At 52.5% G+C, this 70,323-nt stretch overlaps 2 protein-coding genes and 1 long non-coding RNA gene across 5 annotated transcripts; 2 read left to right on the forward strand and 1 right to left on the reverse strand.

Annotated features, from left to right (window-relative positions):
- Positions 1–7,667: 7,667 nt before the first annotated feature.
- BDKRB2 (bradykinin receptor B2) lies at positions 7,668–37,240 on the forward strand. The gene is made up of 3 exons (XM_025869193.2): positions 7,668–7,802; positions 30,768–30,877; positions 34,408–37,240. The coding sequence occupies exons 2-3, from the start codon at positions 30,804–30,806 to the stop codon at positions 35,510–35,512; spliced, it is 1,179 nt and encodes a 392-aa protein (XP_025724978.1). The 5' UTR covers positions 7,668–7,802; positions 30,768–30,803; the 3' UTR covers positions 35,513–37,240.
- Positions 7,718–57,636, forward strand: BDKRB1 (bradykinin receptor B1). 3 transcript variants are annotated; one of them, XM_073895855.1, is made up of 3 exons: positions 7,718–7,802; positions 49,119–49,267; positions 56,016–57,636. In XM_073895855.1, exon 3 carries the CDS (start codon positions 56,031–56,033, stop codon positions 57,090–57,092), a length of 1,062 nt encoding a protein of 353 aa, XP_073751956.1. In that variant the 5' UTR covers positions 7,718–7,802; positions 49,119–49,267; positions 56,016–56,030; the 3' UTR covers positions 57,093–57,636. The 3 variants fall into 3 exon arrangements, with proteins under 3 accessions (XP_073751956.1, XP_025724958.1, XP_073751955.1); XM_025869173.2 differs by lacking the exon at positions 7,718–7,802 and adding an exon at positions 30,765–30,877; XM_073895854.1 differs by lacking the exon at positions 7,718–7,802 and adding an exon at positions 30,765–30,877 and having other exon boundaries at positions 56,021–57,636.
- Positions 57,637–66,101: 8,465 nt separating this feature from the next.
- Positions 66,102–69,155, reverse strand: LOC112822049 (uncharacterized). The gene is made up of 2 exons (XR_003207598.2): positions 69,052–69,155; positions 66,102–66,695 (listed from the first exon to the last, which is right to left on the reverse strand). It is a non-coding gene; the product is annotated as an uncharacterized lncRNA (long non-coding RNA).
- Between the last annotated feature and the right edge of the window lie 1,168 nt (positions 69,156–70,323).

Below are 70,323 nucleotides of genomic sequence, written 5' to 3' on the forward strand. Positions count from 1 at the left end.
TCAACTCTCGACCGTGAGAAAGCAGGGACCAGCCTGCCCCCGGTCCTGTGAGCCCTGGATGGGCACACGAGAACAAATCTGGCCCCAGGGGGTGTTGGATGGACAGATGGATGGATGCACACATGGACGGTTGTGTGAGAATTCTGGGGAGGCCACAAGGCCTCATGGAAAAGGTGCAGTTGGGAATCCGAAAGCAACCGGGTTCACAGCCGTCTGCGGCCTTCCTTGAGCGGTTATTGAGCACCAAATGTGTGCCTGCCTGTTCATCGGTGGAAGGTGTAGATACCGCCCTTGCCCTCACGGAGCTCTGCGTTCATGGCGACACAGGGAAGAACATTCCCTCCGCGGTGCCAGTACCCTGGGCAGGAAATTGCTGGCTGAACCACCAGGCCTGGATCATCCTCAGGAGGGTGATTTACCTTCGTACAGATCCCTCCGGACAGAACACAGATCGCCAGTTCAGAGAGTAGGGGAGGCCTGAGTACGAAGGGGCCCGTGTGTAGGGCATTGCACTCTGCGGGACATTGGGGAGCCGAGTACATGAGTCCACGTTTGTCAAAACCCACCCACCCGGACACCGCCAAGAGTAAATGTTACTGCGTGCACATTTCTTTTTTATTTTTTTAAGTTTTTTAATTACAAAGTGATCCCTTCCGCACCTGCGAGGAGGCAGGGTGGGAGGGGAGGGCGGGGCCGTGGGAGACCAGCTGGGGCCCCAGCAGTGACCTTGGTGAGAGTGGCTGGGTCATGTACCTGAGCTCAGGTTGTTGACGTCGGGGAGCCCCGGCTTCCTCGTTGAGGACATGGTGTACTGATTTCCAGCTGGAGGCTGACCCTGCGGTTGGGGGTGGCACCTGTAACCTGCCTGGTGGGGCCTGGCCAGAGCAAGGTGCTCAGCACTTAGGAGCCTGGCTGATTACGCTTTGCCAGAGGGCGGCTGTGGCTGACCTCAGGGTGCCCCGAGGGGAGCTCTCCGGGTAGCTGCGGGGGGGGAGGGGTGCCGGGAGGGGCCAGGGGCTGCGTTCAGAAAACAGACCTGAAAGTAAACCCGAGGGGAATTACTCAAGGGTGAAGGGCACCTGGATGCAGGCCCCTGCCTGTGCCTCCAGCCGCCCTGGGCAGAGGAGTGTGGCCCAGGGTGTTACGTACTTAGCATGCTTCTCTCCTAGGGAGGCCGGAGCATTGGTGTTGGGGTGGAGGGCACATAGGCCCCAGGGACAGCCTGGCTTGTGGGGCGACCCGCTGGGAAATGGAGACTCTGGGCTGGTGCCCCGCATCTTGCAGGCCAGAGCACTAGGGTTGGCAGGCCTGGATTCCTGCTCCAACTCAGCTTCTCTTGAGCTGGGCGACTCTGGGCCAAATACTCGACCTCTCTGCCCCATTATAAGACTCCAATCAGGGGCGCCTGGGGGGTTCAGTTGTTAAGCATCTGCCTTCGGCTCAGGTCATGATCCTGGGGTCCTGGGATCGAGCCCCACATCGGACTCCCTGCTCAGTGGGGAGTCTGCTTCTCCCTCTGCCTGCTGCTCGCCCTGCTCATTCTCTCTCTGTCAAATGAATAAAATCTTAAAAAAAAAAAAAAAAGAATTCAATGAGGAGCACGTGGGAATGGAGCTCAGCGAACTGAAGATATTCTAACCGACATTGGGGGTGAAGAGGGTACCGATGCTGGTGCTAAAGGGTTGGCCGCTGAGTCAGCAGAAACTCGCCGAAGGCCCCAGGTCAAAGCGCCCCTTGCTCTGCAGCAGCATCTGAGGCCGAGAGCGTGGACCCGAGTGGGGAGCACGCGGGGAGGACACGGCACGTGCAGCTGCTGTGGAAAGCAGTCCGGCAGGTCCTCAAGACGGTAGACATAGGGACACCACATGACCCAGCAATTCCACTCCTGGGATGTGCCCCAAAGAACTGAAAACAGAAGCTCAGATCCTTTTGCACGGACATTTGTAGCTGCATGGCTCACAACTGTCGAAAGGCAGAAACAGCCCAAATGTCCACCAACAATGCACGGATGAATGAAGGTAGAATATTACTCGGCTGTAAACAGGATGGAAGCATAGATCCCTGCTAGGTGGGTGAGCCTCAAAAACATTAGGTGGAGTGAAAGGGATCTGCCCCGAAAGGGCACAGATTGTGTGATTCGATTGGTAGGAAATATGCAGAATAAGTAAATCCCAAAACAGGAAGCAGATGGATGGCTGCCGGGGGCTGGGGAGAAGAGGGGTGGGGAGTGACCACCAGGAGGTGTGGGGTTTCCTTTGGGGGGAACAGAAATATTTCGACTGATGAGATGGTACAACGTGGCGAATCTGCTCAATGACAACGAACTTTTAAGTGGTTAATTTATGCTATGCTTTCTGTAAAGGCAGGGAAGGAAGGATGCTTATGGGTCATACTGCCAGGAAGAGGGGACTAATCTGGTGAGGGGCAGGGCTCCCCAAGTCCCCACTCGGCTGCCAGGGCCCCCGGGGCAGACGTGACATCCTGGTTTACCACAAGGAATCCGGGACCCCACCCAAGCTAGAGCACCTGCGATGGTGCGGGGCTGGAACTCAGGTCTGCACCCCTTAGGGTCCCTTGTCTCTCCCTGCTGCTCAGCCAGGACCACATACCCACCGCCTCACCTGAGCCTCTCGCCCCACCATGCAAGAGTGTCTCCTCTGTGGTATAAGGGGAAACAGATGCACAGAGCAGAATCTAAAATCATGTGCACAAGCCACCCCAGTGACAAGTGACAGGGTTCGGGAGCCCCTGAGGGAAGATGGGTCTGGGGCACTCGGAGAGCATAGACAGGAAGTGAGGGGCTGCCCCAAGCTCGGGGGACAGGGGGCTTCTGGAGCAGGTGCACCGTGCTGGCTAGAGAGTGAGGGGAAAGCAGCCAAGATGAGGGAGGGTCAGCTAGGAGAGCGCAGAGTGAGCCCCAGCTGGGGCCCACGGGGGCTGCAGCCCTAGGCGGTGAAGGGGCCCTGGTAGACACATGGGACCGGAGTTCCCATCCAGGACAGCTCACCCTCCCTACAGAGTCTCCCCTGAGCATGCGGCCCACAGCGCCACCTCTGGTGGCCAAGGGGATGGAACCCAAATTTGGGATTTGGGAGGGAAATGGGGGTGGGGAGGGCCTTTCCATGTCCCTCCAGCTCCCCCTTCCTGCACATCCCCAAACATTTTAACCAATCACCTCAGCCTTCCCCCACCCCGGCCCCGTCAAGTCTTTGGAGGAGAAGCTGCAGCAGATGCCACCAAAACCCACCTCCACTGCTCACTGGACTCCCCCTCCAAGCTTCAGCTTCCTGTTGAAGATGAAGAGGAGGAGGAGGAGAGAGTGGGAGGGGGAGTGGGGAGGACTCATTGCTGTGCCAGCCTAGGGGAACCCAGGGGGCTAACCAGACAGCCAGGTGCCCCGGCGGGGGCCGTGGGAGGGGGACCCAGGTTCCATGGGGGTAGAGGACCCTGCACAGGGCCAGCTCCCTGGGGACCCTGACTCAGTGGTCAGTCCTAGGAGAAAAGGGTCCAAAGGATGCCAGGAACCAGCCTCCCCTCCTCACCCTGAGGATTTCCCAGCCCCAGCCACAGGAAGTGAGTAACCACCTCTCAAGACCTACTGGCGACAGCCCCCCACCCCCAGGGCCAAGGACAGAGTTAGGAAGTGTGGCCGGGCTGACGGGCAGACCAAGGGCTCCTTTCCACCAAGCCTGGGGTGCTCAATGGTCTGCCAGGCCCAAGGGGACAACACCCCACCGCCCACCTCCCAGGGCAGCAAGGAGACGGACAGAGGGACTGAGGAGGGACTGGCCCCCTCACAGCCGTCTAGAGCACCTCTCCCAGCCCACCTCCTGGGGATTCCTGGCATACCAGAAATAGCAGGGACCTCACTCACTCCCTGAATCTGGGAGGGTTAGGTGCTGTGGGAAAGCCCAAACAGAAACTGTGGGGGCAACTCCCACATCCCAAAGTTAAACAAAAATAGATGAGCTTATACTCTTCAGTGTTCCCCAGTGTCTGATGGGAATAAAACACATAGGCACATACAAGCTATGAAGCATGAATTATGTCATTTTGATGATTCCATCTATGACTTAAACGCACTGACATTTGCATTTAAAATTGGCACTTGGGCAATGTGAAGATAAATGGTAAAGTGCATGCTGATAATGTACATTTTTAACCTTTCTTTCCTTAGAACGACATTAAATAGCCAATAGCGGGCAGCCACTGGGCCGGAGCTGGCCTGTGCTCAAGGTCAATGCCTCCAGCAGGGCCGTCCGTATAAGGGACTCTGGGAGCGGAGACCAGAGGCGGGACGGAGGGTCATGGGGGCTGGGATGTGCTCTGTAGGGCTCACAGGTGTGGCTGTTAGTGCCAACCAGGCAAAATTACAGGCTTTGCATGTGTTTTGCTATGCATCAGAGTCAGAGCTTACCTTTCAATTCTGCCTACTGGTTTTCCAGGACGGGTCTGTCTGGGGTGTGTGTGACAGATCAGCCCTTCCCCTAGTGGCTGCCCATCACAGAGAACAGGGGTAGGTTTTCTGGTCAGGACTGCGGAGTTCTGTACAAAAGCACAGCCCACTCCTGGGGGCCAGGGACAAGGGCCTTCCTAGGTAGGGGGGTGAGAGGTGGGAGTGACGACCCTGGCCTCACACACAGGTGTTGGCGAGAACATTCCAGAACACTGGGGTGGAGGCACAGACATTTATAAACAAGCATAGGTACATGCATGTCTGGAGGTTGGTTTTGTGCTGTTCTCTCTGAACGCAGGTGTGCTGGCTGGAGCTGGGAGTCCTGGCAGGGCTAAGCCCCTCTGCGGGCCCCAGCCAAGCAGACCCAATGGGGAGGAGTATAACAAGTCTGTGGCTGTGGTCATTTTCAAGGCAGGGTTTAGCCAAATTTCCTCATAGCAAAAAGTGAAGGACAGAAAACATGCTAACGCAGGTAAAAATTAGACAGGGTTGTTCCTGAGTCCACATGGAGCTCCTTTTGAAATGGTTCCCCACCCAGGTTCTGCCCTAAGCAGGGGACTGGCCTCAGTGGCAGACTCCTCCCAGGCCAGGGTGTGTTGGATGCATTCACTTCTGTCGAACAACAGACAGCCTAGTTATGTGGAAGTCTGATTTATGAGTGCATGGGTAGCTGGATAAGTGGGCGGGCGGGTGAGTGGATGGATGGATGGATGGATGGATGGATGGATGGATGGATGGGTATTTGGATGAATGGGTAGATACACCTGTAGGTGACTGAAAAAGTATAATTGTTTTATAAGATTTAAACTTTATTTTGATGGCAAGACACAACACAATGACAATTGTATGGATGAAAGATAGAACTTTTTATTACTTTCATTCCAAATGTGAGAAGGCTTCCAGGCAGGTCCACACAAGGGGTTGTACCCAGGGACAAGATAGTAGCAAGCTGGAGCAGCAGGGAGCAGCTTACCTGTGGCAAGCGGGGTGGGGTTAGCTAGGATTCCCAGGCTCCCTGTGGATTGGCTATTTTGAGTAAGTTTCCAAGTTCCAGGGTATGAGGCTGTCCACAGTTATTCGGTCCCTGACCCCTAGGTGGTTAGGCACACAGAGGCCCAGAGTGTGAGAGCCCAGCAAGGGAAATGTCGGAGCATGAACTTAACTGCTAACAAAAACTGACCAGCCTCCAACCTGAGCTTCAAAAAGTGGATCAAGATGGTATTGTTAAAAAACTACATTACAGGACACCTGGGTGGCTCAGTCGATTAAGCACCTGCCTTCAGCTCAGGTCATGATCCTGGGGTCCTGGGATCAAGCCCCGCATCATCGTCATCAGGCTCTCTGCTCAGTGGGGAGCCCGATTCTCCCTCTCCTTCTGCGTCTCTCCCTCCCGCTCATGTTAACGTGCACCCTCTCTCTCAAATAAATAAATAAATAAATAAAATCTTAGGGAAAAAACCTACATTACAGCGGTATATGGAAAAGTGTGTAGACAGACGGGGATGCCTTTCTGAGCTCTCTCAGTCAATAGTATTTACAGAAGCAGTAACATTGGATTCAGGTAATTGAGGATTTTCATCCCGTAGACAAGGTACCCAAGAATGTACCAGCTGGGAATTTTGAGAAGTCTCTGTTCTGACGGGTCTCAACATGCTTTGGTCTTCCCGAACTGAGAAAGGCAACAGATCCTCTCACCCCAAAAAGGCACACACGTACGATTCTGTGTACCATTTAGAGGGCTGCATCCCCGTTTAGTGGACCCCATGCAGTCTCTCCCCAGAGCCCTGTCCCCACCTGGGAAGTGGGAAATCTCAGGGTAAGGAGTCCTAATGCGGTAGGACAGGCCAGTACTCCAGGGCGTCACCTGAGGCACCCAGGCCGGGGAGGGACTTGACTCAAGTCTATGCAACCAGCCCACATGGCCACGTCGGGCACAGATCCTGATGCACCGTCCTGGGACTCAGTTTCCCCATCTCCAAGAGGACAGAGTGGAACTGGATCACTGTTTGTGGACTGGCTTCAGAGAAGCTAACAGGGAAAGGGGAGACCAGCAGGTGGGGTTCTGACCCTCCGATCTATTCCCCGATTCCACTTTATCTGGTCTCTTTTGAAGGAAAGGTTTTAAGACCTTTAAAATACATATATTGGAAAGGTCCTGCCTTGCAAGCTTTGAAGCTGCTAAGATCCGTAAGTCTCCAAGTCTCGGGAGTGAAGCCAAGACAACCAATCAGTGTTGAAGTGGGAGGAGACTGCTGCCAAAGGTCCCCAGATTCGGGGGGAGGGGGCACAAACCTCACACGCGCCAGAAAACAAGACAGGGAAAGGTGCTCCTTCTCCAAAGTCTTTTCCACGTTTCTGCCACTTGGGAGGCCAGCTGCCTGTTTATGCTGGAACTCGGACAGCAAAACAGTCAGGTGGGGGAAGTAATGAGAAAAGCCAAACGTTGTGTTAGACAAACTCCCTCACTTACACAGTAAGCCAACTGCCGACCGCAGTGCCAGAAGGAAGAATGCTGGTTTTTAGGGGTGACCCGCTATGCAATCCACTTTTTCACATCCATGATTGCATTTAATTGAGAAAGGGGATAGTACGGCGGTTAGGCACACAGACTTTGGAGCAAGTCTGCCTGGGTCCCTGCGAAGATTAGCTGAGTTCATCCATTTAGGTACTTAGAAAAATGCCTGACACAGAACACAAGTTACGGATGGGTCAGGGCTGTAATTAATCCTCGCCACTCCCCCTGTGACACTTGTCACGCTCTCTGCTCCGTCTCCCAGCTCAGAGAGGTTAAGCCACTTTCCCGGGGCCCTCAGGCAAGGAGCGTGGGGATGGGGATCCAGGACCTGCTGCTTTTGAGCCCTGGACACCTTCGCCACCCTGTGGCTCTAAAGCGCAGCCAGTCTACACGATAGAACATTCCTTGGGCTAACCTGGAAATCTTCCATGTGGCTCACGGAGCTCTCAAGGCTCACAGGGCAGGCAGAGCCCCGGGCTGCGGCAGCTGTCCCAGCCTGGCCTCTGCAGGCGCGGGTTCTAGAAACTGTAGCCAGACTGGCCACCCCTGGTTGCTGGGCAAGAGCCCTGGGCTGGGCTGGAGGTGGAGGGAGGAAGCGCCCAGGAGGGCGGTGACATCACCACCCAGCCCTTGAAAGATGAGCTGTTCCCTCCACCACTTCAGCTCCTAGGAGGGGTGAAGACATCAGGCAGCCCTGCCGGGACCGAGGGAGCACCCGAGGTGCCCGTGTGGCTCGCTCTGGACAAGGGGGACCCCCGGGCAGGGGCTGGTCCAGTCGCCTCCCCACTGCCAGGAGGACAGGAGGTGCCAGCACAAAGAGAGAGCCGGCAGGTGAGTGTCCCAGAGGCTGATTTCTCGGGCTGGGGGGAAAGTTCCCTTCCTTTCCCAGTCCTGACAAGTAACAAGACGGGCTCCACACAGGAAAATGATCTTGTTTGTTCTAGGTTTATCTTCTTCCTGAATCGAGACAGGCATGTGTGTATTTGTGTGAACTATTTAGTGATTTGATTTTTATGGACTCTGGGTAGCTGCCTCAGACTTCGGCAGCAAGGAGCAAGCAGGGATGGCTGTGGGGTTTAGACTCTGGAATCCGGCTTTTAACTCACAGCCGTGCGGCTCATGAGCCCCGTGTGACCCTGGACAAGTTCCTTAACCTCTCTGAGCCTCAGTCTCTCTGTCTGCGAAGTACCCTGCTTGCTGGCTGCCGGGGTGGCAGGAGTTAAATCAGATGGCAGAGGGGAGAGGGTCTGTCAATGCCGCCGCTGGAGGATGGTAACTCAGGCAGGTTGAAAGCCCCTCAGGTCCTGGTCCTGGTCCTGGTCCTGGTCCTGGTCCTGGTCTGGGCTGTCCAGGGCAGAGCGATAAGCCTGAACACCGGTTCGGAGCCTGGGCTTGGCCCGGGTTGGAGTCCCAGCTCTGTTCTCCTTCCCTGCGTAACAGTTTTGAGCAAATTATGTCCTCCCCACCCCCCCACCCCCATTTCCTGAGCATGAAGATGACTTGGCAGGATGGTGGAAGGGTAGACATGGGCGAGTGTCTGCCTGTGAAGCCCCACAGCTGCGGTGGGTGCTCTGTGAGGGCCGCCGAGGGCAGGTAGCTGCGTGAGCCGGGGCTGGGGGGGCAATGGGCGTTGCTGTGGCGGGCAGGTTAGAATGTGCCTCCCTGAGTCACCGGCTGTCTCTGGTTCCTGCCCACAGGAAGCGGGAGCTCTGGCCCAGGTGTGGGGCACTGGGGGGCCCTGGGCCAACCCTCCTGAATTCCTTCTCGAAGAGGGAGAAGGGCTTAGGCTGGGGCCAGGGTAAGCGACCCCAGAGGACACTGCCTGCTCCCTCTTCTTTGGAGGAACGCCATCCTGTGACCTTGTCGGCCCCAGCAGCAGCGGGGTGATGGGGAGCCCCACAAGGTTGAGGGAAGAGTGTGCCGTCTCCCCTTGCATGAGGTGGAAGGCAGGCAGGTCTGGGGAACAGCCAAGGGAGGAGGTTTGGGAAAACATTGAAAACAAGAAGGCTCCCATGCCATCCTGGCAGGTGAAACCCTAGGGCCCCATTCCAGCCCTGCCCTAAACTCACACAATCCCTGTGATGCTTTGCTCTTTGCTCGGGTCAGGGGATGCCTCAGGCTCCTTGGGACTCTGGCTCTGTCACTCACACACAGGGGAAGGTTCCGATGACGGACTGAGTCTAGAGCGGGGCGGGGGCGGGGGGGAAGGTCTAAGGACTTGGGATTAGGCCAAATTTGAGAGATGCCGGCCAAGCAGGGACCATGCAGGGGAAATAGCCATGCCACATGGTCTCAGCTCACACAGTGACGGGGTCTGGCCCTCAGAGCGGGTCAGAGGGACTGGTTTTCAGAATGAAAGCAGGGCTCTTCTCTCTCTCAGTTCATGGCTGCCTCCCTTGCACGGAGAACCGGGAACCGTGCTCAGCATAAGGCAGGCTCCGGTCACTCTCTGCCAAATGACTGGATGGATGGATGGATGGATGGATGGATGGATGGATGGACAGAATTCCTAAGTGACAGATGCCCATCTGAAAAGGCTACATACTGTATGATTTCAGTTATATGACATTCTGGAAAAGGCAAAACTATGGGGATTGTAAAAAGATCAGTAGCTGCCAGGGGTCAGGGGGAGGGAGGGGTGAATAGGCAGAGCACAGAAGATGTTTAGGGCAGCAAAACTGCTTTTATGAGGCTGTAGTGGAGGATACACATCATTATACATTTGATCTAACCCATAGAATGTACAAGGGAGCCCCGTGGACTTTGGGTAATAATGATGTGCCAATATAGGTATTCACTGTAGGAAATGTACCCCTCTGGCGGGGATGTTGATCATGGGGGAGGCTGTGGGTATGTGGGGGCAGGGAGCATATGGAAGTCTCTGTACTTTCTGCTCAATTTTTCTGTGAACCTAAAACTGCCCTAAAAAAAAAAAAAAAGAGCACAAAGCAGATCTATGTGTTGCTTTGAGGATTCAGAAGGCACGTAGAATATCTCAGGGCGCCTGGGTGGCTCAGTTGGTTAAGCGACTGCCTTCGGCTCAGGTCATGATCCTGGAGTCCCGGAATCAAGTCCCACATCAGGCTCCCTACTCAGCAGGGAGTCTGCTTCTCCCTCTGACCCTCTTTCCTCTCATGCTCTCTATTTCTCATTCTCTCTCTCAAATAAATAAATAAAACCTTTAAAAATAAAAAAGAAGGCACTTAGAGTATCTCAAGACCGTGAGCCAAATAATCAGAACCTACTAAGATTTGACAGCCCAAATGCATCACTTCCAACACGTACCCAGTCTAGGACTTCCCTGACCTGTGAGTATCTTTCTTAGTGCACATGCTTCGAGGGATGGGGAGCTCACTACTTCACCGGCCAGCCCGCTCCATCTCAGGAGAGTTCTATTGTTAAAAAGTCCTTCCTTAGACTGGACCTAAACTCCTCTCCCACTGAGCAATGATCCACTTTCCATTTCTTGGAGCTGGAGTGTACAAATTCTAGTCCTCGTAGGCCCTCTCTGAGCTAAACATCCGCAACTCCTTCATCAAGACACACTTTCTCCTGCAAATCCAAAGAGTCAGCCACCTCTTTGACTCTGTCCTCAAAGTGGGATCTGGAGGATCCTGGAGCCTAGAAAAATATGAGCCTCCCCCCAAAAATCATCACCGCACAAAGCAGGGTGCAACACACACGAGCTCTGGTTTCAAATCCTGACTGTTTACTGGTTAAGGATGCTTAACCAGTAAACTGATTTCTCCACGGTGCAGCGGGGATCACCCTTCCCATTGCTGAGGACCACGGCGAGGCGTAACTCAGATGGTGTTGGTGCGGTATGAGCAGGCATCAGGCTCACTGCAGGTGCCCACCTAGCGGAGGGACGGCCTACAGGGGCAAGAACAGGGTCTGGGACCATCAGAGGTGTTGTCTTTGCCCTGCAATGGGGCCCCCGCATCTTGGGGATTCCCGGGGAAAAGAGCACCCCAGCACGCACGCGCTCATGTTCCCAGGCAACGCATCCTTGGGTGGTGACAGCAGGAGCCCCATCATACTTCCCTTCGGGGCTCAAACTTTAGGTTTCCGGGCCCCCCACCCCCAACGCCTCTGGGCCTCCTGATCTCTGGGGCCTGTGGAGCGCTGTCAGGTGGAGCACAGAGAACTGGCTTCCAGACCCCAATCCAAACTCCCCAGACAGCAGAGACCTCAGACCAGTCACTTCGCTTCTCTGGGCCTCATGGGGCCAATTTGAAAATCAGCGCTATTTGGACCGGACATCCCACAGGATGTTGTAAACTGTAGAGTGCCTGTCACGTCACTGGTTGTTATTGTGCTGATCTGTACCCGTGACTCCGTGTCTCCTCGCTCCTGAGGGTTCCCTGAGCAGCCACACTCCAGCGTTGGGCATTGCCTGACGGGGAAAGACTGGCCATTTCCAAACATCGCTGTGTGTCCGGTCATGTGGAGTCTGGCTCCCTCCTCCCGCCAGCTACAGACCCCAGGGCCCTCTCCTGGGACTCTAACTCCTCCCAGCTCCGGGATTTTGATGCAGGTGGGCCTCTGTCCACATTTGGGAGACAAACTGCCTCAGCAAAGGGCTTTCTGAAGGGGAGCACCCTTGAGGAGAAATCAGGCCCTGTCCCTGCCCAGGACCCTCCTCAGTGGATGTTGTTAAATGTCAGCTAGTAAAGTGGGGGGTGGGGGGGGGGAGAAGGGGCCTCTGGGCTCTCCTCTGACCAGAAATGTCCAGAAAAGAATGTCTAGAATGCAAGAATGTGGTGAGGGAGATGAAAAGCCAGACCAGGCGGGACCGGGGTGCGTCCACCCGGCACAGGTGGGCTCAGCAGGGGCAAAGGCCTGTGGACGAGGCGGTCTGCACAGATCATCTGTGGTGGCCGAAACAACGGGAAGCAGGGGACTCAAATGACCTGGGGCACAAGGGGCAATAAACCCCCATGGCAGCGATGCTTCGCCCCCTCCCTGCCCCCTCCCTGCCCCTCCTCCTCCTGGCTCAGAAGCCATCCATAGGGACTGAATCCCACTCCCCCCAGCCAGGTGACCCAGGGCAACCCCTTAGGGTCTCCTAGCGGCGTTGGTTCATTCGGCTACAAATAATCATAGAACTGGAAACTTCCTAAAAGGAAACGGGAACTGCCTGTTCTGTCCGGTGCCTTCGAAGTGGGTGGTTGGCTTGTTAAATGTAACAGGGCGACTGCGCATCCGGGATGTGTCCATTCTCCTCCTCCAAGGACGGGTGCACACGCAGTGCTCTACACACTCAGAGGAGTTCTGGAAGGAGTTTGGGGGTAGGGCGGGGGAGGGAACCAGAGAGAGCGCTGCCCCTGGGAGGGAGCACTGCCCCCGGGAGGGAGCACTGCCCCCGGGAGGGAGCTGGGGGCGGGGCCAGAGCCAGGAGGCAGACTTCCTGGCCACTGTATACACTTTCTTACTCTTCGAAATTCTTTTTTTTTTCCAAATTTTTTTATTGTTATGTTAATCACCATATATTACATCATTAGTTTTTGATGCAGTGTTCCATGATTGATTGTTTGTTCATAACACCCAGTGCTCCATGCAGAACGTGCCCTCTTTAATACCCATCACCAGGCTGACCCATCCCCCCACCCCCCTACCCTCTAGAACCCTCAGTTTGTTTTTCAGAGTCCATCATCTCTCATGGTTCGTCTCCCCCTCTGACATACTCCCCTTTTCTTCCTCTCCTGTTACTCTTCGAAATTCTTAATCTTGAGCATGCATATCCTTTGCAGAATTTCAATATATATATATATATTTTTAAAAGAAATTGAAGTGGAAATAAGGAGACAAAATCCTCCAAGATGCCCACTCTCCACAGCCTGAGTCTGTCCTGCAGATGAAGGGAGGGGACAATTCACACAATGGCCCCAGCACCCAGGAGCCAGTGCAGGGAAGAGGCAGCCAGGGAACAGGAGGGACCCCAGGTGGGGGGACAGGCCGGCCCTCTGGTTCATTTGTGAGTTTTTGAGGAAGTGCATTCGCTGAGCAGCTACTGTGTGGGGGCTCTGTGTTGGGCACCAGGGTGCTGCTGGGGACCAAAACTGCTTGTCATGCTCGGACTCTGGGGAGGAGTTTTTTTCCGGAAAAAAAAAAATCTTTTTTTTACTTGTATGTGCATTCCAGCCAAATGCGGAATTAATCCCATCAAATAATCCAAGAAAGGGGAAGATGTTGTAGAAAAAAATCAGTGTGATCAATGAATTAGTGCGATCAAGGAAACCGACTAAAGTCTAAGGTATGGCTGACCAATTTGGCTGTAACATAATTTTGAAGTTTAATAGCCGTTTAAAAAGGATGCTTAAAATTTTTAAAAAATGATCATAATCTGGCAGAATTAAGCTGGTCACATCTGGGAGAAAGAACTTCCTTAGACTAGCACAGAGCAGGGCTGCGGGGTGCAAGGTGACCCAGAGCCAGACCCCGCAGCACCCGCCTGGCTGGTAGGGGCTGTACCAGCGGAGGCTCAGCCAGGCCTGGGGGGACATCAGTCTCTGCAGTGATAATAAGAGGCATCTGGCCATCAGAAGCCGCAGCCATTAAGCGCTGGACCCTCTGAGTGTGGCTCTGGCCACCTAGAGAGAACAGGTGTCCTGAGGAGACCTCTTTGTCCCTACAGACTAATATTTGGGTGGTGAGTTGCCAGGCTTCATCTCTCGTGAGCCTCACCATGCAAGCCAGCCGCCCCCCAAAGGCTCTGGGCCGCCAACAAGAGGGCACCTCTCAGCCCCCCAGCCCTAAGCCTCGGGCCCCTAAGAGGGTCCCTTCCCGGGGAGTCCCACGGCAGCATTCATAGACCTACATCTCTCTGCAAAGTCCACTCCTCTGAAGGTCTGTCTGGATGCTGAGAGCAGGCTTCCCCGAAGGCAGCCTCCAGCCAGCGGCGGTCCTGGGCCAGGGGGGCGGGATGGGGGATACTGGCCTGGTGGCCCGCAGCCTAGCGTTCTGCCGCAGGCGGTGCCAAGCGGTTGCTGACAGACGCAGGACAAGTCTCTGACTTCTCTGAGCCTCCCCTTTCCCGCCCGCATCAGGGCATAAAGCCCATGGTCCACAGCCATTGTGTGGCTGATAGACCAGGACCTGCGTGCAGGTGCCCACACAGTGCCACACTCCGCCTGTCCCTGCTTCCTGAGCCATTACTGACGCTGCTCTGGGCTCACCAGCTCGGAGACCTGCCCGCGAGGTACGCAGAGCCTGATCAGAGAAACTCCCACAGCGCTCTGCCTCTGTAACCCCTGGTGTCATCCCCAGAGGGCCCGGGACAGTCACACGCGTGGCTTGTTCCCAAGCGTCCTGAACCCAGAGCCAACAGCAGGGTCTCTACTCCGCCCTCCCTGGGCCTCTGTCACCACCAACAGATACACAGACACACAGACACACAGACACACACACACACACACACACACACACACTACACACACCACACACACACACAATACCACACACACCACACACATACACCATACACACAGACACACACACTATATACCACACACACCACACACACACACAGTACCACACATACCACACACACCACACGCATACACACACCATACACACCACACACACCACACACACCAATACCCTACACACACACACACAGTACCACACACACCACACACACACACACAATACCATACATATACACCATATACACCACACACACACAGACACACCCCCCACAAACATACATATCACACACAGAGACCACATGTACATACCACACATACCTTAACACGTCACACGTAGACAGGTACGCACACCACACACACATATTGCACCACATACCACACACATGCATATTGCCTCTCTGCTGCCTACATGTCCCCACATCCGGCTTGTGACACGTCTATCATGTCTGAATTGTCTTTGTGGGCAGGTTTCAAGTCCTTTCCCATGAGGGTCCCAGACCCAAAGGAAGAGGAGGGTGTGCCTACATGGGGGAAGAGGGAGCAGTGGGAGAGACAAGGCACAGGAGACTGCCCAGAGCGACCTGAGGTATATCTCAGCCCCACCTCTGGGCTCCTTGCCACCCAACGCTCTCAAGTGTTCCTTCTGATGAACCCACAAGCAGGGATGCTCTCCCCACTTGAGAGTCAAGGAAATGTCTCTAGAGTTAATCGGAGCTGATCAGAGGCCAGGGTAGGTTGGGACGTGGTCTGGCTCTTCCCATGAGGACACCATGCTTCCCTGGATAGGCAACAGTATCAAGATAGAGACCCTTCAACCTGGGCGCTTCCCACAGTGGGACGTAATCCAAAAGCCCCAGCTGGGTGCTAACAGCCCTGATGGGGACACCTTACATGTCCCTGGCCATGGACCCATGTTTACTGTAAAAATAAGTATCAGCCATGGGAATTTTCCTTGCAAATGGCCTGGGGAACTTCTTCCGAGAGTCTGTTTGGACTGTGGTAACTGTGGCTGAGGGGGCAGAGGTGGGGCCCCGCGGGGCAGCCACCACACAGAAAAGCCCTTACATCTGAGGGACAATGGAAATGACGATTATTCCTGAGGCAGGAAAGGGAGCTGAGGCTTAATGAGGTCCTGGGTGCCAGGGGTGATCCACTGGGGCCTCGCCACAACCTGCATGCTGGAGATAAAGCTCCTTGTCCTATGAGTGGGGGGACCCAGGCTCAGAGAGGGGGCCCCTCACTTGATATCACACCATTAACTCTATCATCCAAGATGATACATCCACATGTCCCGGCTGGCTGGGCCTAGGGCAACCAGGGGAGGCAGTTAAATAACTGGGGGGACAGGGGAAAGCAGCAGGCAACACACAACGAAGGAAAATCAAGCTGGCTTCAGGTTTTCTGCAGCTACAAATACACCTGACCCCAGAAAGCACCTACAGGTTCAGGAGGGAAACGGGCTGAGATACTGAATGGTCCTCCATGAGCAAAGCCCCCAGAAAGACATGCTCAAATCTGAGAGGTTCACAAAACATGCCATCCCTGCAACTGTCATGGAAAAAAATCACTCAAAGACATAACCCAGGCAGCAGAGGCATGAATCAAGATCTAGAACAGTGGTTGGGGAAGGATTTGCTTCTGCTCTTTTCTTTTGTTTCACGGGGACCCCAAATTCAGGAAATTAGTCTGAGCCCTCTGACACTGAGGACTTGTGCCTGGTAGAAAACCGAATCTTCCCAGAACTTCCCTCAGCAGCAATTCATCTGGGTACTTTTCCTTGGGTTTTAGAAGCCTGCTGAATCCACCTGCTTATAGCTGGTGGCTGGGTAAACAGGAAACCACTGAAGAAACAGTTCATAAATACTTTAGACATTTCATTTTTAAATGAAAACATGATTGCATATTTATCAGTTTTTATGTAAGCAAGTCTTTTCCTTTGAACACAAAGTCCACTGATTATCTTCCTTACATAAGCTAACCCATAATTCATTCCCTATGTTTTTAAAAATAGGAGAAAACACTTAGCTTATTTAAATATCTTCATTACAAAAGTAATATATATCCTTCATAGAAAAATTGAAGGCTACTACAAAGAATAAAGAAAATGCAAAAGCAACCCAGGATCCCAGGCTTAAAGGCAAACACCATCAGTTAATGTTTTGGTATTTTGCCTACCGTGTTGTATATACAATTTAGTGTCGGCTTTTTTTTTCTGCTTGACATGATATCAGAAATATTCTTTTTTTTTTGTAAACTGTTTGGAGCATCATTTTTCCTAAAGATTTATTTATTTATTTGAGAGAGAGAGAGAGAGAGAGCAGGAGCGGGAGGAGCAGAGAGAAAGGGAGAGAGAGAGAGAATCTCAAACAGACTCCCCGCTGAGTGGGGAGACCAACGCAGGGCTCAATCTCACACCCCTAAGATCACGACCTGAGCCGAAACCAAGAGTCTGATGCTTAACCAACTGAGCCAGGAGTCCCTGGAGCATCATTTTTAAAATATTTAACTAATTTCCTGGTCCCAAATATTTTGGTTTTTCTTATTTTCCTCTTCCGAATGCATGAGGCTTTTCCTGTCCTTTTGAATTTTTTCAGAAATACCAAGCAAAAAGGAAGGGGAATTTTTTAGGTTCTTGATTTGTTTCACCGAATTATCCAAATTGAATTTTCTGGAAACAGGTTCGGGAATCACTCCACCCTCTCCTGCCTATGTTCAGAGAAGATATCGAAGCCACATCTGCTGCCTTTCTCAGTCTGAGACTGGCCCATTAAACCCTTGCAAATCAGATTGTTTTTACATTGTATTGGGGGCCTCCAGGAATTGGAGCCAGGCAGCCAGAGACTAGAGATGGGAGGATCTGGCATCTCATCAGATGCAAACTCTTACTAACAGCAATCCTTACTGAGAACCTATTAAAAACCAATCCCATTTCCCCAACAAGGAAACTGAGGCTCAGAGGGCCTAAGGGACCGGGCAGTAAGCAGGGACACAGGACCATGGCCCCAGTTTCTCCTGCGGCAGGCTTCAGAGCAGTGTGTGGCGGAGGGTAAGCAGTTTGGAAATGGCCTCTGCCCAGCACAGATGCACAGTGGGCCAGGCGGGGAATTTCAGGGGCTTTTGATTCTAGTCCTCAAACTGGAAAACACAAGGGACGAGACAAACTCGTGCACGTCAGAAATTCTCCTTGATCCCGACTCAGGAAGTGGGAATTTTCCACCTGCTTTAGCACCAGAAATGATGAACCCTGGGGTCCTGCACAGCCCCCCTCCACCCCAACCCAGCCAGGTCTGCAAAGGTCTCAGAGCCCTGGGCAAGGTTGCAAGACCCCCCTCGTGGCAGCTGAGCTGCAGACCACGGGTCCTCAGCAGGGTTACACGAAGAGATAACAGTGCTCTGATGTTCGACCCCCTTTCTCCATCCTACCCCACCCCACCCCGGCTGCAACAAAAAGGCAGCCCGGTGGGTTAGAATAAATGCAGACCTTGGTCTGAGGCACTTAGACTTTACTCTGCACTTCATAGCTGGGTGGTCTTCTGGGGGTTAGTGACCTCTCTGAAGTTCATTTTCACCCAGAAACCAGATGGCGTCACACCCAGTGTAAGCCTCTCACAGTGTTGCCTGGAGAATTAAGGGAGATCAGGTCTGTGAATCACCTGACGTAGAGTTGACAGCTCTAGGACCTTCACATCATACGAATTTCATATATGGTCTCAAACTAGAAAGGCCAAGGAACAACAGGGCCGTCGCATTGGATTAGGCAGCTATAGGTGGTTGTAGGGCATCATTCTGTAGAATTTAAGGAATCTTGGTCCAAATACACCAAAAACACTGCCCAGACTTAACTTGAACACTTCCAGTGACAGGAAACTCACTACTGCAAAAAGCAATGCAATTCGGCAGAGATTCAGTCAGCCACTACACTGCCAGGACCAGACATTCAGAGAAGCGACGACCCTGTCCTGTGCTCAAGGAGCTGACCATATGGCAGCCAGGATGGGTGTAAAGACAAAAGAAAGCGCGCGCGCGCGTGCGTGTGTGTGTGTGTGATCTGAGCCTGTTTTGTTGTTTATTCAAATGAGGACAATACTATGAGCCCCCCTCCTTCTTACAGCACTGAGGGGAGCCCAAGGACACAGGAGCACTTTACACGGCGTCCCAGGCCTGGCTCTGCCACCAAACTGCTGGGGCTCAGTTTCTTCATCTGTAAAATGGGGCAATCAGTGCCGAGCCAGCATTACTGTGAGGGTCAAGTGAGTTACTGTGTATTATGTGCTCAGAGCAGAGCGGGCGCCCGGAAGGTGGTACACGCATTTGCTGTCAATGTCACCTTCCTCATCTTCATCCGTCCTTCCAACAAATCTTCCCCAAGTGTCTGCTGCGGGCCAGAGCCAATGCCCGGAGGCGGGGGTCCAGGGGAGGGGAAGACAGAACCGTCTCCGGCACTTCCAGCCGCCCCCTCCAACCCCGCCACCGATCTGGCAGGGAGAGAGACCGTGAAGCTGGAGCCGAAGGATGAACAGCAGTTGGAAGGGCTCCCCGTAGACTGGAAAGTGGGCAGGGAGGCAGAGAGGTAGGCCTCTGACTAAGGCGTGCCCGGAGCCAGTGATGAAACTGGGAACCCTGCGACACATCACATCGGGCTTGAAATCAGCCCTGATCGGGGTATTTTCACCACGAAAATCTGCCCCCCACCACCACCACCAAGAGCCAGCCATTAACATCACTGGCACGCTGCACCCCTGCCTCTGGCCCCTCGCAGTCGGCTGAACAAGCCCACCACCCGCATCGGGACGGGTGTCCCAAGGACAAAGGACAGCACATGGGGAGCCACTCTTCCTCCTGCAAGCTGTCCTGGGCAAGTCCAAGGGAACGGCAGGAGTATTTCCTGAGCAAGTGCTCACTGGGAGCCCACCCCACACCAGGGGCTGGCCAGGGGTCCTGTGAATCGGTCTGCCCTGGGGCAGCTCAGGATGAGTGCGGGGGGATTTTCTCAGGCACAAGCTTTCCTGACCAGGACAGACAGAACCTGGATTTTCCGGGGCTATAAATTGGCTACAGAAGGCAGACACGGCAGGAAGCTGACGGAACTTTGCATCAGGAGATGCAGAGGCAGGAACAAGAGAAACCATAAGGTTTTGTTCATGCCTGCCTTCTGAGGAGATAAGGGATCACCTAGACCCTGCAGGTGGAGGCACCACAGGGGACTGCTCCCAGCCTCCCTCTACAAGCCCCTTCAAAGCCACTGACCCACCCTCGTCATCCACACGTCACCCCCTCCGGAGTCCATCCTGTCGGGCATCTCCTGTCTGTCCGTCCCCTCCTCCCGCCTCTCCCCCTTCCTCTATCTCCGCCCCCCCATCTCCTCCTCCACCTCCGATGCCACCAGCTCCCCTGCCTGGCTGCCTCAGCCCCCTGACTCTCTGCCTCCCAACTAAGGGAAGCCCCCAAGCTCTCCAGAGTGATAGCGCCAGTCACACCCCGAAAACACCGTGCTTCGGCTCTTCGGGCATCCAAGTGCAAAAGCCATAAAGATGAGACCTACACGTGAAAGCTCTATGGTTGGGGTCACCTGGTGTGATCACGTCCTCCAGGAAGCCTCCTGTGCTCTGCACCCTTAGGCATACGCCAACCACCTGGGAGATTCCTGAGGGCCCGGGCTGGCTCTAGTGTACCGTTACAGTGACACTATAAAGAGAGACCAGGGTTCAAATCCCAGCTCCCCGAGGCACTCACTGTGTGACTCTGGCCTCTCTTTTCTCATCTGTGAGAGTAGGACAGTAGTAGTACCTCCATCTGAGGTGGTTGTGGATTTCCTGAATTAATTCATGGAAAGCACTTAGAGCACTGCTTAGCAATCACAGTAAGTCCTACTAACTGAGGCCAGCATATGTCCTGGCACACAGTAGCCACTCCTAAACTGAGGGAGTGAGTGATGGATAAACAAAGAAGAGCTTATTCATTACATACCGAAATGATATTTTAAATATACAGACTTAAAAATACAGTATTAAAATTACTTTAGCCTGCTTCTTTTTCCTTTTTTTTTTCTGTTGTTGTTGTTTTTCAAATGTGGCTACTAGAAAATTTAAAATTACTTCATTAAAATGAGATCTCTATTGGACAACACTTCTCTAGGCTGTGGGAAACCAAAGAACCAACACCCAGGATTCATGAACAAGTGAATTGAAAGGAAGAGAAAGCAGAGTGAGAAATGTCAGGAAAACCTATAAATTAAAAGGAACAAAAGAGACATATGAATCAATGCAATATGTAAAGTAACGGGTTCTGATTCAAGAAAATAACTGTGGGGCGCCTGGCTGGCTCAGTGGGTAGAGCATGTGACTCTTGATCTCAGGGTGGTGAGTTTAAGCCCCAAGTTGAGTGCTGAGCTTACTTAAAAAAAATGAAGAAAAAATAACTTGAAAAAAATATGACATCATGAGACCATCAGAAATTGGAACAGCGCCTGGAGAGTTGATGCTAGTAAATTATTGTTGATTTCTTGTAGATGTGATAATGGGTATGCAGTGACACTTCTTGAAAAGAGTCCTTCTCTGTTAGAGACACACCCTGAAATATTTACGGAATAAAGGGTAGGTGTGTGAGATCTGCTTTAAATCTTACAGGAGAGGTGGGATGGGGTTTGGTTCCAATCTTGTGTGGAAGAAACAAGATTGACTGTGAGTTGGTGCTCACGGAAGCTGGGTGATAGGTACATAGAGTTTCATGATGGTAGACTGTCGGCTTGTGTATATTTTCAAAGCTTGCCATAACAATAAGCTAAAAAACAAAAACCAAAAGCCAAACCTGGGGCTCTGCCCGGGTTCCAATTCTGGTGGCTCCACCTTGCTAGCTGGGCCTCAGTTTGCTCCTCTGTGAAATAGGCAGGTAACAATAGTCCCTAGCCTGCAGAGGATGATCTGTACTGGGTGTTGAAATGCGCAAAGAAAATACACTTATTTTGCACGTGCTTTATACATCATCACCAGTCTTCACAACACCCTTTCTTTGGGACGTTATCCCCATCTACCCAAGGGGCTAGGTCTCCTGGCACAGGTCATCAGCCAGACAAAACCAAGACACATCCCTGGTTTACCCGTGTCCACGATGTCAATACCTGTGTCGGGGACTCAGGGCCAACTTTTCCCATCCTCTCTGCTTCTCTGGTCTCGGGAGACTCCAGGGCCATTCCTTTGCAGTTGAACACTAAGAACCGTGCTCCCCTTCCACTCCTTTCTAGAAAAGGTGTAACACAGGGCCACACCTGGAGCTCTGCGGTTAATTCTGAAGGTTGACTCCCTGGGTTCCAAAGGGCTCCACCTCCCGAAGCAGACCTGGGCAGAGGGCCATAGTCCCAGCGCAGGGGCCAGGCTTGGACTTGACTGTGGCTTTGTCTTGGGCAGGCCTGGCAGGCGGGGCCAGGCCCCGGGCTCCTCAGATACAGGCAGGCAGGGAGACCTGCTTCCTGGGGAAGGGGAGCTTGCGAAGACTGACTCGTTCCATCCTTCTCCATAAATGCCTCTGGACGCCAGCAAGTGAGAAGATGAGCCCCTGGAACAGCACGGTGCCGGCCCCCCTACCCCTGCTTGCATGTTTGCCCGTGGCAGCCCATTTCCTCTTCAGGGACGTGGTTGTGCAGTGGTCTCCAGAACCATCTATTACATCTGCTTACTGTAATCATGGAAATGAGGTCCCAGAGATGACAAGGCACTGACCCAAGGTCACCTACGGTGCTCAGCGGCAGAGACAGGGGGTGGTCCTTGAAGGGTGGCACTGGGGTATGGCTGGCTCTCCCGGTTCTTTTTGTCCTGCTCAGTGTGTCTGTGTGCTTCCCTCCCGTTCCTCACGTTGAACTTGACAAGCACATGGGGAATAATAGGGTGTTGAATGAACAAATGAGCAGGAAGTGAGGGCGCAAGAAAACAGGTCGTTTCAGAGCCAAGATCTCAGACATTACAGTGAGCAGGAAGGTACAAAAGTCCACCTGCCCCGAACTGGGGGTTCTCCACTCTTCCTCTCGCACGCACCTGCAGCAGGACCCGAACCACTTCGTGCGACGACGGGTTGTTTTTTCTCTGCAGCTCGCTCCAAGTCTCTGTTTATCTCTGAAAGTACAGTGTAGCCTCCTCCTCGTGTTGTAAACCGGCTGCGTGGGAAGACAGTCACGGTACACCTCTGCTTAGGGCAGAAGAACCAGGCTAGCGGCCAGTGTGGCTAAGGCCCCGGTCAGCTGCCCTCCCTTTCCACCCCAGCAGGCCCACTGCCTCCCCTGGGCCACCAGGACCCTCTGGGAGCTAGAGAGTCTGCAGAAGAAATGAGCATTCTTCGGCACACCCAAACCTGAGCCTTTCCTGAGGAATTGCTTTTCTGGAAAACACACTCCCTCTGGACCCACAGCCTTCCTTTCTTGCAAGGCTCTCTTGCAAGGATTTCTATCTCTTCCCTTTATAAATTATGTACATGCTCATGACATCAACCCTGGAACATACAAGAAAGTGGAAAGGACTCTTAGGTCTGGTGTGTGCCTGCCACACCATTGCACGGGCTAGGGGTGTGAGGGTGGGGTTTTTAAACATGTTCACAATCAGACAATATTAGCACCCAGCTCTTTCTTCCACGTGGGAAGAAGAAGAAGAAAGAAAGAACATGGGGTCTGGGTACCAGGATTCCAGGACTGGCTTCAAGGTTGAGCACGGCCACTAGCTGGCTGTGTGTCCTAGGGAAATGCTCACCATCTCTGGGCCTCTGTGTCCACTTCTGTAATGTGCGGGAGTCTGAAGCAATGCTCAAAAGCCCTTCCCACTCTCATATTCCAGGATCCTGTCAGGTTAACCTAGAAGGAGTTTCCAGGGGTGGAAGGAAATGGAAGGAGGAATAGGCGTGGTCCAAGAATCCCAGGCTTCAATTAAGACAGGTCCTCAGGCTCTGTCCCCAACAGCCCCAGTCCTGTGAGTGCTTCCAGACCCCCAATTGCCTCTGGTCTGCACCAAACCCCTAAAAGCCCACTCCAGCAGGAGACAGGCAAGGCCTCCCCTCAGGTCGCAGGCCAGCACTTACTTGCTGTGTGACTTTAGACATCTCACCACCTCTCTGGGCCTCAGTTTTCCCTTCTGTAAAGGAGGGTGGGAGTAGGTTGAACGTTTTCTTTTTAAGGAACATTCTTTCCTCCAATAAAATTGTGTTGCAATAACCTGATATGGGGCAGAGAGGAAGGGAACACTGACATTTACGGAGCATTATGTGTGGAGTTGGTCTAAGCACTTTGCAATCATTAACCTCCTTATACTCCCAGCAACCCTACAAAGTAGGTGCTAGGCCTGGAAGGGTTCAGCTGCTTGTCCGAGGTGATACACTGCTAATAGGGGTTGAAGCTGGGATTCTGACCTGGTTGGATCTCAGTCATGAAACCCCGGTCCTTGGTCATTCCAACCCCTTGGGGACATCTCCAGGTTCCCAGCCCATGCTCTTCCACATTCCCACGCGCACACACACGCACACACACACACATGCGCACACACACACACACACACACAGAGTGGCTGCCCCTCTGTAGCCCACCCACCAAGCTTGATGCTCAAGCCCCAAACCAAAGGCCCAGGGACTGCCGATTTCCCAGTCCTGTGCCCATTCCCCAGGCGGCTGCGGCCACCCCCACACCCAGACGGGGTAGCAAAGGCAAAGAAAGAGGTGGGAGCACAGGAAATGTCTGGGGGGGGCGGAACAGGAGAGAGGCAACGTGGCTGGGGCACGTTGACCTTAAAAATAAGACTGTCAGTGGCTTTACCAGCAAAATGGTTTATTTGAGAACGGCAGAGAATTGCCATTTGGGACACATGAGCTATTGCAAAACCTTGGTCAAGTGAAGAGAACAAAGAGGAGAAATGCCCTTTTACACAGGAAAGGGCCAACTTCCGACGGCTGGTATAAACAAAAGCCTATTGGAGTAAACTGGGAGTTCCAAGCATAGTGGTTTCTCATTGGCTGAGCTGTGACTGTCTCTCATTGGCTGGGCTGTTGCTGGGCAAGAAAATAATCTTCCTTCTTAATGCCGGAGTCCTAAGGCACAAACTTCTTTCTGCCCCTAGTGCGTGCTTTCTGCTGGGTCTGCAAAGGGCTGTGAGAAGTGGTGTGGTGTGAGAGCTCCCCCTGCTGGCCTCCCGACCCCATTTTGCGTGTTTATTTTTTTGTTTTACTTGGGAAAATATTTATTATCTTATTTATTTGTTTTTTCAAGTTTTTATTTCAATTCTAGTTAGCTAATATATATGGTAAAATTGGTTTTAGGTATAGAATTTAGTGATTCATCACTTCCACCTAATATCCAGGGCTAATCCTAACAAATGTCCTCCTTGATACCCATCACCCATCTAGCCCATCCCCACCCACTTCCTGTTTAACGTTTGTTCTTTATTGTAGAGAGTCTCTTATGGTTTGCTTCCTGATCTCTCTCTCTTTTTTTTCCTTCCAATATGTTCATCTGTTTTATTTCCTAAATTCCACATCTGTGTGAAATCACAGGATATTTGTCTACAACTGACTTGTTTCATTTAGCATAGTACCCTCTAGTTCCATCCAGGTCGTTGCAAATGGCAAGATTTCATTCTTTCTGATGGATGAGTAATATTCCAGTGTGTGTGTGTGTGTGTGTGTGTGTGTGTGTGTGTGTGTGTGTACCACATCTTTACCCATTCATCAGTCAGTGGACATTTGGGCTCTTTCCATAGTTTGATTGTTGTGATAATTCTGCTATAAACATCAGGGTGCATGTGTCCCTTTGAATCTGTCTTTTTGCATCCTTTGGGTAAAGTGACCCCATTTTATTTTTTTATTTTTTTATTTTTTTAGAGGAGGGGGAGGGGCAGAGGGAAAAGGAGAGAGAGAATCTCAAGCAGGCTCCCTCTGAGCGTGGAGCTCAACACGGGGCTCGCTCTCACGACCCTGAGATCACGACCTGAGCCAAAATCCAGAGGCAGGTACTTAATTGACTGAACCACCCAGGCGCCCCCAAACCAACCCCATTTTAAATGAAGTCTTCCTTTATTCTGTTGCACGGGCACTAGGAAAATATATTACATGAAAACGGTTTGGAATAAAGGAATGGTTTCATAAAAAACAATAAACAAATGCAATGCTTTTCTGAAAGGTGTCATTGTGACAAACACAGAACAACATGGGAAAAATCCCCTTGAATTGCACATAAAACCACAGAGACAAAAGGATGGTGGCTGTGGCTATGTGTAGGGCTAGAACTCTGGGAGACTTGAACATGTTTAAATGCTATTTACTGTGGTTATATTATCTTATAAAACCAAAAGGGAGGGTGGGATTGGCGTTAGGGTGTCGGATGAAGTTGCCCAGTCATGAAAACTTCAAAACCCAATGTGGGGGAAAGAAGCAAAACATGCTGAACAGAATAACCTGCCTAATAAGCACAAGATAAAGACTGAACCAGGTCCAGGGCATCCGAGGGTGAGCAGAGTGCCGAGTCGGGCAAGGGAGCGCTCCCCTCTGCTGCAGAGCGCACTGGCTTCTCTTGCCTTCTCTGTAAATGTTTCCAAAACATTGCAGGCCCGTAGAGTGTGCAAATGTCAGAGGGGCCCACGTGATGGAATTGGGTCTTCTGATTCTACTCTCCAGGAGTTCCTAGAATGGGGGTTGACTTCCCAGAACCCCATCCTTCCCCAGAGACGGCTTTGACCTTTTTCAGGGCAGGGGAGAGAAGGGTCCCTTGGAAACTGTGTGCCCAGGCCGCACACGCTTCCCCCCCCGGCTGCTGAGGCCAATAAGGCGCAGAGGCCCACCTCCTCCCCTCTCCCCCAGTGTTTACTGTGGCCCAGACTATTCCCTGGTGACTGGTTATATACAGCACCCTTATTGGTACTTATGGTAATCAGACTTTAGAGGAAAGCATCTGTTCTGGGGAGGTGTCCAGGAGAGGGCTCTACGATGTGACTCAAGAGCCCTCTGTTCTTTCTGGCCCTGGCCTTGACTCCAGATTCCTGGGTGGTCTGAGAGATTCCACTTATTCAAGGAGCAAGTGTTTTTTCAAGAGACTGGGACATGCCAATCGGTGCAGGCACAGCGGAAAGCGGGAAGATGGAGGCAGGGCTCTTCCCTCTTGGGATACTGAATATAATGGGGTAGATGGCCACACAAACACACCACAGACACCAGCCACACCCCCACACACACCACACAATACACACCATACACATATACATCACACACCACACACATAGCACACAATCACACATACACACCACACACATACACACCATACACATATCACACCACACACACACACACACACAAGGCAAAAGGAGAACACCCACACTCACGTAGAAACTAGAACTACGGTCTCACGGTTTCCCTGGATCCAAGGACGGGTCACGTCCCAGTGACACACTCATCTCTCTCCATCCAGCTGAGGAATCAGCGTCTGAAAACCGAGTCTGGGTCTGTGAGTGGGAGAGCAAGCCACATGGAAGGGTCGCCTACATCCCACACCCCATGGCATGGCTGAAGCAGACCAGCCCTCTTGCTGGGGCAGGAAGTTCAGCTCAGGTTCTGAAACACATTGCCCACGTGCTGTGTACGTTTATTTACACATCCTGACTCATCCAGTGCTCGCCACGGCCCTAGGAGGTGAGGGCTATTTTTATACCAACCCCCAGATAACAAGCCCAGTGGAGAGGGACCCAATTCCAGGTCCGACTTCTGATCCCACAAGACCAGCTGCCAGGCAGGGCCCCCTGGCGTGCACCACCCCTTTCTAGCTAGGTGCTTTGGGGTTGTTTTCCCAAATTCGGTCATTCGGCTTGCAGTCTCTGCCATATCTAAGCCACCTAACGCAGCTGCTTCTCTAAGAGACCTACTTTTGACCCGTGACTTCTTATCACCAACTTTATTAAATGGAAACTGAGTATCATCTGTCATAAAAACAACCTGCAGAAAATAAATACAATGGACCACAAGCTCTTCAAGTCTGGCTAGACTCAGGCACTGGGTCCGCCCTCTTTGTTGAAAGCGGGGTACAAATCCCAGACAGGTGTTGAAGCCACCGGCCCCGTCCGGTCCCGTGGGGAGGGGTGAGCACACACTACAGAGTTCTCTACCGTCCAGCCCACAACCTTCGCTGCCAAAGAATGCTGCCCAGAGGTGGCTACAAGGTTGGGGGCTCCAGACAAGGGGAAGGTTGGCCCTGGAGAAAGGGACGCTGTGCGCTTCATGGCGGCCCCAGCCTCAGAGCCCCTCAGACACGGGTTCCTGGGAAACCAGAATGGGCTCCCTCTGAGACCCAAGTGGCATTTACTTCTGGCGGCTGGGACAGCCAGTATTCATGTGATTCAACGAAGGGAAATATTTCTGAAGCGCGTCTTCTTGGCCAGGGTTCTGAGGCTGATGGAGAACAAGTGAATGAGGACATTGGATGCTCCTTGTGAAGCATGAGTTTGAGGCACGAGGGGGAAACCCAGCTGCAGAGTCACCCCATCTCCCAGCACTGCTCCAGCTCTGCGGGCAGGGACTGACCAGGACATCATGAGGTCCAGGGGAGGCGGGGGACAAGGGTATTCCTTCAGGGTGACAGAGAGTGCCGCACTCCTGGTCACCCCACTCCCCGTGCTAACGTGCCCCCCAAGCCATGCTCCCTGCCACATTCCTTCCAATCCCTCTCTGACACCAGATTTTATAATCCCTGGGTGTATGCCACAGGGTCCCAGGAGGACAGAGAAGGCACATTCACACCGGGCAATATGGAGAGATTTCTGACAGGGGGTCTATTTACAGAGCGTAGCCAAAGCCCTAGCAGCGGTCCCCCACTCCCTCCCTGAGAACTGAGCAAAATGAGGTGGTTGAGGTGGTCCTTTCCAGAATCCTGGCCAGGGAGATGGAAAGGACCCTGGAGGCCCCAAGGCAGGGAAATGGGAGCTGATGCACCATCTTCATGCTCTCCCTCCGTGCCCTGCCGGGGCTCCTGCTGGCCAAGTCCATGCGGAGCAGGCGTGCGGAGCCCCTGGTGAGGTCCCCCGGGCTGGGAGGCTGCAGGGAGGGGAGCAGCCGGCAGCTCCCATACTCCCCTGGGCTGGGCACCTCCAAAGCAAAGGCAGAGAAACAACACGCATCTCTCCACACTCCCAGCTTCTCTGGACTTGAAATCCCTCTCTCCGGACTGCTGGAGAAAGAGAAGCCCTGGGCTTTGTTTTGAAAATGAGATCAATATTTACAGCCATTAACCAGCAATTAGGATCTGCCAGCCAGATCCAGGAACACCCCAGCAGGCAGGCACAAGGGAGGGCACTGAGGAAACACTGGGCACTCCCCGGGGCGTCGGAGCGGGAGGCCCCGAGTCCCCTGTGCACCTGCCACTGTCCCCATGGAAAAGAAAGGCCTGCGGGCAGGCTGAGGTCCCTCAGCAGGAGAGGGAACCCCACGGGGCAGAGGAAGGTCCCCTTGCTCTTTCTCAGTAAGCAGCACGGAGGAATGAATGATTCGAACACAAGACCTCTGACCTCCAGCTGAATTTTCTTCTGAGGTGCCGGGAGGGCCTCCCAAAAAGGCAATCTAGGAGGTCTTTCTTTCTTTCCCCAGATCCCACTCCCTGAAGGATCAGCAGCACTTTGCTCCCTGTTGCTCCCTGTTGCTCCAAGTTCCAAATCCTGACCTCAGCTCAGCTTAGGGGTTCGGCTAAACCTTTTCCAGATGTTAATTAACTATCTTCTGCCTCATTTCCTGCTTACCAACTCAGTCTCTTCTTTTTCTAATGTGCTCTCCTATTTTCTGAATTGTCCGCTGCCTTACCTCCACTCCCACAACTAAATTCGGAGAGCTGGCTTCTAGAAGCCTGTGTGCCTGATCTTTGCACAGGCTGATCTCACTTAAGTGGCTGGAACCTGGGGTTGGGCAGACCCATGGCTACACGCATCCACACGCACGTGCACCCAGGCACCCAGCTATTCACCCCCTTCCCGGACAGGAGCAAGAGGCCCCATGAGATGGGGGGAACAGGAGCAAGAAGTCCCGTGAGATGGGTGAGCGAGCTCGAGGTCTGGACCAGAAGGCAGGGGTCTAAGCCCCCACCCCCAGGTCTGGTCGGTAATGGCACTTGGAGGAGTCTCCGCACCCCACCTCCTCTGCAAGGCAAGCCCACAGCTGATGCTTCCCTCTCCGGATAGGGTACAGCGGATCCTTGAACAAAGCGGGGGTTAGGGGTCCCGACACCCCTCCCCGTCATAAATCTGCATCTCATTTTTTACTTCCCCCAAACTTAACTGCTGATAGCCTACCACGGACCCGAAACCTTCCTGGTAACATAAACAGCCGGTTAACACAGATGTTGTATGTTATATGTATTATATAGTATCTTCTTACAGTAAAGGGAGAACAGCATCAGGAAGAGAAAGTACATTTACAGGACGGACCGTATTTACTGGAAAACATCCGCAGGTGTGGACGCCTGGCGGTTCCAAGCTGGGCTGTGCACGGATCAGCCACACAGAGGAAAGGGAAGAGGGTTGGAGAGAGTCTTTGTCAGCAGAGCCCCGCTGGGCAGAAAGGCTCACATCTCTCAGAACTTGAGAGCACACTAGAGCAGCAACTACCAAAATGGGTTGGAACTGCTCATCCCCAGCAGCCTTTCTCCTTAGGCTCGAAGCCCTGGGGATCCTCCAGCCCAGGCCTCTCCCCTGAGCTCTGGACCCACTCTGAGCCCAACAGCTACTTAAACTCCCACCTGTGAGTTTCAGAAGCATCTTACACCAGGCATGTCAGCTTTCCTCTCTAAACACCCCTGGGATTCATCCTCTCCAGCCTCCATCATCCTGCTCCCAGACGAACGGGCAGAACCAGCTAATCTGTCCCCCTGCCTCCACGCTGCCCCTGCCACAGTCCTGGCCCCTCCCTCCCCCAGCAGCCGCCAGGGCCTAACACATATCCACAGCACGCTTCTTCCTGCCTCAGGGCCTTTGCACCCGCTGCTCCTTCCACCCAAACATCCTCCTCTCCACCACCATCCTTTTATCCAGTTTCCTCCCGCGTACCCTCAGGTCTCAAAATAAATATCCATTCATCCCCCACACCAGGCTGGTTTAGGACTCCATGTTACATCCTGTCATGGGATCTTTATTTCATAGCATTTATGCCAGTTTTCAATTAATTAGTGACTAATTCAGTAGCATCTAGCTAATCCATTGGACCGTACACTCCTGGAGGACAGGACATTGTACCCTTAGGTCCCTAGCACCCCGTATGCAGTAGCTGCTTAATGAACATTTGTTAAGTGAAGGACTCCAGTTCCCTTCCCTGGTGGAGAGGACGTGTGTTTTACGGTCCCCAGCCACCAACTAACTGTCTTTTCTCCCCCAATCAGCCCAGGAGCCTCACTTACATCCCACTCTGAGTCCCAATGTTCTCCACGTGGAAAAGATCAATGTTCCTGTCTTTTCATGAGGACCCTGTGCCCACCACGGCCTCTTTCGGGTAAGTCAAAAGAGTTCCTTGGTGTACTCCTCACAGGGGAGGGCCAGGCAGCCTGGAGAAGACCTGGAGAATGTGCCCCTCACCTCCTGGACAACAGTTGAAGCAACAGGAGAGGTCGAATCCACAGACGAAAACTCTCAGGGGCTGGTGAGGCTGGTGTTCAAATCCCCGTGGGCCTGGTGGGAGCAGAGGCAGTGGAGTGTTCTGTGGGGTTTGGCGGGGCATAGGGAGGCAAGAGGAAGACACAGTACCGGTGGTCATGTGCGAGCTATCCCAAATGAACTTGGAAATGAAGAGAGTGACGTTCTGACGTCAACACCCAAGGAACCAGACAGAGATGTGCCAGGTCACCATGGAGACCGGAAGTCTCCAACACACATCTGACGTCTGGTGGAAGGCCAAGTCACTCTAAAGAGAGAATGTGGGGAGATCTGATCCCGAGTGGAAGCAGCGGAAAGGGAGGGTCCATCCTCGGGGGGCAGTGTTGGCCCGACAAAGGGGAGAAGGGCCCAGCCAGGCCTCTCAGCCCTGTGGGGGGTGCAGCCTACTATGCTGACAACCAGACAGCCACGGGGCACGTGACCCCTAGTTACGCACTCCCCAGACCCCCTCGGACGATCCCATGGCTTCTCAGAACCAAACTAGGGGCCAGGGGCCATCCCGTTGGTGAGGGACCATACTGCTGGGAAGTGAACAAGCAGCAGCTGGTGCCACACTTAAGTCTCTAGAGAGCCAGACCCTGAGCCTGGGGCACTGAGGAGGTGGGTTTTCTGTAGCTACAGAAATTGGGCCAAAGGAACTTAGGGCTCAATGGGGAGGGCTCATCTCTGTTCCATGATGTCTGGGGCCTCGGCTGGAATACTCAAAGGCTAGGGTGCCAGGATCAACCAAAGGCTTAACTGGGACCAGAGGCTCTGCTTCCAAGTGGCAAGTTGGTTCCTCTCCACGTGGCTGCCTGAGTGCCCTCACAACATGACAGCCAGCCTCCCCCACAGAGAGCAACCCAAGAGGCCAAGGAGGAAGCTGCATTGTGGGTATTTTTTTTTAAGATTTATTTATTTTAGAGAGAGAGAGTTTGGGGGCCGGGGGTGGGGCATGGTGGAGAGGAGCAGAAGGAGAGGGAGAGAGAATCTCAAGCTGACTCCGTGCTGAGCATGGAGCCCGATGCCGGGCTCCATCTCAGCAACCTGGAATCACGACCTGAGCCGAAACCAAGAGTCAGATGCTTAACCGACTGCCCCCCACAGGCACCCCTGCAATGCGTTTTAGGACTGGCCGCGGGAGTCACACATCGTCACTGCCACCAGGAGTGGGAAGCAAATCCCTAAGTCCAGCCACATTCACTAGGAGAGGAACTAGACTCTAATTCTTTGAAGGGAAGGGTGGCACAGAATTTTTGGACATAACTAAAACCACCACTCCACCAGAAGGATCTTTCTAGAGTGTTTTTTTATTCCATCACTCCCTCCTTAAAGCCCTCAGGGATAAAGACTCAGTTTCTTAGCAGCCAGTGATGACTGCCCTTTTTCCCTTATTCATCCCATCTCCTGCCACTTCCCGCCTCCCTGTCCAACATCTAGTCCGCCTTCCAGAACGTGCCAGAGGCTTCTCCACTCTGCACCTCCGCTCAGGCTGCTCCCTCTGCCTGGTCTGTCCCCTCTCCTTTGTTTTTGTTGTTGTGTTTGTTTGTTGTATTTTTTTAATTTTCTTGTTTGAGTACAGTTGACACACAATGCTACCTTGGTTTCAGGTGTAAAACACAGTGATCCAACTTCTCTATACATTACGCTGTGCTCACCGCAAGTGTAGTCACCATCTGTCACCGTATAACATTGTTCCTTCTTGCTCTCCATTGACATGTTCCTCTTCCTTGGAGACCCAGCTCCAGAGTCACCTCCAACCTTCTCCACCCACCCCCCAATTCTGTGCCCCATGCCCTTCCTTCCACCTCATGGTATTCATCACACTTGGGAGCTTGGGCAGGGCAGGGGACACGCAGTACTCGCCTCTGGGTCCCTACAGCCACATGGAGCTCAGCACAGAGAAGAAGCTCGAGGCACACTTAAAGGATAAATGCATTGATGAATAAGTTAGTCACAGGTGCCCAGTCTGGCCACTGAAAACCAACCAGCTACTCCTGGAAGTAGAGGGGGTTTTTCCTAGGAAATCCCAGAGGTGAACAGCAGATCCTTTCCCATGAACTGTGGCTCAACTCCTCCCCATGAGCCTACCCAGGAAGGAATCGCCCTCCCAAAAAGAGCCCCTTTAGCGCCACCTACCCTCCCCCAGCCCACAGGGCACTAGGAAAATGTCTACCCAGGCCTGCCCTCTGGGTTGTGCTTTCTGCTTTCAATGTATCTTCATACCCACCCTTTGATTTGAACCTTGCAACGGCCATGCAAAGCAAGTCAAGAAGAGAGTAATACTCTACACCAAAGGAAACAGAATGGAAGCTCAGAGAGGTCAGGCAATTTGCCCAAGACCGCACATCTAGGATTGGAACCCATATGTGTCCAAGCCCCATGCCTCTTTGCTGAGGGTAGAGATGAATTAGCCTTAACAGCGACACTTCTAGAAAAATCAACTGCCCCATGGTCTGAGTCTCACCCAAGAGTGAAAGAGGAATCAGTGGGTTAATGATAACATCACTAACACAGGAGCAAGCAGAGTGTTGTTGGTAGTTTAATAAGCACAAAAATAGATAATTATTCATGCTTATTGAACCAAGTGCAGAGGTTAGGGCTTTTTGCACACTGCCTTGGATTCCCACCACAACCCTGAGAAGTAGATTTTGTTATTTCCATTTTACAAGGTAGGTCATTGAGGTTCAGAGAAGTTCATTAACTTACCCAAGGTCACACAGCTAATGAATGAGCCGGGATTTGAACTCAGGAGGACTGCCGGGTTCCAAAGCCCCTGCCCCCCCCTTCCCATCATGCAACCTCTGATTATCATCAATACTTTGCTGATGAGGGTTCTGGAAGCACAATGCTGCCTTCTGCCAGAAGGAGACAGGGTGTGGGCAGATGGGCTATGGTCTCAGAGCCAGGCTGGAATCTCCTTGTCTGGCATGATATTATTCTTCCCCTCTAATCAATTAGTCACCATGACCAGGCCATGAGAGGCTGAAAGATGACCAGCTCCCTTGGGAGGGGCCCGTGCGATAAGGAAGGAATGAGGAATGTGCACGTATCCTCCCATCACAGAAGCTTCGAGGAGGTCCAGGGTCCAAGACTGTGATTGCCAGTACTGGTGATGGACGCCGGCCAAGGAAACATCCCAGGGGAGCCACGAGGCAAAGACCATGAGCTCTCGGCCTAGCTCAAGGAGCCGGGGTACCTCTCAAAGACCCCGGGGAGTTCGGGGTGCCCGGACCCAAGTCTCTGAGCGTGCGGCAGAAAGGGCCTGAGTGCCACTCCTGACCTCGCTTCTGGAAGCTGCCTGCTAATCGCCCCCCTCCTTCTGCACCAGCTATTTCTCCTGCCTCTTGTGACTTGAGGTGTAACAGCCTCTTTTCCACTTTCTTTCAGCACGGAAATGCTCAACGTCACCTCACAAGTCCTCATGCCCACCCTCAACGGGACCGTGCCCAACACCTGCGTCTACTCCGACTGGTGGAACTGGCTCAACACCATCCAGGCCCCCTTCCTCTGGGTCCTGTTCGTCCTGGCAGCCCTGGAGAACACCTTCGTCCTCAGCATCTTCTGCCTGCACAAGAGTAGCTGCACAGTGGCCGAGATCTACCTGGGCAACCTGGCCATGGCGGACCTGATCCTGGCCTGCGGGCTGCCCTTCTGGGCCATCACCATCGCCAACAACTTCGACTGGGTTTTTGGGGAGGTTCTCTGCCGTGTGGTGAACACCATGCTCTACATGAATCTCTACAGCAGCATCTGCTTCCTGATGCTGGTGAGTGTCGACCGCTACCTGGCCCTGGTGAAGACCATGTCCATGGGCTGGATGCGCAGGGTGCGCTGGGCCAAGCTCTACAGCCTGGTGATCTGGGGGTGCACGCTGCTCCTGAGTTCGCCCATGCTGGCCTTCCGGACCATGAAGGAGTACAGAGAGGAGGGCCACAATGTCACTGCCTGCATCATCATCTACCCGTCCCGCACCTGGGAAGTGTTCACCAACATCCTCCTGAACTTGGTGGGCTTCCTGTTGCCCCTGACCATCATCACCTTCTGCACAGTGCAGATCATGCAGGTGCTGCGGAACAATGAGATGCAGAAGTTCAAGGAGATCCAGACGGAGAGGAAGGCCACGGTGCTGGTCCTAGTGGTGCTTGGGCTGTTTGTCCTCTGCTGGCTGCCCTTCCAGATCAGCACCGTCCTGGACACGCTGCTGCGCCTTGACATCCTGTCCAGCTGCTGGGACGAGCACGTGATCGACGTCTTCACGCAGATCGCCTCTTACTTGGCCTACAGTAACAGCTGCCTCAACCCACTGGTGTACGTGATCGTGGGCAAGCGCTTCCGCAAGAAGTCCCGGGAAGTGTTACAGGGACTGTGCCAGAAAGGGGGCTGCGTGCTGGAGTCCAGCAAGATGGAGAACTCCATGGGCACACTCCGGACCTCCATCTCCGTGGAGCGCCAGATCCACAAACTGCCAGAGTGGGTGGGCAACAGCCAGTGAGGGGGTGCCCCCTGGGCCCCTGCTCCTGTGTGCCGAGCAGGAGGGACAGTGGCGCTTCAGGATGTGCCCAGGAAGGAATGGAAGCCATGCCATGGGTGTGACCTCGGGCAATAAGTCGGCGTCTCTGGGAAAACCCAGGAGCATCACTGCTGCCCTGCCCAAGCTGCAGTGAGCCAGGCCGTGAGGATGGGGTGACCTCACGCACAGCCGAGGGCTCCATACCCACGACAGTATTATTGTTCTCATCTGCTGCCACCCCTGGACCAGTCTGCATCCTCCCGGGAGTGGAGGGGCCTGGGGACAGGGACAGGAGTGACTGAGCTTCCCTCCCACGTGGTGTCCCGCCCTGCCGCAGCGTGCCGGCTCAGACCTCTGGGAGAACGGCCACCCCAACTCTGGTGCCCCAGCTGAGTGCATGCGGGGACCTGGCTGGGGTTTTGCCTCAGGTCTCTTAAATCTACCCAGCTGGGACTCTGGAGGATGATTCATGAGATTAATGAAGGTTTAACTCTGAGGGATCCCTGGTAAGAACCCAAAGACCAGGACTCCCTCACTTCCCAGGCCCATGGACAAGATGGTCTGTGCCAAAAAAGAACTCGGTAAGCACTTGGCTGGCACTTGCTGTTTACACAGCCCTGAGCACCATGGGCAAGAGGGAAGAAAAAGAGAGTATAATCTCTGCCTTGAAGGAACTTGCAAGCTTGAACGGGGATGATTGGGTACTGGCAACCACCAGAAGGCTGTTCTGCAACCAGACATGGTCAAGCAAGGCACTGGGGGCGGTGCAGAGGTGAGGGGCGAGGAGCCTGCCGTGGGCCGGCCCTTAACCCGTGGCACATTGCTTTATCCCTGCCTGTTTCCTCCTCTGTAACACCAGGCTGTTGTGAAGATTGAGAGGCAAAGGCATAGAAGTACTTTGAAGGAAAGGTGCTATATAAATGTGTGGCTTTATTATGCACACAGAACAGAAGTAAATTTACTGTAACGACACAGCTTTGTCGCTAATGACTGTGTAAAGCACCCATCCGTGTCTGCCACATAGTAGGTGCTCAGTAATGTTAACTGCCTTCCACCATTCCTTCCCATACTCTGTACTTCCCACCCCCACCCCAACACACACACACACACACACACACACACACACACACACACACACAAAGCATTTTGGGGGCAGGCCACCCATTCAGGGTTTGATTTGTAATGAGCCCAAGAGATTTCTGATTGAACTTACTCAGGGAATCCACATGCTCAGACCCTCACTGGGGGTGGGCAGTAGTCGGGAGGAGTCTAGGCCTGCCTACCGTTGTCCCTGTCTCAGCAACCAAGGGCACCAACCAGTGGTTTATAATAGCGGCAGACCAATGATTTGGCACGAAGGTCACTGACCCCAAAGCACTGGTGCTGGGACCAAGCTCCCCTGGAGGGCTGAGCGGCTCATGGGTGCCGGCAGCAGCCCTGGGTCAGGAGGGCTGGCTAGGTCCGGGCAGGTGTGAAGGTGAGGAAGCCCTGGGGCGGTACCCACATGAGGAGCACCAGAACAACCGGTACATTGCTGAACAGAGAAGGGAGAACGCCCCTCCCCCAAGAGGACAGCCGCCGGCACTGCAGGGGGGCGGGGCTCTGCCTTCGCTGGGCGGGGCAGCGGTGGGCGGAGCGATGCGTGGGGCGGGGCGGGTCCCAGGTGTCAGGCGGCAGGAAGCTAGACCCCATCCTTGGCCGGAGCCTTAAGAGACATCCCTAACCCCAAGCCTCAGCTCCTCCAAGGAGGATTCATTTCTTTTTTCCCACAGTTTCACAGTCTGCCTCCTGGGGCCAGCCCCGGGCCAAGCCCCATGGGGAGTGTGGAGAATGCACCACCCAGGGTCTGACATCAAGCGGCAGAGAACCAAGGCAGGGAGGGGCCAGCTCAGTAGCAGTGGAGCTCGTAAGGTACGCAGCACCCGGGCAGCGCTCATTCGCTCGGTAAAATAAATGGATACTTCTTAGCAGGCTCTCTCTGGAGAAGATGGAAACCCAAAAAGGACCGGGAAATTTTGGATGGCAAACAGCCCATAAACCCTCATCAAGCCAGCTCTAGATTTCAAAACAAAAAGGATCAAAAAAGATTCCCAGGCTTTGTTCCCCTACCACACACAGCCCTCTGTCCCAGTAAACATACACACTCGTAGCTGGAGAAAAAGAGTTGAATAAGAAGTAGCAACGGTTTAGAATTTGAATGAAGTTACACAGGTGCACATATTGCGGAATAAAGAGGAGGCTGTGCTTTGCAAATGTGTAGCACTCATCCATCAGCCGGCCTGTGATGGTCTAAAGGTCTTCTCTGAGCAGAGCCGAGTCACAGCTCTGGGACCCTAATGATCACTTAGGGGTCATCTCGTGGTCTGAGGAGCAGTCTGTGACAGGGCAGCCGCCCTATGGGTTGTTTCGACACTGTGAGAAAGAACATCTGTCCCGTGAAAGACCCAAAGAGCTGTTACATTGTAAAGAAGGCGCATTTCACAATGAGAAATGGATGAAATGTGTAAACATGTGTCTTTTCCATACAGCTTAATAAATGGATGAGGAGTTTTTTGCAGAGTTTTTTCCTTTGTTCTAACTCTGGAACCCCTGAGTGTTGTGAGGACAGTGCAATAGGCAGTCAGAAGCCTTGAGGGGGAGGGGAAGGGTCATTATTTCCACTCAACCTATTTTAGGGCTTCTGTCCTACAGAACAGTGGTGTCCAAGCTTCTATGATTGTGTATCCCTCTAAGTAAAGGAATTTTGATTATACATACCCAATATGTAAACTTACTAATATGTATTAAAATGTAGGCTCTAAAATATACTGAATCAGAAGTGTAAGAATGTTCAATAGGGTTTGATACTTTCCCCCTCCTACATCCCTACGGTGGTAACTCATCACCAGGCTTTCATCAGGTGCCGGTGGGACCCCATGAGGACCTAGAAGCATAGGGATGACAGCGAGTCAATCACTCAGGCATGCAATACATTTGTTGAGTACCCTCCCTGTGACCTCCTCTTTAGATCAGGAGTGTCTTCCACAATGTCTAGGGTAAATAGTTGTCTAGCCACTGCTTGCATAATCCCAGTGAATGGGAACTCATTATCCACTTCATTTGGGGGAACTTTTCATTATTCATGTATTCATTCATTCGCTCATTCATTAAAGAAAACTTGTATTCTGTGCCTACAGAAATGGCACTACTCTGTCTACACCTCCAGCCACCCGGGCCAGATACGTGAGGCTCATCGGTAAATGCACCCTCTCCTTTATTCCTTCTACCCAGTGGATCAGCACCTCTTTTAGATTCCACCTAAGGGTTTCCTGGACCTATCTCCTTCTTCCCTTGTCTAACCTCCATCTCTTATTGCTGTTCCCATCTCTGATTCTGACCACTACCGTCTGCTAATTCTTATTCTCCACTCTGCAGCCAATGATGTGTTTTAAGGCAAATACAATTGTAGAGGGGCTATAAACCCAAAGACCAGTGTTTAGGAGCTAAGGCTTTGGAATCAGGCAGATCTGGATTCCAGTTCCGGTTCTGGCCAGGGCTCTTATTTGTCGTGTGGTCTTGAACATCTCACTTACCGCTTCTGCGTCTCCATGTTCTCATCTGTGAAATGGGGACAATAATGGTATCTACCCCATAGAACTGTTAACAGGATTCACATAGAAAGTGTTTTAGCACAGTGCCTGGTAGAGAGTTGGCACTGGACCCGTGCGGGCCACCATGATGGTGATGATGGAGGGTGATGACCACAGTCTCTAATGAGAAATCCTGCAATAGTGTCCCACCGCTCTTGGGATGAAGGTCCACATCCATAATGTGGTCTGCAAGACCCATCAGGAGCCGGCCCTGCCTTGTCTCTTTCCCTCTCTCTACCTCCTGGCTCATTCTCTACCTCTGGCCCTAGTGTCCACAACCGGACAGAGTCCAGCAGATTTTCCATTCCCCCTCCAGTGCCTACCCTTCCCACTCAGCCTGCACCCCTCCCGCCCCAGCAGCTCTGAGCTTGGACAAAGTGGCCCACCATTGCCCGCCCGAGGAAGCTCACTCATCCAAGGGACTTGGTTCACAGATGGGAGCCTGACTCCAGGAAGTCTGCACTCTGGAAGAAGCCACCTAGCTGGAACTGTGAGCAGGGCTCTGGGCAGGTGGAAACAGGCTGGAAGAGCCTCGCTGCCACCTTCCTCCACCCAGCCAGGCAACGTGAGTGGCCTCTCCCCTCCTGACCTTCCGTGGCCCCAGCAAGCTGGTGTGATGGGGAGAAGTCCAGGTGGGCTGCCCAGCCCCTGAGTCTGCCCCGGGGCCGAATGGGCGAGGACCTGGTGCAGAGGTGCAAACTGGTCCTCAGTGACCCGGTGGGACCGAACGCTGGTGATGGGGGCTACCATCAACGTACGAAGCCTAACGCAGTCTTCATGGTTTGGAAGGTGAAGCTTCGATTGGCAGCCTCCAGCAGTGTGCTCCGCTATCTCTTTGTCACTCAGCCCCTAAGCCCATTATAGAGCCTCGCATAGTTCTGACCTCTCGCCAAGCCCTGGAGGGCCCGGGGGTCCGGGGTGAGCAAGGAGGTCCCTGTTGGGCATGGGGCATTGACTTGAAGGTTTGTTGATTAGTTTTTGGCTGAGGTCAAACGGCCCCATGACAAAGTCCCACTCTCTGCTGACAACTTTTCAGACTTGACCCTCATGACCACTCAGGGAGGCAGGCGCTTACCAGTTCCTGATGTGGGGACTGAGACCCAGGAGAGCAGTAACTTGCCACGGCCACACGCTTCCTCAGGAGGGGGTTCAGGAAGCCCACCTGGTCTTGGCGGGCTTGTGCCTTAACCAGGGGTGAGGAATCTTGTCACCAGGAAAGCCTTCAAGGTGCCTTCCTGCGTGAAGAGCTTCTGAGCCAGCGCTGGGGCTGTGTCTGCCCTAATCACCAGACTGCATCTTGTCGGCCTTGGGAGTACTCGTCTCGGGCAGAATCGCCTCCCCAGGGGCTGGCGGCTGACGCCTGACCGGAGATATTCTCCGTCGAAGCTTTATTGAGCTATGATTCACATGCCAGACAGTTCGCCCATTCCAGCAGCTTTTAGTTTATTCTCAGAGCTGTGTGATGGTCACTGTTCTCTGATTCCAGAACACATTCATCACCGAAAAGTGAAATCCCCCATCCCACCCTCCCCACCGCCTCGGGAGCCACTCACCTCCTTTCTGTCTCCAGACTTGCATCTTCTGGACATTTCAGAGGGACAGAATCATACACCGTGTGCCTTTCGTGTCTGGCTCCTTTTACCGGCCTTACGCAGAGATGTAATATTTAATGGCAGGGGAAGAACTTTGGAGGTCAGGCCTTGAGTCCCTACCATGCCACTAACTCACCGTGTGATCTTGGCAAACCACCCCCTCCGTGGCCTTTGGCCTCTGTTTCCTCACCTGTAAAATGGGCAGATAACACGATAAGTATGCCTATCTCACCCAGAGCTAGTGACTCTGAAAACGGGGCTTTATAAACTATAACGGGCAGAACCAACATGACAGGGACCACCCCGGGCTTGGAGCCAAGGTCCGGTCCCCAGCCCAGCTCTGCCACTCCTGGCTGTGGGAATTTGGACAAAGCCAGTTACGTTCTCTGCGTTTCTGTTTCCTCACCTATACAATGAGGAGCGGGTGCTGTGAAGAATAAGACAGATCAAAGTGTTCTCGTGGGCTAAATAGGGTTCCCTCCCCCCTCAAATGCACATCCACCTGGGACCTCAGAACATGATCTTACTTGGGAACAGGATCTTCACCCAAGTCATTAAGTCAGGGTGAGGTCACACCGGATCATGGTGGGCCTATGTCCGATGAGTCGGGTCCTCACGAGAACAGGAGAGACATACAGAGACACAGAGGCCCTCAGGAGATGTAGGCAGAGTTTGGAGGGATGCTTCCACAAGCCAAGGATCACCAAAGATTCCCCGGAACCATCAGAAGCCAGGAAAGAGGCATAGAAGAGACTCCCCCTCGGACCCTCCAGGAGGAACAGACCCTGCTGACACCTCGATCTTGGACTTCTGGTCTCCTGAACTGTGAGAGAATAAATGTCCACTGTTTTCAGCACCCCCACCCGCCGTCTGTGGTGCTTTGCTACGGCAGCCCGAGGAGGTGGGTAGGGATGTTTTGCTAGTTCTGAGGGCATGTTCCCTCACTACGGTCCACACAGAGCCCTGTCCCCAGCGGTGCAAAAGTCATTCCACAGGCTTTCTTCAGGTCTCCTGAGGGCTGGCGATACTAGTCTGTGACAGAAGTTCCCCTAAGGAAGAGTAGGATCGACCATCGTATAGAACTTTGGAGAGTTTTTCAAAAGGAGGATCCTGAGGCCTTTCCCAAGACCCCAAGATGTTAGGGGCCGACCCAGGCCCCCAGAGGGTGTGCACCACAGACCTGCAGGCCCAGGACCAGGACTGCCCTGTTCCCCTCTTCCTTCCCTAGGCCCCAAAGGCAGGCTGATTCAGGGCATCTCAGGCCAGGCTAAGAAGAGGCCACAGGGCCTGGCTCCTGGCTTCCAGGCAGCCCGGCCACCAAGTCCACCCTGGTGGGAGGTTGTTTACGGACAGCCCCACAAGATGACCCAAGACAGGGCTAAGGCTCCTCTGGATACCCCCTCCACGCTGAGTCACCTTCCGAGGCCCACTCAGCGGGCCAGCCATGTCTGCCTGCTTCTTCTCTGGGGTCCTGGCCAAGACAGAGGATGACTTACGTCACCCCTCCTTGTGCAAGAGCAAAGCAATATTAGGCCAGCTCCCGCTGGCTGCTGACCAAGGGCCAGCGGTGTCACCACTGTGGCTCACCTGCTCCCCAAACTCTGAGAAGGGGCCCCCCTCACAGGCTCAAAAACCAAGGCTTCAGGAGGGGGCATAGAAACTGGTCCTAGTTCCCCTGGCTCGACGTCGAGGGCGCTGAGATTCAAGCTCTGCGGCCCAGACCGGCCCGCCCTGAATTCCAGACCAGACCTGAAGACCCAGGCCCTGCTTCCAAATCAGATTTTTCCCCAAAGTACGTGCCCCACCGGAGGAAGACAAAGCACTGAGACCCTGGCACCTTGACCGCTGAATGGCTTTTCGGGGCAATCTGACCCCTCCTCACATTCCACAAAGAAAGACAGACCCTGTCATTGTGAGAACTGGCCATCTCCCCTCGGCGCCCCGACCCCAGCAACTGCCAGAATGCTTTCTCTTCAATTCAGTTCTAAAATCAGCTTCTCCTAGAACTATAGAGCTCACCTTCTAATCTTGAAGCTATTTCAGTACCATTATTTACTTTTGCAGATCTTTCCCAAAGTTTCTCAAAAACAAAAACAAAACCTAGCTCCCGATTGGTCAAATAAGTCTGAGAACTGCAACTACTACATCTTCCTCGTGGGGCTGCCGATTGCCCGGATGTGTGTTAAGGGCCCTGAGAAGTCCTGCAGGAAGGAGGCACGCTCCTCTATGCTTGGCCTAACCCAGGGTTCCCAGACTTGATCGGCACAGAACCTGTCTTCCACTGGCTGCTTCTACTCTCCTTGCCCCACACCTCCTTCTCCAGCTGATGTTTAAATGCTGGAGCTCCTCATGCTTCAACCCTAAGCCCTCCTCTCATCCGCCTTTCCTGATCCCAGCCAGGGGCATGGCTCTAAATGCCATCTGTGATGGTGAGTCTTAAATGTCAGCTTGGCTGGGCTCCAGCACCCAGTTATTCAATCAAACATGAATCCAGGTGTTGCTGTGAAGGTCTTGCGTAGATGTGGTGAACGTCCGCCATCCGTTGACTTTCAGTAAAGGAGATGACCCTCCGTAATGTGGGTGGGCCTCATCTGAGCAGTTGAAAGACTTGAGAACAAACACTGAGGTTTCCAGAGAAGAAGAAATTCTGTCTCAAGACTGCAGCACAAGCTCCTGCCTCAGTTTCTAGGTCTCTGGTCTGCCCTGTGGATTTTGGCCAGCCAGCCCTTGTAAGCACGTTAACTAACTCCTTGAAATAAATATCTTGATGGATAGATGATAGATAGATTGATTGGATTGATTGATAGATAATAAATAGATGATAGATAGATAGATAGATAGATAGATAGATAATAGATAGATGATATCTAGATGTTGATGATAGATGGGTAGGAATAGGTAGATATCCTATTGGCTCAGTTTCTCTGGAGAGCCCTGACTGAGACACATCTACGCCACTAACTCTGAAATGTTAGCTCTCTTCTGAGGCATCTTCTCTGATCCCAGTTTCCAGGGGAGAACCCCATTTAGGTCTTTCACATGGATCTTCAACTTATCTGTCTCTGTCACATGTGTGTAGCCACCATGAGGACTGGGACACTCAAGGGTGACCCCAAGTCTTCAGGAAAAGGTGAAAGTTCTCTTCAGCATGTCAGTTCCCCTGTATCCAGGTTGTGGCAGCACTTCCGATCATGGGACTGGCATGGTTTATGTGAAAGATACATGCCTACAGCATCAATCCCATCTCTCTTAAAGACATATGAGCTCTACTGGTTTCCCAGGAAAGCTAATCTGATTTCAAGCCCCCCATTTTTTTGCTGTACACATGGGCCACCTAAGCATCTTGGTTGATTGAAAAATGATGTAAGAGGTTTTCCATGTAGGCAACTTCTGCCAGATAGCCCAGAGAAAAGTCATAAAACTGGGAAAATACATTACACACATTTATCTTCCCTGTGAGTGTCCGTGTGATGCAATATGGACGCAATATCAACATTTTCCATGGATCTATTTGATCTTCACATCAGCTCGCAAAGTAGGCAGGCCATGTTCACTCCCAGATGCAGAAACTGGGTCAGAGGCTCCCTAGGACTTCCAGGGTCCCCCAGGTCTCCCCCCGACACAACGGGACAGGGGGTGGGTGTCTGTGCTGTCAGACAACTCCTCAGTCTGGTCTGAAACTGTGCAATTCTCTTTGCTACACCAAAACAAGAGCTTTGGGGGGCATACCCACACAGGGTCTGCCCAAGGGTAGGGGCTGAGTGCTACCCAGAAAGAATGAGTAAATGCCATCTGAGGCTTGAGCCTGGGCCTTCCGACTCCAAGTTCCAAGGAAGCCTTCCACAAACAAGTTTGTACATATATGCATGTTGAGCCTTCCACCTACAATGGTTTTCTCAGCTTGCCTGCCTTCTAGACTCCTATTCGTCTCTCAAAACCCAGCTCAAATATCCTTCTGCCACAATGCTTGCCAGGCTTAGCCTCAAGCAGAATTAAATTCTTTAGGTCTTCATACTAGGACAGACCCCTGGCTCTTCATTGTCACTCTGCATTCACAGTCACTGTGTATCTTTGTCCTCAGACAGTCCCAGAGCCCCGCAAGTGGCCAGGGAAAGGGTTTTGTTCATCTCTGTCTTCCCAGTGCCCACAAGGGACCCGGTGCCCTTAAGAGGTTCAGGACTGTGTGTTGATCCAGAGACAAACTATTGATATTCTGATATATATAAATAAATAGGGTTATAAATTCATTCAGCAAATATTTGTTGAGCTCTGTTGTAGGAGTTTGGAATATGACTCTAATGAAAAGAGATAAAGCCCTTGCCCAGTGGAGCTCATACTTTAGTGGGAGAGACAGGAAGTAAAAACTAACCACGTGTTCGTGGTTGATGAGGCTGATGAGATCGGTTATGACAAACAGTGAAGCCAGGGAGGAGAGGAGAGGTTATTTAAGGGAAGGGCTCGCCGATAAGGGGGGATCTGTGGGGACCAGGAGGACCTGAGGCATGGGGCTGTCTATGAGAAGGGTGCTCCAGGCACAGGGAACGGCCAGTGCAAAGGCCCTGAGGTGGGAGAGGATGTGGCATGTTCAAAGAGCAAGGGGGCCAGGAGAGCCAAGGGAGGAGCAAGTGGGGACCATGGCAAGGACACTCAGAAAAGGCAGCAGGCTGTGTCATGGACAAGTCTTAATGATCTCCTGTGCCTGAGACGGGAGCAGTGAGGGTTTCCAGGAGAGACACAACACGGTCAGACTTAGGCTTTAGAACATAGCGGAACACGGCTGAGCAGCCCTGGTCACGCGTCCTTTCCAAGTGTTGCCCCTGGAGAGGGTTCCGGAGCCTTCCAGGCCCCAGCTGTGTTAGCTCACGGGCTTCTCCCAACTCGCCTCAAAGGAGGGTCTGCCTAGCACCCCCGTCCAGGTGAGACAGCATCTCCCAAAGCAAAGCTGACACAGAGACAGAGTTTTAGGTGGCCATTTTTTAAACCTTCCCGGTCTTTGGAAGCCCAGGCCCACCAGAGCTTTTTCTGCTGAGTGGCCAGTGCCCAGAGCCCTTCACTTTTAAGTGGCCATCAACCAGGTGGGGGCGCTGCTTAGAGCTGCCCGGGACACACTCGGCAATTGTCTTCCGTCGATTTCCAGGGGTTTGTGCTTTGTGCAGCCTACAAACTTTAGGATTTTATTTTTACCCCCCTTCCATCCGGACACCTCAGTCTGGCCCCTCTGTTCCCGCCCACTCTGTGCAGCCCTTGGTGTGCTCTTGTGGAGTGGGGTTTGCACACTTGGCCGCAAACACGGGCTTGACCACCTTCCAGGTCCACCAGAACATGAGCAGTCCCGGGGGGGACACCAAGGCTTCTTCTCTCTGCCCCCGGCACCCAGCACGCACAGGGCACCAGGCAGACGCTCCCTTCGTATTTGCAGACTAGGAGGATGAACACGCAGACCCGCGCTCATCCAGGGGCAAAGGGTTACAACGGGCCTGAGTGATGGAGGGGCATGAAGCAGACCGGGAGGGGAGGGGAGGCCATTTCCAGCAAATGCCCCCAGGTAGACAAGTCCAGATGCACCAGGAGCCCGCAAGTCACCCCTTGGCCGCAACAGAAGACGCAGGTGGCGGGGGGGGGGGGGTGTGCCTCTGGCTGTTACAGCAGGACCCTGGAGGAGTCTGAGAATTCCCAGGGGCTGGGGTGTGGTCCTGCGAAATGACAAAATCCCGGTGCTCTGGAATAGGAGTCTAGCACAGGAATCGACGGAAGGACAAGAATCAGAAAGCAAGGAGATCTGTTGGGAGTTCTGTGTCGTAGACCGCGTGAGTGTCTGACACCGACGACAGGAAGGAAGGCTTGGACAGAGGGGACAGAGGGCTCAATGGGCCTTCAGTTCGGGCCAGAAGGTGCCCGGCTTTGGTTTCTTTCTTGCGTCTACAAGTACAGTTAATAGTAGGGCTAGCACGTGTAATTGTGGGGGCTGAGCAAGAGCCCTGAGGATGCTCGGGTCCTAGAAGTTACCTGCAGAGGTGTTCCCAATGAGGTATCCTCGCAGAAGCTGCTCGAAGTGACTAGGAGAAGAGATAGGGTGGCTCTGGGGTTTAAGGACTGGAGAACTGTGTATGTCACGGTGGGAACTGTGACCCGTGTGTCCCCAAGCCCCTCAAACTCCAGCCCACCTTCCCTGAATACGCATCGAGCGTAGCCAGAGCCCACCTGCAGCTCAGAAGACACAGCTGCGCAGAGTCCCCGGCATTCGCCTCAGGGACGGTCCCAGGGAAGGCGGACCTGTCCCACCGAGCCGGACAGGCTGTCCTCTTTGTAGACGGCAGTCCTGGGTACTCTGCCAGCCACCTCTTTGTGCCTCTTCACTGCCCTTCTCTCCCGACACATGCCCCCCACATGCCCCAGGACCCAAAGGACCCTCATCCCACCTCCATTATAAGGGCCTGTACCCCTTCCTAGATGTGGGGTTTCCTCATCCTGCCCTCGGCCCCGGGAAATCGAGCCCCTCTTCTCACAGGCTTGGGGTTCCCTCACCCTGTCCTCAAGCCCCCGGAATTCAGGCCCCCTCTCCCCACAGCCCCAGAAGTAGAGACTCTCTTCCCCCTGGGACCAAGGCCCACTTCCCATTTCCCACCCTGAGTGAGCAACAGCGGGAACACCCGTTTTCTTAAGAGAACATTCCATCCCATGCCCCGGTGGGGCCCCATGGCTTTGGCAAGGCTGCCATAGAGTCATCTCCCGAAGCCCAGTTCCCTCGGCTATCTCACGGGCTGTTCCCCCACCCACGCGCGGGGGGCCAGGGGCAGACCCCGCAGACCCCACCTCCCCCAGAACTTGTCGTCTCAGCGCCTGGGCAGGAAGGCATCCCCTAAGAACAGACGCTCATGAGAAAGAGTCCAGTCTAAATGCATATGGGTGGGAGAAAAGCAGCTGCTTTCTGGAAAGGGTTTCCTCTGGGCAGACCCTACTCTTCATTACCAGTCAGGAAGGACTGGGACTTGGAGCCTCCCTCTGATGAAAATCTCCCCCAAATGATGGCCGACACTCACCTGACATCTGTGTTACCAAAAGAAATCCCAGGTCTCCCCTGACGGGAAGGAGCCTTCCCAAAGACAAATTCTACTTTACTCCCTAAAATACTCACGGGCTGCTGAGTCTTGGAGTCTTCTTCTTCTTCTTCTTTATTTTCTGCTTCCACAATTTCAATATGTCTGGTGACAGGAGGAAACCGCTAGAAAGTTCTAAAATGCAGGTTATCCCCACCAAGGTGTCAGTACAGAGAAAAGAAAGAGAGAAGACCAGATTCTGAAGACAAAGGGGACATTTTCTGCCCCCAGACATGTTGGGTTCAAGGTAACATCCAGAGGGGACTTGGAGCATCCAAGAGGTGGGACTAAGGTGTGGGGAGGGCTGGGGCCCTGAGATTTGGGTGTCAACTTTCCAGAAGCCAGAATTCAAGCCCTGGCATGGATGCGTTCTCCTGCATTTAGGCAGGGAGTTTGAAATGTCTTAATTTCCTAAGAGGGAGGATAAGGAGCACTTCAGTTAAAGGATCTTGAGGCTTGATCCTCAGAGAAAGCCAGAAATGGGGCGCCTGGGTGGCTCAGTCGGTTCAGCGACTGCCTTCGGCTCAGGTCATGATCCTGGAGTCCCGGGATCGAGTCCCACATCGGGCTCCCTGCTCAGCGGGGAGTCTGCTTCTCCCTCTGACCCTACCCCCTTTTCATGCTCTCTCTCTCTCTCTCATTCTCTCTCTTAAATAAATAAAATCTTTAAAAAAAAAAAAAAAGAAAGAAAGAAAGAAGAAAGCCAGAAATGGCTTTCTTTGTGAAGAGGCACAAAGAGGTGGCTGGTTCAGACATCCCCAGATGTCTGAACACGAGGTCTTGAGTAGTTCAAGTTGATATATGCAGATCTACACTGAAAAATGGGCCTTGGAGCTGCCAGGGAAAATTAGGAAAAGTGCATTACTCAACTCTGGACCCTGCCTGAGTCAAATTTTTCCTAGCTCACTGTTTGTTCAGTGGGGTCCACATTAATAGATTCTTGGCCATGCATCCTTCAGAGCCGAAATTCAAAAGGAGGCATTTAAGAAAAGCTGCTGCAAAACCTCAGGCACGCAGGGTCCCATAGCAAATGCGGCTGTCATCACTCAATGTCCACGGGGGCTCATGAGGACTCAGAAGGAGGCCAGGATGCATTTTAAGCACATGTTGGTCAACATACCGCTCCTGGGCAGTCATAGGCCTCCCCACATGTCACCAATGTAAGGAGGGGGGTGGGAGCTGAATAATCTCTTGCCAGCCCCAAAATGCAGAGCAGATTCCCTTTTAAACCCCAGCTCGCTTCTTCCATTGAAAGACTCACTTTTTTCAGCAATCCCTCCAGTGACGTCATCGGAGAGAAGGTTGTGTAACTCAAGCCCATAGCATTTCCACTGGGCTTCCCAGCGCCGAACACACCTCTGAAGCCTGCTCTTGCCATCGGAAAAGCCAGCTGAGGTTGTGAGCTCTTTCCTTTCCCGGGTAAGTAAATGAGCACCTTTTCTTTTTTTTCCCTTGTGAGAGTGAGGTGTAAGAGAAGATCCACGTCGCTTAGAAAAAAACAACCAAAAAAGCTTCCTTTTACAACTAGATATTGGCAGAATTTTCGGTTTTCTTTAAGTGTATTTTTTTTTTTGAAACATAATTCTAGATCCGTTTAAGAGACTGTATTTGTGCCTGCGTAGGGGTTGAGTTGCTTTTCCAGAAGAAAAGGAGGAGAGCATCTGGACCAGCCTGGGAAGTTTCCAGAAGCTCTTTCTTTATATCAAGGCCACAGGAAACATGTAGAGGCTGGATACAGCCTCCAAAGGGCTCTGGGTGGACTCTGACCAGTTTCTATCTACAAATTTTGATTGATAAAAATCAAAATTGATCTCCCCAGGATGGCTTACCAGATTTCAGAGGGTCAATAACTGGCTGGGTTATTTGGCTTGACAATAGCATCTTATTATTTGACTAAGTTGAGATTCTCTCATCTCTGTGTATTTCAAATGCCCTTATCATCATCTCACTGTTGGAATTGGGATGAATTCCAGGAAGCCTCCTTGTAAGACAGTGGTCTCCCGAGTCGCAATGCCAATGTTAAAATGTGCAGAACTCAGAAAATAACACATGGAAATTGCAAACTCGTCTTCTCTAGTAGACCTGCCCAATGTCACCTCTAAGTTTTTAACAAATAAGATCAAGTATTACTAAAAATACAGTGCTGTTTATTGAGCACCTACTATGTGCCGGGCAAATATCAGAGCGACAACTAAGAACTGGTGAAGGAAGCTCTCTCCTTTCTGTCCAGCTTAATAAAAACACAGACAGCAGGTGGCAAAGACAAACCCTTTAAAAATAAGCCCAGCTTGGGGCGCCTGCGTGGTGCAGTTGGTTGAGCCTCCAACTTTTGGCTTCAGCTCAGGTCATGATCTCAGGTTTCTGGGATGGAGCCCTGAGTCAGTCTCCACGCGCAGTACAGAGTCGGCTTGAGATTCTCTCCCCCCGCCACCCCTCCTGTTCATGCTCTCTCTCAAGTAAATAAATAAGCCTTAAAAAAAAAAAAGTAATAAACCTAGCTTGAGCAGACACAGGCTATGGGAGGAAGGGCAATGTGTGCTGAACCAACAGATTCGAGCTGAAGCCAGAGGTCTTTGCACGTGGCTTGCAAAGCAGTCCCTGATTTTCTGGGTAGGGTGAAGCCTTGCCCCCTGGATGAGTTTCCTATGGCTGCTGTAATAAATTAGCACAAACCTAGTGGCTTAAAATGACACAGATTTATTGTTGTACCATTCTGGAAGTCAGATGTTCAACATCAGTCACACTGGGCCAAAGTCAAGGTGTTGGCAGGGCTGTGTTCCTTCTGGAGGCTCCAGGGAGAATCTGTTCCTTGCTTCCTCCACCTTCAAGAGGCTGCCTATGTCTCTTGGCTCATGGCCCCTTCCTCCGTCTTCAAAGGCCCTGGTGTTGTATCTTTGCCTCAGTTTGTTCATCTGTACCATGGGCACAACTCTACGACTGCTCATGCAACCGTGTTGTCAGGATTAAGTTCCTGAGAGCCACCTGGGCCTCTGGGTCTCCATCCAGCCCCAGCGTCGGGGAGGACTGGGGCCGAGACAGAACGTGTCATGTGGGTTTTCCTTGGCGGGTAGAACTGGGTCACCACGTGCAGAGAAGGGCACAGGAAGGCGTGGCATGAGGCCCCATGACAGTCTCAGGACGCAGCTCCGCAGACGTGCATGGACTACAACAGAGTGCTGGGGCGGGGGGCCCTCGGGCATTTGAGAAATCAGGTTTGCTGGGTATACCGGCTTCCTGCGGCTGCCGAAATGAATCCCGACCAACAGGGTGGTTTTAAACAACCAAATGGCCGTATTACAGTGGTGGAGTTATAAAGCAGTTCTTGTCCAAAGCTATTTCCCAAAAAATGATTTATTTAACTCTGTCTCTATACACACACCCCCCAACAGATTGGCCATATTATAGTGATGGAGTTATAAAGTAGTTCTAGTTAAAAACTTGTTTTCAAAAATAGTCATGTCTTTAAGTATATATATATATATATACCCACATACATTAAGGCAAAATAAAAGTTTTTATGTTACTGAGCTGAACATTGAAAAAGAACATAAGCAAAATAGATTGGTTTGGTACATATCCACGGGCTATAATCTGTGCCTGACTTGGGTATGTCTTTGGCATTTTCCTGGAGAATGAATTTTTCTTTCCGCTTGGTCTTACTACTTTTAATTGTTCCATATACTTGCTGAAATATTTGCCTTCAAATTTTACAGTTAATAAATTTAAGTTAGCACCTTCAATTGACCCTTCTCTTAGACTAGAACGTATTTATTTAAGAAAATGTGGCGGAGGCAGGTGCTCAGGTGCCTGATACACTCTGAGCAAGTTCTGCAAAGTGGGGGCTATTCTCAAGTCTGACTCTTTGCATATAAAATGATGTAAATATTTTAGTCCAGATATTTTCACAGGTGGTGTGCCTTTATGCTTTAGTTCAAAGTGGCTTTCTTCAACAAATATTTTTACCAGATTCAGCTCTACAAATAAGTTGCAGTTACAATTTTTGAACTCTTTGTCAAGCTTAGATGCTGTGAATGGTAGGTGTTCTCAATTTTGTCCCATTTCTGTACAGAACATGAACTTACTCAATTGAAAAGATTCTTCCCACAAACAGGTATTTCAAAGCTCACTACAGAATTTTTAAAATTAAATCTTGTGTGCCACTGAGCTCTCACACTCTGATTTAATCATTTGTTCCCTTTTGCAACACATTTCCTTTATTGTCTGCATAACAGCTTCGTTTTCTATCATTACAATCTGCTAGACACGCAAAAGTGGATGTTTTGGTGCTCTGTTCTTTGAACACCTTGATTAAAGATTTCCAATTGATTCGGAACAAAATTCAAAAAATGTAGAGCTCTCTTTTAACAAACAGCTTAGTAACACTTTCAGGCATTTAGGCTCAAGGTCTTATAAAATTGATTGATGATGGGCAGCAAAGAAAAGAAATACATGCTGAAGGGTTTGTTGTTGTTGTTTTTTTAATTCACCGTCAACTTCACTACAAAAAGCTTGTGGTTCAATAACTCTGCGTACGTCTTTAAATTTTCTAAATTTTGTCACCTATCATCTCTATATCATTTGGTAGAATATTGAAACGTTTTTGCATGCGATTATAAACTGTGTTTGCACTGTGGCCTGTTCAAAGTACATTTCTATTTCATTGGTCTCTTATTTAGTAAGAATGTAACTGTTACCATGACACCATGCCCCAGCAAAATCTGTCTTTGTATTACCATCACAAAAATATAACTCTATTTCCAATGTAAACAATTTAAACTGAATTTAGAATAGCATTTCCCAGAAGTCCGTTGTTCCGTTCGGCCAGACTGAACTTCCAGAAGCTTGGTTTTGGGTCCGTGAATTGGATCATGATTGGCACAGACTGATTTTTCTAGTGGAAGAATCTGAAGATACTGATATCAAACTGGCACCAAGAACTCCCCGTCTGTGGTGTTCTTACAAAACTGCCCCATAATCAGCCACCACCTCCACTGTTGTCTGTGTAGGAGAAAAACTGGAACCAAAAATCAGCTGAATTAATTTGCAGAACAGCTGCTTCGTCTAAGTTGAAAAGCCACGCTTCCATGGGTGCGATCAGTGTCTTAGGGCAGATTTTTTAAAAGCACCAACTTCTAAAGTGGAGCTTTTGCGTCTTAGGCATTCTTGTGGTCAGTGAAAGCCCCCACAGTGATGTAAATATCAGCAAACATTCTGTAAAACTTGCACATTTCATCACCAACTTCCTTGAGAAACAGAAGCTCACTGCTAAAATTTTCATTGCTTTCAGTTTTTAGCTCATCACTGCCAGAAAGGGCATATTGCAAAATTTAAAAGTATTTCCAGGGGGCGCCTGGCTGGCTCAGTCGGTAGAGCATCCAACTCTTGATCTCAGGGTCGTGAGTTTGAGCCCCATGTTGGGCGTGGAGCTTACGTAGGAAAGAATTTAAAAAAAAAAAGTATTTCCAAATAACCGAATAAATATTTAGTTGTGGATTTATGCCCTGCAAGAGTTGACAGCACAAGAGTATCCTGACTCTTCCGTACGCTCTGGGTCAGAGCTCCTACATGCCACAGACACTCCACAGCCACCCGACCCGTAATTCGCCGTGTTTCCCACTCACCTGCCCCCTGGTGGCCAAGCCCCTTGTTCTCTTCTCTGTCTACACTCTCCCTTGGTGATTTCATCCAGTCTTGTGGCTTTAAACACCATCTAGGTAATCACAACTCCCATTTACATATCACTGTATCAGACCTTGTCACTGCATACCAAACTTGACTACGTAGGTGGTGTCCAATGGACATCTCAACCTTGACGTGTCCAAGAGTGAACTCCTGATCCCCGGCACACACAAAAAATCCTGCCCTGTCTTCAGTCTGTGACCTCTACTTCAGTTGATGGCAACTTCATATTTCTTTGTATTTCCTGGCAACATCCGATCCTTCCTTTCTCACAACCTGTATCCGATTGAAAATCATGGCAGTATTACTTTCAGTACAAATCTAGAAGCTGATTCCATCTTATCATCCCCACTGCTACCACTCCCCAGCTAACACATTTATTCAGTACACTCATTGTTGTGGGCTCGCTCTTCCCACTAGGCTAGAGGCCCCCTGAGGGCATGGGGTTTTTGCCAGGTGGATTCACTGCTGTGTCCCAAATACCTAGAACAGCACCAGGTACACAGTAGGTGCTCAATAAGTACTAGTTCAGTAGATAAATGCACGGAGGAACTGGTGAGTTATATCTTGGTGTGAGTGGCACAGTGTGTGTCACCAACAGTGTCAAAACTTGAAGGTCATCGTGTCCTCAGGTAAGGAAAGTCGGGCTCGGAGACACTAAGTGATTGCCCAAGGTCACACGGCCAAAGAGGCTCTTCCAAGATTGGTTCTCTCTCACACAGTATCTTCTGTTGGATGCTGGGAGGCCATGCCCAGTTGAAGGAATCTCAAGCATCACCAAGTAGTAACAGTAATGATAACAAAAGTTCACATTTATCGAGTGCTTACGAAAAGCCAGGAACCATTTTAAGCCCTTTGCATATATTAATTCGTCTGGGGTGGGGGTAAGATTTTTAGGTGTGAAGCCCCAGAACTCCCACAGTGCAGGCAGCTGCTTGCCGTGTGAATGGGACCACATGGGTCCCCTGAGCCGGCTGTGGCCAGCTTTGCTGGCAGGTGCCCACAAACCCACAAGTACAGGATATGGTCCCTTCTTTTCTGTGGGGTCCAGAGGGCTGGGAGGCATGGTCGGCTTCCTTCCCACCACATCCCTCTCCCCCTGAACCTCAGCGTGGGCACGTGGGAGGCAAGCCAGCTGTGTGGCTAGGGGTCAGCGCGGACCGAGGTCTCCCAGGACAGGTTGTTAACATCGGAGCCTGGCTTCCTCATCTACCAAGTGGGGACAAAACGTGCAGTAGGGTCGAGTAGACAGAGGCTCAGGCTCTGGAATCAGACGGTCCAGGTCAGTGTGACTACGGAGGAGTGATGGGTCCCTTGACACTCCATTTTCTGAGCAGTCGAATGGAGAGGACAATGCTCCTGCCCCCACCGAGATGTTGGGAAAATTAAATGAAAAAATATTTAAATGTGAAAGTCTTAGAATGGTGCCTGGAGATAGAGATCATTTCATCAGTGTGAGCTGCTATTCTTTTCCTACTTGTATTTTTCAAGCCCAGCTTGAGAACCTCCTTGCTCTGGAAACCTCCCACCATTGCCCCCACGTCGTCCACCCTGCTGGTCTCTGCCCCCACGGGTGGGCCTCCCCGCTGGCTGTACCTCTTTCTGGCCCTTCTTGATTCTTTCTTAGGTCGTCGACCACTGTCTCCATGGCTGCACCCCCTCTAGGCAGTGAGCACCTGCAGGTTGCGGGCTATGTCCCGTTCCCTGTATCTCTGGTACCTGGCAAAGGGCTGGCACAAAGGGGGTGCTCATTAAATGTTTGACAAAACTGTTAACAATAATAATGTGGTTGGTTTTTAAGATTTTATTTATTTATACACACGCACATGTGCCTGAGAGAGAGAGAGAGAGAGAGAGGGAGAGAGAGAGGGAACACAAGCAGGGGGAGTGGGAGAGGGAAAAGCAGGCTTCCTGTTGAGCAGGCAGCCCAAGGTGGGTCTCGATCCCAGGACCCTGGGATCATGACCGGAGCTGAAGGCAGATGCTTAACCGACTGAGCCATGCAGGAGCCCCAGTAATCTAGTAAGTAAGTAAGACTGATCAGCCCCTTCCACTGAGCCCTTCCTCCGGACCAGGCAACCACGCCAAGCGCTCCATAGATCCTATGGCCAGTCCTGGCCACAATCCCACTAGAGGGACACGATCGGCTTCGACTTCCAAAAAGGGAAATAAAAGTCAGTGGGGTCTCAGTGGCCCACATCAAGTGGTTGTGCCAGGGTTCGGACCCGGTTTTCAAAGCCCTAGTCCTTTCCTTTATATCAGGGGTCGGCCAACATCTCCTCAAGGGGACCCGATGGCAAATATTGGCCGTTTTGCAAGCCACGCAGCCTTTGTCGCTGCCACACAAAAGCAGCCTCGGACAATATGTAGATGAACAGGTGTGGCCGCGTGCCAAGAAAACTTGATTTTTCCAAACCTGCGGGGCGGGCTGGAGGCGGTCGGCGGGTTGCGGCGGGCGGCCTCCCACCTGACGCTGCGTGCCGTTCAGTGCAGGTCCCTGTGGATGGCGGCCCGGACCCCCCTGGAGTTCCTGTCGCTGAACCGGACGCAGCTGTCGCCCCCCAGTGCCACGTCCTGTGACGGCGCTCAAGAGGCCTGGGCCGTGCTGCACAGGGTGTTACCAACGTTCATCATCGTCATCTGCATCTGCGGCCTGCTGGGAAACCTCTTCGTGCTGTCGGTCTTCCTCCTCCCCCGGCGGCGCCTGAGCGTGGCGGAAATCTACCTGGCCAACCTGGCCGCCTCCGATCTGGTGTTCGTCTCGGGCCTGCCCTTCTGGGCGGAGAACATCGCCAACCAATTCCGCTGGGCCTTCGGGGGCCCCCTGTGCCGCCTGGTCAATGGAGTCATCAAGGCCAACCTGTTCATCAGCATCTTCCTGGTGGTGGCCATCAGCCGGGACCGCTACCGCGCACTGGTGCACCCGGTGGCCAGCCGGCGGCGGCGGCGGCGGCGGCGGGCCCAGGCCACCTGCCTGCTCATCTGGACGCTGGGCGGCCTCCTGAGCGTCCCCACGTTCCTGTTCCGCTCCACCGCGGCCGTGCCGCCGCTCAACAACTCCTGCGCCTGCGTGCTGCTGCCGTCCGGCGCCGCCTGGCACTGGCTGAGGATGGTGGAGTTAAACGTGCTGGGCTTCCTGCTGCCGCTGGCCGCCATCGTCTTCTTCAACGGCCACATCCTGGCCTCGCTGCGCGGGCGGGCGGGGGTCCCCGGGGCGCGGGCCGGGGGCCGCACGGGCCGCAAGGCCGCGGTGCTCATCCTCGCGCTCGTGGCTGCCTTCCTGGTGTGCTGGGCCCCCTACCACTTCTTCGCCTTCCTGGAGTTCCTCTACCAGGTGCGGGCCGTCCGAGGCTGCTTCTGGGAGGATTTCATCGACCTGGGCCTGCAGTATGCCAACTTCTTCGCTTTCATCAACAGCTGCCTGAACCCGGTGATTTACGTCTTCGTGGGCCGGCTTTTCAGGACCAAGGCCTGGGAACTTTATCAGCAATGCGCCGCTCGAAGGCTTCCTCCAGGGTCCTTGCCCCACAGGACGGGCGTTCTCCAACATTTCTGGCGGAAGTAACACAGCAGGGAGTCACGAAGCTTGGCTTCCTCATCAGTGATTCCGGACATAATAGATGCTGTTGGAGTGGGCTCCAGAATGAGCGCCCCCCCCCCCCCCCCCCCCCCCCCCAGACGGCCAGGACCTCGTCCCTGGAAACTGTTGGGTGTTCTTATGGTACGAGGACTTTGCAGATGTGATTAAGCTAAGGGTCTTGAGATGGGGCGATGATCCTGGATTATCTGAGCGGGTCCAGTGTCATCACAAAGGTCCTGATAAAAGAGAAGCGGCCAGAGAAGGCCATGGGACAGCAGATGCAGGAGTGAATCCGGGAGCCCGGAGCCGGGGGCTGCTGGCGCCCCCTAGGGCCTGGGAAAGGGACAGAGAAGGATTCTCCCCCTCAAGCCTCCAGAGGAAGCCAGCCCTGCACACGTTTGGACTTGAGCCCACTGAGACGGACTTCAGAGGTCTGGCCTCCAGAAGGAGAAGACAATAAAGTCGTGTTGTTTTAAGTCACCGAGTTTGGGCTAATTTGTTCCAGCATCCACGGGAAACTTCCAGTAAGGGTCTCTGCCCACGTTGCCACGTGCCCATCCAAAAGGTTCTAGGCTAACAGCTAGGCATACAGAGATGATAGAGCTAGGGATCCCATCCACGAGGAACTTGCATAAATCATTAGAATAAAAAAAAAAGAAAAGAAAACAAGAAATCGCAGAAGCACGCCCCATATCCAGCACCCTGAGCGTTCAGAGGGAAAAGGGGCTGTCAGGAGAGGTGTGCTGAAGCGGGTCAACGGGGAGCTGAGTTTCAGGAAGGGCAGAATCTGGATGCGTGGAGGGAGGGGAGGGAGGCCTGGCAGAGGCATAACCGGGACACGCAGGTGGAACATGGGCGCTACGCAGGAAAGAGTATTTATGAAACTCTTAATGCTTCTGTATTCTTCCTGCCATGGGGGACCCAGCGGTGAACCTGGAAAAGTCTGCCTTCAAGGAGCTCGGAGAGAACCAGAGAGCAGGGTAACTGCCCCCACCACATGAGAAGAGGTGTTCTGAGCACAGAGAAGGGCGCCCAGGGTGGGCGGCTGGGAGGGGAGGGGTCTGGAGGGTTTCCCGGAGAAAGAGACAGGGCCTGTAAGCTGAATCCAAAGAACAAGCAGTTGGCCGAACCAAATAGGAAAAAGGTGCGTTCCAGGCAGAAGAAACACGCTCCACCCAGAGACGGGTGGGTTTATAGGCTCGGAGGGAGAAGGATGAAGGAAGGAGAGGTACATGGCAGTCACGGAGGGTGAGGACAAGACGACCAAGGGCAGGGGGGAAGCAGGGAGGGCCCGGCTGAAGCTAGAAGGCATTGATCTGTTGTGTGAATTACGCTAGCCATGCTCATCAGGCCCCAGACAGGCAGTCAGTTGGGTATCTCCAGGGCTGGGGTTTTGCCGGAGGACGGCCATCGTTCAGGGTGTTGGGAATACTGGTCTGACTATGGAGACTGGCTGAATTAGAGAAGGAATGGACTTAGGAGGTGAGGGAGACAGAGTGACACGGATGCAGTTACAGAGCAGGGGCAGTGGGAGCACCTAGGTGACAGAGCACAGGAATAGGAGGTTGAGGCCACGGAGTAAGAGTGTTTGCATGGAACATTCCATCCCCCACGTGGCCGTGGCATCGGGCAGCTGGAATCAAGAGAAGGAGAAGGTCATTGGTGACAAGGCGGTCAAGGAATGGAGAGGTAGGGGATGGACATCCCACAGGGTCCCTGCAGGCAGGCAGGCAGGTGCATTCGAGAAAGGGCAAGGAAGCCAGTGCTCCTGGAGCCTGCCGATGGGATCTAAGAGGCTGGCGGGGCCTGGGCCGCCAGACCCTCGGAGGCGAGCAGTGACCACCCTGCAATCAGTGCCCCAGCCCCCGGAGAGCAGGGATTTAAGTCAACAAGCCAGGCTCCAGCTGGCCCATGTATTTAGATCGCACGGTGTTTAAAAAAACTATTTTTGAGCTGGTGACCAATATTTAAATTCCACCTAAGAATCCCGATTTTGGGCTTCCCTTGAGCATCGGCAGATCAGGCAACAGGGAGCCTGCATTCCTTCCTTAGGCAGATGTTTACGGAGCCTCTAGCCCGTGCCAGACACTGCCGTGGGTGCTGGGAGCCCAGCAGGGGCCCCCTGGCGCTGACTTCTGGGTGCCCCCCTAGGACACCAGTTCTCTGGCACTGAGAGCAGGGCCCCCCTCCAGCGGCTACAGCCCCCTCCCACGGAGCAGAGGCTAGAGTCATCAGCTTGCTTGCTTCCCAACACCGACGCCGGGGCAGGAATCCCGGGAGCAAAGTCCTGTACAGAGCAGCCAGGACAGGAATATCGGGCAGAAGTAGAGCGAAGGAAAGGAGAGATAAGGCCCAGTCTCTCCTCTGCTCAGAGCAAACTGACCCGAAAATGTCCTTCTTGCTGCTTTCTCAGCCCCCGGCACTCAAGCTGTGGCTTATCAAAATGCTCTCTAGGGGTTGCAAAAGACGGTCCCACCATCTAGAGCACGCGGGCTCCCATGCCTTATCCGGCGGCAGGCTGTTGGCGCGGTCTCGATGAGCCGGACACCGGATTTCTGGAACGAGTGTAACCGACACTGAAGCCTGGCCTGCAGCCCTGCGGGAAGAGAAGCCTGCAGCCCACGGTGAGGGCTCCGTTGTCCTTCCACTGACAACGTCAAGTATTCTTCTGCAGAGGGAGAAATTCCTGCCTTGGTTAAAAGGATCAGTGCTGCGGGAGAGATTAAATTTTTGAATTGGCGCGGATCTGGGCGATGTGCTCGACCTGGAGGATTTCACACGTGGGTCCAGCCCCAAGCCTCACCTTGTAGGGCTAATACCTGCCATGGAGGGATGAGTGAGCCCATGGTCTAGCATCCCTGGCTCCAGCACCCAGGTGGGCTCCCACTTTCTGTCTGAGAAGGGCCAAAGGAGAGACATGGAGTTTCTTTTCCAACCCAGTCCCAGGTGCAGGCCTGTTATGTCAGTCCACAGCCGCCCTCCCCACTCCCCCGCCGTAGCCATCACCCCATCCGTGGGGTGGGCTCTGAATAGCGCTACACACTCCCAAATCCCAGCCCGGGGAGACTCCTGGGTGTTGCAATGGACACAGGCAGGCTCTTGTCCTCTGGAGATGAGTCACGAGCTTGATGAGGAGCAAGCAGGAAGTTTTCTCCTACATGCTAGAAAAGGCTTTAAACTAAATTAAAATGAGTGAGTGTCAAACCAGCCCAATCTGGCTAGAATCTGAAAATGTTCCTGGTTGTGACATTGCACCATACTTACACACGAAGTCATCACAGGGGGAATGGAGTAAAGAGCACAGAGGATCTCTCTGTGAATCTAATAAAAAAGTGTGTGTGTGTGTGTGTGTGTATCATCGAGTTGAACCCCTCCGTTTTACAGTTAAGGAAGCTGAGGCCCAGGCATAGGCAGAGACTTTCCCGAGGTTACCCAGTGAGCTGGACTCCTGGGGCACGGCTCTGTTCAGACCCAGGGATGCCCACCAGACTGTGAGGTCAGAGAACAGGCCTGAGTGCCAGGGATCCCACCATCGGAGTTGCCTTCCTGATGGCAGACTCCCAGTGCCTGGCACTGGATTTAAGATAATGAGCAGGAAGACAGGAGCTTCAAGGGGCGCCTGGGTGGCTCAGTTGGTTAAGCGACTGCCTTCGGCTCAGGTCATGATCCTGGAGTCCCAGGATCAAGTCCCGCATCGGGCTCCCCGCTCAGCGGGGAAGCCTGCTTCTCCCTCTGCCACTCCCCCTGCTTGTGTTCCTTCTCTTGCTGTCTCTGTCTCTGTCAAAAAAATAAAATCTTAAAAAAAAAATTTTATTTATTTGAGGGGGGAGGAGAGGGGGGTGGGGCAGAGGGAGAGGGAGAGAGAGTCTCAAGCAGACTCGGCGCTAAGCACAGAGCCTGACTCGGGGCTGGATCTCATGACCCTAAGATCACGACCTGAGCTGAAACCAAGAGTTGGATGCTTAAGCGACCGAGCCACCCAGGCGCCCCAAACACCCTGTCTTTCGAATGGAAGTACCTTTGCCCGGTGCTGACAGGGTGAGGTGAGGGGAGGGCCGGGCCATTCCTCGTCCTCGCTCTTCTGTAAGAGACATTTCTGCTGTCCAGCAACAGTTCCAGGCCTCCCGTCCTTCTGGGAAGCGGGGACTGAACTTCCTCGTGCTGTGGAGGCTGAGAGTGGTCCTCTCAACTCCTTTGGCCAATGCCAGGGGACTTGTATTTGCTTTGAGGCAGAAGCAATTCTCTCTTCTTCTGCTGTAGCAAACCCCGAAGGCTTGTGTCAAGAAGGTGATGTCATTAAGATGTGGAGGCCCGTCAGCCTGGACCCCTGAGTTCCTAGAAGAGCAGAGCCCCTACCCCACCTGCATGAAACATGCAGTAAGAGAACTCAACCTCGGTGGTTGTGAGCCATGGAGCGTCAGGGGATGTTTGTTACGCAGCAGAACCCCTCCCATCCTGACTGACCCACCAGGTTTCACTGAGGATAGCTCCCTACGCCCCTGGCCTGTTGCCCACTGTTTACTCCTCTCTGTGGAAGAAAAGTGACCTGACTGGTTTCAAAACAAGAATTGAGCCTATAGAGCTTGCTGCCTTCCCCCATTCCCACTTTGTCCACAGACTGGTCTTCTCTCAGCCATGAGGTCAACTTAGCGCTAGACGCTCTGCCTCAGTGGAGGAAATGGCCTGCACTGCCTGGGCGTTGTGGCTAAGTTGGCCTGATTCTGGGGTTCAGAATTACGAACCTGTTGATGCCACACATCGAAGTGACATCACCCACCAAGCCCTCCTCAGTCGTGAAGGTGACATTGTGGCCTCCATCTGCTGACTCTTGACTGCCTCACTTAGTTCCAAGCTCAGGCAGGGAAACAGTGTCCTCCAACCCCAGCTCCCATTACCTTGCCCAACCCTCACTTCGAGGGACTCAAATTCCAAACATCTGTCACTCCTCAGACAAAAACATGAAAGCCCGGTGGTGAAATGCAAACCAGATTCCTGAGACACTTTTCACCAAACCCGCGGTAAAACCTTAGCAAGTTTTGATCCCGGGTTTCTTGGCACTGCGGACATTTTGGGCCACACAGCTCTTTGTGGTGTGGGAGCTGCCTGGGGCCACGTACAATGTTTAGCAGCACCTCAGCCCTTTCCCCTCTACCACTAGACTTTAGAAGCCCTGCCCCAGTGGGACAGCTGAAATGTCCCAAGATATTACCAAATGTCCTGTGGGAGCAAGATCACCCCCCACCCCCAACTGAGAGGCCCATCAGCCTGGAAAGGCCCATCAACCTTTTAGCTCATGTGATCTAGTTCTTCAGCGATGGCTTCAAGGAAAGGCTGGTGGTCTGGGGAGACTTCTTGGAGGTGAAGGGCCGTCAGGCTTGAAGCCTTGAACGAAGGGAGGGGGAGAAGCCATGGTGTCAGGACAGCAGGACATAGGGAGGCTTGGAGGCGGGCACACTCAAGAGGGGGTGTCCAAGCGGGAGGCCCGCACAAACAACAGTTGGCATGACTGAAGGGCCAAGCATACAGAGTCGTGCAGAACCGTCTCTGGCGTGCGCTGCACACACAGCCAGTGTTTGCTCGTTCCATCATAGCCATCTCTCCTCCAGCCCAAATAGCGACAGTATTTTTAGCAACTCATCACAATTGGTTTCGGTGACATTCCCCGGTGCTTAACAATAAATTCCTCCAGTCAACGCCTGGACCCTCTCCCAAAGTCCCAAATATCCCCTCCGCCATCCTGTTGCCGACCTTGGGGTGAGGCTGGGAAAGGGGAGCAAAGGAAGGGAAAACGAGGCTCAGTCATGACGGACAGGTGCCCACAGTGGAAGCCAGGATCCAACAGGACCTGGCCAAGTACCCACAGTGGAAGCCAGGATCCAACAGGACCTGGCCAAGTACCCACAGTGGAAGCCAGGATCCAACAGGACCTGGCCAAAGGTGACATCAGAGGCGCTTGGAGGTGCAGGGTCAGATCTTTATTTAAAACGCTAGTGTTTTGGGGCGCCTGGGTGGCTCAGTCAGCGGAAGAAGCAACTCCTGATCCCGGGGTCGTGAGTTCAAGCCCCATGTTGGGCATAGAGCTTACTTTTAAAAATAAAGTTATTACCTATTTAAAAAATAGAAAAGGGGCGCCTGGGTGGCTCAGCCAGTTAAGCGTCTGCCTTCACTCAGGTCACAGTCTCGGGGTGCTGGGATCGAGTCCTGAGTCAGACTCCCTGCTCAGCGGGGATGCTGCTTCACCCTCTCCCTCTGCCCCCAGCTGTGCTCTCTCTCTCAAATAAATAAATAAGATCTTATAAAAAATAAAATGCTGATGTTTTGCTCATCATGGATGTTTGTGCATTCATGTGGGGTTTTTTTTTTTTTAAGAACATAGCATTAAATTATTGTTTATCTTGATTACTGATGTGCCCAAGGCCCATGCCCCTCCCTCCCCCTCGTCCCAGCCCTGAGTGGCAGGGTTAGGGGGCTGGGGCCTGCATCTTCAGCAGAGGAAGGAATCCAGCACAGAAGCTTAAACTGGCTTCTGTTGCAGGCTCACCTTTAGATACCCCTGCAGGAAAAACCACCAGAGACCTTTATCTGAATATTACCTCATGCCCCAAATATTCCCTTATCAGCCTGTTGTGACAACTCCCCCAGGGGCAATATCACAGAGATTGAGAGAGGGCCCTGGTGCAGCTACCACCCAGGGGAGTTATTTACAGGGAGAAATCAAATGTGAAATTAAATGACATTTTTATTTTTAATTTAAGCAGTGTCTTCGACGAAGAGGACGCTGCCACGGAAAAGCCTGGCGAGAGGGCAGGGACAGGATTTTCCCCAAACTTTCCCACGGTACCTGGCGGGGGTTTGGCGGGGCGGGGATTGACTCTGCGCAGGCTCAGCTACGCTGCTGCTGGAAGGCTCGGCGCGGGGCAATTGCCGAGCTGAATTCCACTCGGGAAGGGAGCGGGCGCCCCCTGCTGGCCCCCGCGGAGGATTGCTCTTTTCCCCACCGAGGATTCTGCACAAATTTCCAAAGCCCTTAAAAGGGTTACAACATACAGGTTCCAAAGCTTAACAGAACATAGAAATGAGAAAAGGCAAGGATTTCTCTGGAACACGGTTGTTTAAAGATCTCTTCAAAATAATAAAAAAATGTTCTAGTGATTAATTTTGTTGGGGTTATGTTAGTAGGTATCACTTCCACAAGAGGAAAATTGGCAACAGACACCCACACTTAAACGGGTGTATCATTGGCTCGGTGTTTCCCCTTGTCAGGATCTATCGGACGGATAAATCACGGAGAAACTGAGACGCTGCAGAGTTAAGTGACTTACTCAAGGTCACTCTTTGGGATGGAGAGTGGCTAAAACGCCAGCAAACAGGACATAAAGGCTAAGAAAACAGCTTTCAAAATGAAAGCCCGTAAGAAGAATTAAAAAGAGTTTTGAAGACAATAGTATGTTCTGAAGGGGAAAATCTTAAAAGAAAAACTTTAGTTTAAACTGAAATGGAGAAGAGAGGTGTTTATTTGGCTTTAGGGGTGTCCGTCACAAATGAAAGGGGGGATTTCTGAGTGTGGAGCTGTGACATTGATACTGATTCTTAAAAGCAGAGTGGAACAGGGAGGGGGATTGCGCTTAACTTTTACCACATGTTAAATGCATTTTGGAGTTAGAGCCCTGAGGTCTCCCTCGCTCTAAAAATAATTGGGCCACATCTGGGCCGACAAAGGCTCACGTTAGGGTTTTGGAAACAGAATTATACTTTGCACCAAGCAGCCATGTTCTCCTTTATTCCTCAATGGAATCTAAATTTAAAAGAATGGTGTGGGGTGCCTGTATGGCTCAGATGATTGGGCATCTGCCTTTGGCTCAGGTCGTGATCTCCGGGTCCTGGGATCAAGCCCCACTTCCGGCTCCCAGCTGGCTCAGTGGGGAGCCTGCTTCTCTCTCCCTCTGCCTCTCCCCCTGCTTGTGTGCTCTGTCTCTCTCTCTCAAATGAATAAATAAAATCTTTTTAAAAAAAGGAATGGTTTGCCCTCTGCTGATAGCCTAGAAATTCTTACGGTAAGGACGTGGTAGGGTTCGCTTTTCTCGGCTGTCCCCAAGCCCCAACGACTTTGCCTCCAGCACCCTCTTTGACTTTTATTTCCAAATGCTAACCAGGATGTACCCTCCAAGTCAAATTTCCCTGTAACTAGGCAATCCTGAACATCAGCTAAAAAGGGAGCCGGCTCCCCCAGCAAGCCCCAGGCTCCCCCCGATCTGTGTTTAAAGCCAGGGAAGCAGGAAGTTTGCATGGCCGAGGGAAAGGAGAGACCAGGTGGGGTCTTCAGAAGCAGGAATTCCAAGTCTAAAATTGCTCTGAGTAGTTTCTGCTTCAGTTTTGTGGAATATCACTTGATCTCTCAGGAGCAAAACATATTGATTTCCATTTTATAAGGGGCAAATGGCTGGAATGATTAGCTGGGTCTAATCGATGTCTTCCCACTGGGTTCTGAGCTCCCCAAGACCAAGGGGACGTCTTTCAGCTCTCACCTGGGACCTGGCACACAGTAAGCATTCAGGAAATAGTTAACTACCCCTAACGCTCACATGATACAGTGTGTGAGACACTAGTCTAAGCACTTTCATGCATTAACTCACACAATCCTCACGACAACCATATTATCATCTCTGTTTTAGAGAGGAGGAAACGGAAGCACAGAGAGGTTAAACATCTTCCCCAAGGCCACACAGCTAACAAATACTGAAGCCTGGATCCAGCGCTAGGCAGTCTGACGGTCTAAAATCTGTATTCTTAGCTACTATACCAGTGGTACCGAAACTTGTCTGCACACGAGTCACGCACGCGGGGAGCTTCAAAAATATGCCCCAGGGATTGACTTAATTGGTCGTGGGTGGGGCCCGAATTTTGGAATTGTTAAAAGCTCCTCCAGTGGTTTCAGTGTGCCGACAAGTTGTGAGGACGGCTACATTATACCATCCTGCCTCGTTACTCAGCAAATTTGTTTGCCGAATTTTATTTGCTCCATGTGGAACTGCTTTCAGGAATATAAACAAGCCGGGGGCAGGGGCGAAGCTCCAACTCTGGTGGTGGCAAATTGTCTTGGAGGGAAACTACTTGTAATTCCAGTAGGGTGCTGCTAAGTGTGGGTCTGCAGACATTCCTGGATGCAAATTCCAAGTTATGAGCTACACGTAGCAGTCTGGCCAGGCGCTCACCAACTCCCATTTCCTCCCTTCCTAGACACACAGCAAGGCGGCGACGTCAGGTTCCCTTCGGGCTGGGTGTGGTCACGGGCCAGGATTCTGACCTACAGCTGGTGGGCAAACGCCAGAGCCAGGCTGTCCTCCTCCCCACCCCCACCCCGTCCAGGGGAGGCAGAGCTACAAGACAGGGGACGCCTGGGCTCCTCCATCCCCACTTGAGGAGAGCTGCCGCGTATTGAGGAGCACCGACTGAACTTCATGAGGATGAAACGCGGCTGGGTTTGGGGGCTTCATCTGTCATTGGTGACGAGTGTTCCTTGACAAGCAGATTGTGTGGCTTTGGACAGGCCGCTTCTCCTAAGCATCAGTTTCATCCCCTGCAGAAGGACTAACACAAATACAAGTAAGAGGATGCTCGAGGGCTGGGTGGCGCTTATCTACCCCTCGGGGGCTCCAGCAGCACATGGGAGGGTAGGAGCCTGAGGGGGGGATCTATTCCTCCCGCCCCTCGGCTTACTGCCCGGCATGCAAGGCCACCGCCCTGGTCAGGCGGCCCCTCCTCTGGCTGCAGGTTCTGGGAACCTCTCCCTCTCTGTCCCTTCGGGCCTGCAAGGAGGCTTACGTTGCTCCAGCGGCTTCTCAGAAGGCGAGAAATCACCCCCGACTGGGAGGCCCAGGACGGACCCAGAGCTGAACGTGAAAGAGGCTCCAAGGTAGCCGTGGTCTCCCTGGCCCTGCCCGCCAAGGCTCCGTCAGTCCCTTCTTTACGGCTGCTGCCAGTCGTCCGTGTGGCCGTCCGCCAGGGCCCCGGCTGAGGCTGAGTGTGAATGCCACAGGGAGGAGTCCTGAGCATGGCAGTCCCAGAGTAAATACTGAACAAATATGGGGTTTTCACCTATTTTATGTTTATGGATGTACTGGTATCCTCACATATTGCTAAAACCAAGCAAGTAAAACTGCATTGAACAAAGGACATCTTCAAGTACTAATCATGTGATCTTGAGCACATAACTTTGCCTCTCTGGCCTTGACATCCTCACTGCAAAGTGACTGTGTAGGACGATAGGAGTGCTAAGGTTCATTCATTCATTCACTAGGCCCCGATGCCTTGATTCTGGGCAAGGCCCGGTGCCAGGCGCCAGGTGCGTGTGCGCCCTGCCCTCACAGAGGGTGTCAGGCAATAAACACTGAGACAAGTCAGTGTGGACTTGGGAGAGCAGGACCACGGTTTCAAGGCATGTGTGCGATAATGGAGAATAAAGAGGTAGGTAGGGTGGCTGGCCCTGTCTGAAAATGGTCACCTTTTAAGTTGCAACAAGGAGGAAACAGGCAGAGCATTCTGGAGAGGAATGTGGGAAGGCTCTTAGGCATTGTTCTCGCTCCAGGAGGCACATTATTTCCCCAGGGGAGCTGTGAGCCCAGCGGTTTGCACAGGTGGATTCTGCCACCCAGGGGACATCTGACCGTAGCTGCGGACATTTTGGTTTTCACAGTTGTTGAGGGGTGCTACTTGCCTCTACTGGGTAAGGCCAAGGATGTGCTGCTCAACATCCTGCAGTGCACAAGACGGCCCCCCAACAGAGGATTAACCAGCCCCAAATGTCAAAATTGCTAAGGTGTGGAGACCCTGACTTAGTCCCATTCGCAGATTCTTATTTAGTTGGTGCTGAGTGGGGCCTGAACATCATAAAAAAAAAAAAAGAAAGAAAGAAAGGAAAAAGAAAGATCTCTAACCCCTGCATACAGGGATGTGGCAGAACCAAAGGACAAGAGCGGCTGGTGCCCAGCCAGGAGAGGGGAGCAGGGCTAGAGATGCAGGTGAGAGATGGAGAAGCAAGTTTGTTCTTGCCTTAGGCTCAAGCATTCTAAGAATCGTGAACCTTAATCTTTTAGCAGAATTCCTTTCTTAGTTTCCTAATTAGTGATGAGCTTTCACTAATTCAGACAACTGTGCAAGGTCCCCTTAAATGACGTCCCAGGATGAGCATGGGGTTTGGGAGTCACAGCATGTGGCCACAGCAAGGTTCTTGACTTCTCTGGAAAACAGGGACAGCACCAACCGCCTCTCCGAGGGGCCCTGAGGTTACAGAAAGAACCCACGCACACCGACGCCGGCAGGCAGCAAGCACGGCACAGAGGTTCCTATCCCTCCATCACAAGAGCCACGTGTGAAGTGTGCCCTGCTGTTTCCCTGGTAGCTCAGAGTGCTTTCACAGTGACACCGGTCCTATCAAAACCTCTTTTAAAGGACTGCCTTTAAAAGTACTCCTTTATCTCCCTCTCCCACTCCCCCTGTGTTCCCTCTCTCGCTCTCTGTCAAAGAATTAAATTTTTTAAATCTTAAAAAAAAGGGGGGGAGGGGGCCCCTGGGTGGCTCAGTCGTTAAGCGTCTGCCTTCGGCTCAGGGCATGATCCCAGGGTCCTGGGATCGAGCCCCGCGTCGGGCTCCCTGCTCCGCGGGAAGCCTGCTTCTCTCCCACTCCCACTCCCCCTGCTTGTGTTCCTTCTCTCGCTGTGTCTCTGTCAAAAATTAAAAAATAAATAAATAAATAAATCTTTAAAAAGTACTCCTTTAAAATCTCTCTTTTAGGGCAACCTCTCAGGTCCCCCCTCCCTCCTCAGGAGCTTTGTACTATCACTTTGCTATCGCTTAATAAACTTTGCTTTTTGCTGCCCCCCCAAAAATAATAAATAAAATCTCTCTTTTACAAGTAAAAACATTCCCCCATATAGAGCAGACTTACCAGATGTTTATCCAGGTCCCTCGGACTGACACGAGCAGGTATGTTTGTCTCAAGTCCACACTGCAGGGCTGAGATAACAAGAGTGACGAACGCCCTGCAGGGGGTAGGAGTGGCAAGCTTTACCATCACATGCCCCCGGCAGCTCAGAAACGGGCGGCAGGCTGAATCATGATTTGCCGTCACCAGCACCGGGGTCTCAGTAACAGGATCTGCCACAGACCTGAGCCCCACCCTGAGAAGTGTTTTGTACAGGCCGTGGGACCCGTTCTTGGCGAAAGACAATAGTGTTTAAACCAAACTCCAAAGAGTAAATATTTTAATTTTCTTCAAGTAGACTCTCCATAATATTTTCCATAGTCACACGGACGAGTTACATTTCCACAAAAAGACTCATACAGCAGTAGCGTTCTTAAAGTACTCACATCCAAAATTAAGTAGGGAAACTAGGGAACTCAGCAAGGAGCATACAACACTGTGGTGAGATTAAGTTCCACGTCCAAGGTTAAGTCGGGAGGGATTCGCAGGAGAGCCGAACTCGGCACCCCCCCCTCCACCACGGTCCACAGTGGAAAAGTGACCAGTGCAGCCTGCACCCCCGGCCGCTTAGGAAACCCACCCTGAGGCTGGAAGCTGCCATTTCACGTATGCACAACACGAGTCAAACAGCAAAGTGAACACGCTTCTTAAAGGGGGGGCTGCTAATTCCACCGCCCACGGCACCAGAGGGGTCACCAAGGCCGCCGCCACCCCCTCGGCCATCCCGAGTCGCACAGCAGCCTGCACTCCAGCGCTTCCCACCGAGCCACACGCTCGAAACCACGGTGGCCACGGTTGGGATGGGAGGCAAAAATCCCGGACCCCGATGTTTTTGAAAACTGCTGACCTCTCAGTGTGAATTGTTGAAACTCAAATTTCTCATCCCCAACACAGCCCATGACGCTGGTGTGTTAGAAGAGCTTTTGTGTGTCTGATGTACAGAAACAGGATCGAGGAAAATACTCCCCACGTAAGCTTACAAGGTCTGCTAAAGGGGGTGGTGCGCCTACATGGTCCCAAAATATGGAGATAAAAGGAAGTTGGCACTAAAGCGCACAACTAGGCTTCTATGGAAAGACCAACTATACCTTCCTATAAACAGAAATAAGAGTGTTTGATAGAAGATTTTCCCCCCTATATTATACACTCTACAAGTAGCCTTCCTAGTTAAACCTAAGACTCACAAATTTCTGTTTGATTTATTCTATTTGATACCAACTGGTATGTCCAGTGGAT

The sequence above is a fragment of the Callorhinus ursinus genome, unplaced genomic scaffold (genome assembly GCF_003265705.2).
Source record: "Callorhinus ursinus isolate GAN/ISIS: 27379988/994484 unplaced genomic scaffold, GSC_fseal_2.0 scaffold8, whole genome shotgun sequence".
Lineage (NCBI taxonomy): Eukaryota > Metazoa > Chordata > Mammalia > Carnivora > Otariidae > Callorhinus > Callorhinus ursinus.

Excerpts from the sequence above, each read along its gene's own strand:
- BDKRB1 (XM_073895855.1), top strand. The coding sequence starts at position 56,031 with ATGGCGGCCCGGACCCCCCTGGAGTTCCTGTCGCTGAACCGGACGCAG.
- BDKRB2 (XM_025869193.2), top strand. The coding sequence starts at position 30,804 with ATGTTCTCCACGTGGAAAAGATCAATGTTCCTGTCTTTTCATGAGGAC. Across the intron at positions 30,878-34,407 it reads CCCACCACGGCCTCTTTCGG|CACGGAAATGCTCAACGTCA; the intron begins GTAAGTCAAAAG and ends ACTTTCTTTCAG.